At 42.4% G+C, this 72,089-nt stretch overlaps 1 protein-coding gene across 1 annotated transcript; it reads left to right on the top strand.

The window, feature by feature from the left end:
- The first annotated feature begins 35,716 nt into the window (after positions 1 to 35,716).
- On the top strand, positions 35,717 to 63,591 carry SNX18 (sorting nexin 18). Its single transcript, XM_008692750.2, has 2 exons — positions 35,717 to 37,368; positions 60,930 to 63,591. The coding sequence occupies exons 1-2, from the start codon at positions 35,748 to 35,750 to the stop codon at positions 61,181 to 61,183; spliced, it is 1,875 nt and encodes a 624-aa protein (XP_008690972.2). The 5' UTR covers positions 35,717 to 35,747; the 3' UTR covers positions 61,184 to 63,591.
- The last annotated feature ends 8,498 nt before the right edge of the window (positions 63,592 to 72,089 follow it).

The following is a 72,089-nucleotide window of genomic DNA, read 5'->3' as shown; positions in this document are numbered from 1 at the left end:
AGGCGCCCCGTATAATGTATTATTTATTTCAGGGTTACAGGTCTGTGATTCATCAGTCTTACACAATACAAAGCGTTCACCACAACACATACCCTCCCCAATGTCCATCATCCAGACACCCTATCCCCCCCCCCAAAGATTTTATTTATTTGAGAGAGAGAGAGAGAGAGAGAACGCACGTGTGCGCGAGCTGGGGGAGGGGGCAGAGGGACAAGCAGACTCCCCACTGAGCAGGGAGCCTGACATGGGGCTGATCCCAGGACCCTGAGATCATGACCCGAGGCTCATGACCAGAGCGGAAGGCAGACGCTCAAACGACTGAGCCATCCAGGAGCCCAGGAAGTAAAATTCTTACCATGAGGAGCCACTGATAGAAACTTTTCCTTAGAAATTAACACTAAAATAACCACATCATCCAATTAGCATGTTTTCTAAGATAAATTTTAAAGTATTACACAACCACTTTTTGATTTGGAAAATATACAAAACACTATAAAAAAATACATTTCTTATTCTTTTATTACTATGAGGTTGCTACTTTAAATTTCTAGTTCAGTTTTCCCTTATGCATAAATACATGTGTCACTTTTCACAAAATTAGGATTATATTTACATGGAGTTTGATACCCCAATCGTACTGGTTACTGTCTGTTGCCTGCCTCACTTTGTGCCAACCCAAACCCACCCTTTGCCCTTGCCAGCCCCACTCTGAGCCCAAGCAGACTGACCCCCACAGGCCACCATCACTCTAGTTTCCAACTGGGTTCAAACAATGGGAGCGCTAACTGGAGACCAGAGATTGGAGAGAGAAGATTGGTGGGCAGGACAGGAGAACAGTCAGGGCATTTCCTTCCACCAACCTGCTGGGGATGAGGCTCTGGCAGGCCTGTGTCCCTCCAGGACTACACCTCTGAGAAGTGGCCCCTCCTCCAGGCCTCCCACTTGGACTGCGCGCGGGTGTCCTAATGCTGTTTCTTCCTTTTGCCTGGTCAGCAGTTGGGGTGACCATGTTTTCTGCCCTTTCTTGTCCCTGGTGCTTCACCATCCCCTGTGGATTCCTTTCACTCTGCTTTCCCATCAACGGTCCCTTCACTGAAGTCCCTTCCAGGTGATGGAATTCTGTTTTTCTCCAGAACTCTGACTGCTTGACTTCTTAAGTGTGTTTGTTTGTTTGTTTGTTTGTTTGTTTTTGGTCTTTTTTTTTAAAGTGCATCACTTGCTTTTACTACCAAACATTAACTGATTTGTAATGGCTATGCCCTATTCCAACACAGATAAAACATGTTACAATTTAACCATTCCTTTTCACTGCTGTTCCCCAAAGGAAACAGCAATGTCAAGATTAGAATAATTCAAATTGGAATAATTTATTTAAAAAGAGATACATTCCAAAGGAGGGGCAGGGTGAAGAAGAGCTGCAAGAGATAGAGTATAACCTGAGAGTAGCAGTGTGGAGCTGTTCCATTCCCTAGGTCCAAAGGGAAGGGAGGAGGAAGCAGGGCTCAGAAAACAAGAAAGTCAGATGGAGGAGACCGGCAGCTGTGACTTTCTTTTGATGATCCAAGCAGCCCCAGGTGATCTTTCCCTGGCGCCAGGAGAATAAATACTTTATCCCTCTAATCTCCTACCAGGGCACCCGACTGGTGGGACTTGAGTGCTACCTGGAGGGTGTGGGCACCCTGTTGATATAGTTTCATAGCCTTTCAGAGCAGGGGGCAGGGTGGAAAAAAAGTGGAGAGTGACTACTCCTGGGGGCAAGGAGAAAATATCCAGCACTCCCGTAAACTGAGTACTGTTGTTACAACTCTTTTAGAAAAACTTTCCTACAAAATACAGCCTGAAACAAGGATTGAAGTGCTAATACTTTATTTGGGAAGTGCAAGGCCAGAATGGTAAAAGTGAGACAATAGGGGGAAAGAGGCGAGGAAAAAAACAGGAGGCAAAGTGAGGTGATGTGTTACCATGCTGGCCACCACTTCACAATGAGCTATGAAGAGACTCAGCAGGCTCTTGGCAAGGATGTTGGCTTAGCACCTGGAATTTCTTTGGGAAGAAATAAAATCTTAAAGCAATCCACAGGGAAGAAAAAAAGAGAGAATTTGCTTGCCTGGTCCCTGCGATTTCCTGTTCCCCCTTAGTCAAGGTTTTAGCTCACAGGAAATAGACTCTCCTGCACTTCTGGGGTGTATCATCCAAACCCTTAGTGGCTGCTCAGAAAACCAGACCCCCCTAGCCCACGGTGTGACATTTCATCCACGCTGAGAGCAAAAGAAGACTCAGCATGGTTAGGGCTCAGGGTGAGAAACAGAGCCTCAGGGTTTCAGCCTGGCCTCTGGCCACCTTAGGAGCCTTAGCAGCTGTTCTGCTGGCAGCAGCAGGGTCTGTGAGGCAGGTGATACCCTCGGAAAAAAGAAGGCAGATGGAAAGGCACACAGGGTTTGTAGCCACCACAACCCCAAATCCAGAGCTGTGGGAAGGGGGAGCCAGGCAAATCACATAGTCCTACAGCATCTATTGCGTACGTACTCCAGACTGCCTTCAAATGTTATGGACTCTAACATCACCGTATATTTTTATCTAATTTTTTATTTGCTTAAGTGCAAAGTCAGTTCTCTTAAACTTCTCCGGGATTTTTCTTTTCTTGTAGATTGTGGATCAAAGATTTGTTTTTGTTTTAAGTTGCCTGATTCTTATCCTGGGAGCCCAGAAGTCATTGTGATGTGGGAAACAAAGGCAGAAGAAAAATTATTGAATTTCCTTACTACTTACAGCCCATTGACAAGTCCTTGAAACAGGCAGAGTGGTGTTCCTCTAGGAACTCAGCTGCCTCAATGTTAATACTTTGCTAAGGGCAAAAGGCAATCTTAGCCTGATCCTCCAGAATCCTATAAGTCTACTTTGACATATAAAAATTCCTTTGGAAACTTCCTTTATGTCTACTCCTCAAGATATACATCGGCAACCATTCCTCAAGCATATGACCCACTGATATACATTAGAAGGGTTTCATGACTAAGGTTTTATTAGACGGTAATAAATGGCCTTTCCCAACAATAGCTAGCACCCTCAAGGTCCTGGAAACCTTGCTTCCAAAATTCCTTAGAGACTTACGCTATCCCTAACCCCCTCCCAACTTGAAAGTATATAATGGGCCACTCCTCATGACCCCAGTGCAGCTCTTTCTGCCCACGGTTCTGTCCCCGTGCTTTAATAAAACCATCTTTCTGCAACAAAGCCATCTCAAGAATTCTTTCTTGGCCTTCAGCTTCGAACTTCTATGTGTTTGCTACATCAGTTGAAGACTTTAGTTCCCATTGACTTCCCTGAGTCCAAACTGCACTGGGATCCTGAACGTGCCTGACCTCTCATCTCCTTGTGATTGTCTGAAAATGGCTGTCAGTGGTCCTTAGCACATACAAAAAGTGATTTTAGAAAACACAAAGGGCATACAACCTCAGGGGGAAAAAATACCTCATGTCATTTCCTCAAGCTAAACAAAAATCTCTTTTTCACTAGTCATCACTGTTCCCCTCAGAGATTCTCAAATAATTAGTTGGAAAGAAGAATAAAAATGTTGGTTTGGTATGCTAATTTACAGCTCCATGCTACATTTTGACTTAGCATAACTCTTTGTCTTAGCAATTGAATTGGCCAGATGTGCTCCCCAAAATGTGAGACAGTATTTTAAATTTGAAAAATAAATGATTCTAAGTAAATGTTTTCTTCTACATTTCCTCAGCATTGTTTAATACACAAGAGCATGCATGTGTATATGTAATATAAAATCCTGTTTATTAATGTCTTTCTAACTTCAAGGACAAATACAATGAAAATCTATTGTAGTAAAATAAAATGGTCTGTATGATCCCATTCTTTTGCAATTTGTTGAGATTTTCTTCATGACCTGGTGCATAGTTATTTTTAAAAAATGTACCATGTATATGTGAAAATAACTTACATGTATATTTTCTATTTGGAGTATATGTGTATATATATATATATGCATATATATAATTAATTTTGTTATTTTGTTGGTTCAAATAGTCTTCCCCCCCTTTTTTTTTTGTTTATGGCAACTAAAAACACACAGATTGGCATCTTTCAGTATGAAGGACAGTTGAAAATTAAAAAAAAAATTCTCTTCCATGTTTTCCTTTGCATATTTCCAGGTTATGTTGCTTTGTGATTATACATTTATAATTTATTTCAGTTGGATTACATCTCATATTATTATGTAGGCCCACTCTAGCTCCATGTAATGTTTTTTTGCATTAAGTTGTTTTGTCTGATAATATCATTTTTTTGTTTTACCCTTTGACACCTTTTTTTCTTATATATTCAAAGTAGCTTTGTCTTAAATTTGTTTCTTGGAAGCAGTCGCATGTAGCTTGATTTAAAAAATACAGTCTGATAATCTGACTTTTAAAAGATGAATTTAACTCCATTACTTTTTGCATGAAATATTTAGATGTATTTCTTACTGTATGTCTTTATTTATCATGGTTTCCCTTTGCTTTTTTACCCTTTTCTGTCTTTGGACCATCAGGTTTTCTAAGCTTACCTCCTTGTTTTTTTCTCTTGATCTTTAAGGTGTTAAAATTTAAACATTGTTAGACAATGTATAGGTTAATATGCATGTTTGAAGGAAACTAATAAAAGCATAAAAACGTAGACATTTAAAATTCTTTAACATTTCTATTCTCCTGAGCATTTGGAGAACTTTTGTGTCCTTACTACCTATTGAATCCTCCTCCCCATCTCGCTGCCATCGTTAATTTTAGTTTTACCTTTAACTATTGATTGTTAAAATTCCACTACTAAAATTTTTTTAATGCATTTGTGTGCTCCTGTCTGTTTCTTATTTTCCGCAGTTTTCCTTCTGGGTTTCTGTCTCTTCCTAAGACACCTTATTTTTGCAAGGGTCTGTAAGTGGAAAATTCTTAATCTTTACACTGCTTCATTCTTTTTTTTATATAATGATTTTATTTATTTATTTGACAGAGAGTGAGACAGCCAGTGAGAGAGGGAACACAGCAGGGGGGGTGAGAAAGGAAGAAGCAGGCTCCCAGCAGAGGAACCTGATGCAGGGCTCGATCCCACAATGCCAGGATCACACCCTGAGCCGAAGGCAGACGCTTTATGACTGAGCCACCCAGGCGCCCCTACACTGCTTCATTCTTGAATAATATTTAGGAGGGTGTAAAATGGTGGATGAACAGTTATCTCACCTCAGCCCTGTTCAGTGTCCCAGAGGACTGTTCTCTGATTTCAGGTTGGATTCCCCCAATGGAAGGGGCCGGCAAGAGAGCAGCATGTAGAATGAAAAAGATATTGGGGTAGTTTTCTCTGACTCTTGCTGCTTTGTTCCAGGTGCTGGCAGGGGCTGCTCTGATGTACAGCTTTGATGAGGCATACCCTGTCCGCACTGGGGCTCTATCCCACACTGGGAAAGTAGTTCTATTTCCTTTCCCTTATTTCTTCAGGCTCAGCAGGGTAATGGCTTCCCACTGTTCCTGTTCTCTGGGTGCCTACAATTGTGCACCAGTTTTAATGTGTGGGTTTTTTATCCCCGTTACCACCAAGCAACTCTGTGACACCAGCTGGGTGTCCTACAATTCAGCTCAATTCTAACACCTCTACCCAGAGAGAACATCAGATCGCAAAGGTCAAGGGTTCAGTCCTACAAGATTGCCCTCCTACCCTGACTTCAGAGACTAGTCACAAACCCAAGTTGTCACGTGTACTTCTGACCAACTGGCTATAGCTTGGAGGTTCCAAAGACCCCCCCCCCCCGTGGGTTCAGTTAATTTGCTAGAGTGGCTCATAGAACTCAGAGAAACATTCTATGTAGTAGATGACCAGTTTATTATAAAAGGATATAACTCAGGAAGAGCCAGATGAAAGAGAGGCATAGGGCAAGATATGGGGAAAGGGTATGGAGCTTCCAAGACCTCTCCAGGTGAACCACTCTCCCCAAATCTCCAGGTGTTCATCAACCCAGACACTTTCTGAACCACATCCTTTTGGGTTTTTACAAGGCTTCATTACATAGGCATGCTTGATTAAATCATTGGCCATGGGTGACTGAATTCAATCTCCAGCCGCTCTCCCCTCCTTAGAGGTTCCGGGGTGGTATTGAAAGTTCCAATTCTAATCACATGGTTGGCTCTCCTGGCAACAAGCCCCCATCCTTAGGTTACTTAGGGGCTTTCCAAAAGTCACATTAACATAACAAAAGACACCTCTGAAGCCCTGGACATTTAGAAAACTCCAAGGGTCTTAGGAGCTCTGTGCCAGAAACTGGGATGAAGACCAAATATGAATTTCTTATTGGCAATCATAATAATCATAACACCATACTGCCTCAGTATTTTTGTTGTTTCCTCAGCTCTGCCCACATCTCTGTTAATCATCACTTTCTTATACATTTTTTGAAAATCCAAGCTGAGCATGCCTTTTGTTTCCCTCTGGAACTCTGAATGATGTATCCACCAATACATTCTTCTTTTGGTATGAGAAAGACCCCTTTTAAACAAACAAACAAGAACACAACAACGAAAACCCAGGAAAACATAAAAGGAAATTTCATGAATTAAAAAATATTTGAAATTTTTTGGATTTTGTCTAGTTTGTGTTTGAGAAAAAAGCATGATTTTCTGTATTGCTGAGCATGGTAAAAACAAAACAAAACATTGGCTGCTGGTTTGTACCATAAATTTAGCACAATCTTTCTGTTAGTAGAATTAAGGCTCTTGATATAATTTTGGAAGTGGAAGAGCAAGAATTAAAGAATCTACTCTAATGATACAATAAAAACCTTGCACAAAAATTTGTGAGGCATTCTTTAATTTGAAGTACTGAAAATATAAGATATTTGTTAAGCAAACTAAAGTCTATCTATATTATAAAATCCTATACTGCCATTAAAAATCATCTTCTAGAAAAATATTGAATGGAATGGAAAACTGCTCACTAAAACTAAGGCGGTAAAGCAAGTTACAAAAGTTGTACAAAATTCCCTCCTTTAATTTCAGTGGGCATATTTCCATGTCAATATGTTTTTGTCTAGGACATGATTTTAATGGCAATGTTGCACTCTATAATATGGATATGCCATAATTTATTATATGCAGGGAAAAAAGAATCAAAAAAAATATCAGAAGTGATTATATAATTGGGATCTTAGAGTCTTTATATCTCACTGTAGAAATACAGAAGACAAATTATTTTATAATTAGGAAAGAAATAGAAATTATAGTTTAAAATATCCTATAAATGTAACATTTAGTAAATGGTCAGCACAGTGTCTTAAAATAAAGTCCTAGGTGTACCTACATAGGATGTTACAATACCAGCAGAAAGCAAGTGTTTTACTCAGTTGATGAATATATCCCATCTCTATTTAGTTATTCCAAAGAAATCAGAACTTTCAGGACCAACAATGTCAAGAGGTTATGATTCTATACAATGCAGTAAGCACAAATGACTTTCTAAAAATCTAAATTTCAGTGTATTGCAAATTATTTTCCAATTTGAACTGTAGATGCAGCCCAGAACTTCACTTAAGCTCAGAGAATTTATTAGTGAGGAAAATCAAATGAGCTGTCTTGGCTGAATGGCAGGCCAGGAAAGCATATCGCCTTTCTTCCCCTCCCCTGGTGGAGTTGACTGGATGAGACAGCTACCATCACTTCCCTCTGTGAAATGCTACACTGGGGTTGCTGCGCTCCTCAAAGCAGCTGTCAGGCACATACCATTCTCCTGAAACACTGCCCCTCCAGAGGGTGAAATTTCCCCGTGCCCTTGTTTTGTCTCCCCAAACCCAGTTTTCCAAGCAACATTCAAAGTCTTAGAGAACTCGATGTGGCTTTAATTCTCTGTTGCTGTTCAATGGGATACAATTAAATTCTTGTGAAACTGATTTTTAATTTGCCAGGAAATTCTAAATAGGCTATTTTGATACTAAGTCCATAAATAAACTTTATCCCTGGGACACGGAAGAAATAGCTGAACCTCTAAGGATTGTAGCTTCCTGGCAAAAAAACAGAGTAATTAGTAAAGTAGACTTTGAGAGCAAATAAATGTAGCAAAACAGGGGTTTGAGTACCAACTCTGCACCTGTATGCCTCAGTTTCCCCATCTGTAAAATGGGATAATTATAGTTTCTATCACGTATGGTTGTTTTGAAGAGTAAGTGAGATGAAGATATAGGGTGACCAACAGGCCTGGTCTGCCCAGGCCTGAGAAGTTTCTTGCAATATGGGATTTTGAGTGCTAAGATTGGGACATTCTGAGCAGACTGAGGTGGTTAGTCACCCTATAAAATGTCAGGTACTTACGCAATGCCTGGTGTCAGTAAATAAGAGCCATTATTTTATGTATTACAAGTATCTTTGAGAACATTCCCATGGACACATTTTCTATATACGTTAATTAAACACATCCTGACTTTACCTTTTATAAAGAAACTAAAATTTACAATTAAAAAAATTAAAAACTTCATCGGCGAATCAATATCATTGTCCAATTCTAAGGTCTACTTGGTTATTTCTAAAATTCTACAAGTCTATTTTTTTGCTCACTGAAGCCTTGTCTTAAAAAACTTTACCTTGCCCTGTGAATTAGTATGCAAGAGCATATTTTTTTCAAAAGTGCACCTGTGGCAAGACAAAAAGCTTGTCACGATAAAAAATGAACTGTAGAATAATCTTTTTAGTACAATGAATAAAAAGTCATTTAAGGCGCACGAGCTTTTGGAGACAATATTTCCATCTGGAACATTTCTAGTTAAGATGGCATACTGAGCATACTTCTTTGTCCCTCTTACTTGTCAATCGCATTTAGTGACATAAATTTCTTTTGTCCTTATTCACTGGCATTGCAGAGACCCAGGTGGGCGCTCGTCAGGTGACCTCAGACTGTAACCAAATTCTGGCTGACCAAAAGCAATTGGGGTCACATTGACAATGAAGGAAAAGGGATCCAGAGCCTAGTCAGTGTTTTCTAAATTTGTCTGTTTTTAAGAATCGCCTGGGGCTTTTATTTAAACATATAGATTTCCAGGTCCCTCCAATAGAGATTCTGAATCAGGTGGAGGGTGGGGAGCCCTTGAATCTGTAATTGGTTGCTGCTCCCTGAGATGTTTACGATGGAGCAAATTTGGAAATGGTTCTCACCCTATGCCTGGGTGCCTCTCAGCATTTAGTGCTCTGGAACCAAGGATGCTAAATACCCCATAGTGCTTGAGCCAACACAGCACATGAAAATAAAACACTGAAAACAGTACAGCACTGTGTAGAATTTTAAATGGAACACTATCATTTAGGCACTTCATTAATGTTTGTTAACTTAACAAAATTATAGATATCCTAAGGAGCTAGACTAAATATAGGCTGACCTGGTAATTTTCCAGTGGATGATAACACTCTCTTAGGGGGATAGGGGAGAACTACTTTCATGCAAGTAATTATTTTTAACTGCTCTATTCCTGCTATTATTTTCTTCAAACGTTATTCCAATGCTATGTTTTAAATATAACACCAGGGACTTTCTAAAAGAAAAGAAATAACTGTGTAGAAAGATATGTTTTTAAAAGTCTTATTCTTCGTTTTCTCCCTCCTCACTGCTCATCAACATGGCATGCACTGTGCTTGTCCTCCTATTTCTATCTCTATTCTCTCTGTGGTGGTCCCCAGATATTTTTACCTAGGTGCTTAGTAAATAGTTTTTAAATGAGCAATGGATGGAGTGGCCATAGAGCATGGTGGATGTGGGCAGCGCAAATAGTTTAGCCCAAGGATTCGAGGTCCTGCATGATTAGGCCCCTGCCTCCCTCCCCAGCCGTGTCTCCCATGCACTGCTCCCCTTCTGTTGTGCTGAGTTTGAGCTTTACCAGAAGGCAGTGGGGACCCACTCCCCACAGTGGAGTTTTAATTAGGGCCGTGACATGATCAGCTTTGTGTTTTAGCAAGATAAATCTGGCTGCAGTGTCAAGGATGGATGAGAGGAGAACAACTTTGGAGCTGAGAAGGTCATTTAGGTCAGTAGTAGTAGTTCAGGTAGGACAATGCACAGGATAATCACCTGGTAATTTTCCAGGGCCAAAACAGGACCATTGAAGTCAGACTCTCTGAAGATGGAATCTGGGTATCAGAAGTTTCTAAGTTGTCCTGGTGAGTCCAATGAGAAACCAAGGTTCAGAATGACTAGCGGAAGTTTAGATAGTTGCAGAATGAGAAAAGGGGACACAGATACAAGGGCTGTTAGATATAGAGGAACAATATAATTAGTGAACAGCGCAGGAGCAATGAAGGTAGGGAAGGAATTGAATTACTTACAAGTTCTGGTTGGAGTCATGGAAATTGGGAGGTAGGATGACCAACATTCTGTTTTGCCAAGGAGTATCACGGTTTTATACTGAATCAGGTTCTGCATCCCAGGGGAGCTGATCACACTCCAGGGAGGCATCACCATCCAAGACGGGCAACGAAGGATCAGAGTGCAGTTGGGGAAAGATGATTAATGTTAAACATGGGTGACAGCTGCTGAGTATTGATGACTAACACCAATCTAAAACCCATAGCTGAGGATCAAATGGGCTAAAGACCCCATACTCTAAATTCCTAGGATGACAGCTGTTGGGGCCGTCCATCCCGCAACAGGGCCGCTAAGAGAAACCAGGAAGCAGAACCAGCACCACCACCTCACACTCTAATAGAAGATGAGGCTGAAAGGGAGAAGGCTGTTGCCTTTTGTAGAAGTACACCACTCACGTACAACTATTTACTTCCCCAAACAAGGGTAGGGGTGGGGCTGGGTTGCCCCTCCCCCTCACAGTCAAGGGAGGGAGCTGTCGAGAGGACTGCCCACGGGTTTGTGGGTATCTGATGTGCTAGTCCCTATTGGGACAGTTTTGGGGTACTAGGCTCACTGACCAGCCCCTGTCCTACCACGGTAGGGGAAAAGTACATTGGAAGAGATGGCATAGAGGGGGACTGCTAGGTGCAGGAGGGGCAAAACTGCCCCCACTCAAAGTCTAAGAGATTTGGAAGATGGATCCTATGTAAGCCTAAGAGTTGAAGATCCTATGAAGACCTAAGAGTTGACTGTGGTGAGCAGATCATATTTAGAGGTTCAGTTTTATCTGGGAAAGCACAGAATTGGGTGAAGAGGGGTACACATCAGAGGAATAGGACACCAGGCTGCCAGTTCGGGAGCCGGGCCTGATATTGAGAATGAATCTCTCTCATAAGGGCCTCCTAGCCCCTCGAGTTGTTGCTTGGGAGCAAATCACTTGTCAGATGACATTGTCAGTCTCCATCTGTCCACACTGAGCATAAGGACAATTCGCTTGGTCCCACTAGGGCACTTCTCCCTTCTTTATCCCTCCATCCTAGCCATTACCAGCAAGGTATGTGATGGAAAGACACTGGTAGGTGCGGGTGAACCAGGCCACACCCCCACACCCCATTCTGCTGCAGGTGTTGGGATGGGAGGAGGGAGAGAAGAGAGCCATTAACCGGATATGAAAATAGAAGTCTGAAACAAAATCACTGAATCTTGATAATAGGAAGTCATTGTTTTAACAGCTGTCAGTAACTATTCTAATAACTGTGACTGAAAAGTTATAGCATCAGGCTAAAACATTAAGGAAGTCCACTTTCTATGGAAAAGGGGATTTTGACACAGAACTTATTGCCATGTCATGAGCAACTTTATGGAGCAGCCTGAGTAGTGAGACACCGAAGCCTTCTGCCAACAGCAAAGTGGATCCTCCAGGCCCCTCAGATGACCATGGCCCCGGTGGACAGCTTGCCTGCAACATCGTGGGAAATCCTGACGCACATCCTGGAACTTCAAGTCACCTGATCTGCTGTGACTTAGATCTTGCTTGTGTCAAACATAACTGCTGTTGCCCTGAATAAGGAAGAACACACTGCAGGCCCAAGAGAGAGGCCCGAGGCCCTGGAAAGCCAGGGAACAAAACAGACTGTAGTTGGGTCTGTTTCCTGCACATGCCTGGGTCTGCTTCCTCCACCCATGCTGTGATAGAGCTACTCGCATGGTAGGCTGTGCTCCTAGAAGCAGATGTAAAAATCCTCAGATGCCGTCATCACTCTCTTTCAGAGGCTTTCAGTTAATGGAATTAACTAGCTTATTTACCATCAGAATAAGGAGTAATTTAAAAAACAAATCTATGGGGCACCTCAGCTGATTAAATGTCCAACTCCTGATTTCTGCCCAGGTCATGATCTCAGGGTCTTGAGAAGAAGCCCCACATCTGGCTCTACACTGAGTGCAGAGTCTGCTGGAGAGTCTCTCCCTCTGCCCCTCCTGCTTGCACTTGCTTGCTCTCTCTCAAATAAATAAATAAATCTCTAACAAAACAAAACAAAACAAAACAGAACTACATTAATAAGCTCATTTGGGGAAGACAGCTTCTCCAAGATTCCAGAGGAGAAGGGAAATCAAAAATCTGATCCCCATCTAAGACATTTCTAGATTGAAAGTTGTCCGATGTCTAACTCAATTGAAATGAGTGTTTGGAACATGTGTGAAGTATATAAAGTTTCCAAGTTTCCTTGTACTTTTTTATTTCCAGATTTTTTTTAGCTCTATGACTTTACATTTCACAGACTTAATACAGATATGGCTTGGTAGGCTAAGGTTACAGAACAAATAGAAGTCTTGGTCCTGAATCTCACTGTTGGATAGTATGTGCTCTTTATTCCTGTCCCGGAAGATGAAGGTTTAACTGGTTTCATCTTGGGGATGTGTTTCATACAGATGAATCCAAATGCCCTTTTTCTATATATAATTGGTGCAGTTGGGACTGAAATTTTATTTTCCACTTCCTCATATGGAAATAATATAAGCAGCTTATTAAACTGCCTTAGACCAAGAAATGTACGGGCATTATAATGAATAACCCTAAGCTCATTATGATCTCAGTGAACAGGTTCGGATTCAGGACAATACCAGGACTGGTATTTACTAACCCTGATGGCATAAAGTGCATGCCTGACCAATTTCAACAGAATCATTATTTAGTACATGAGATAAATTTAATGCACATCACTGCCAAATATAGTTATGTTTGTGGAAAAATGAATTACAGCACAATTTCATGCCGGAAATAACACTATCAAGGTCCATCGATGCTAAATGTAAAAATGACCCCTTTCCCAGGCATATACACTTATATCATGATCACTCAAGAAAGAGCACTTAATGATGGTCACCCACAGACCTAAGGCAGAAACACAGTTCCTTTATGAAATAAACCGTCTTGTTATACCTGGCCCCTTCAATTATCACACTACATTTAAGCCAACAGGTGGGGACAAATTAGATTAAGTGGAATTTAAAGCAAAGCTGTCTAGCTGGCTGTTTTTGTTGGACTCTATTTAGCTGTAAATGACATTTAGAGTTGTTGCTGGTCTTTATCTTACACTCCCTATAACCTCCCATCACCAAACTGAACTGCCAGATGCTCTATTAAGAGGAATAAACTCCCCTGGGCTTCTTCTCGGGTCAGGAAATCAGTTAGCGGCATTATGGAAATTTTCTTTTTTTTTCAATTCTGGTCTAGAATCACAGCTTGAATTAAGTCCTGTTGTGCAATTGTGTGACTGTGGGGGAAGGTATATGAATTTCCTGAACAATTTCCTCACCTGTGAAATGAGGGTAATGCTGTGGCCTGTAGTTGGCACTGAATCAACAGTGGTCACCATCAGATAAAATGTATCAGCAGGTTTGCTTTGAAATTCATTTCTACTTTACAGGACTTCACAATAATAAACCTGTGCCAGAATGTTCATTCTATTCCTTTCATGCCTCCTCTTTCCGTGATAAACAACGGGAAACAAAGCAGAACTCTTAGGCATACAAGACTAGATAGTGTCCTCTAGTGGTGAACAGACAAAACACATGAAGGCCATTTATTTATTTATTTTACTTTTTAGGATTCAGACTGAAATTGATCACAGAAATAAAATGTGAAGCTATAAGGTGAAATATAATTAATATTTGGACAGGACTTTAACTTTCATATCTTCCTGTACGACAATAAAGAAAAACTTCCTTGTCTTTTATAACACAAATTGTAGTTTAATTATATGAGCAAAAAATTATTGAGCCAGAAACTATTTTCTTTTCCAATCCAGTGTGAGCCGCTTTGATTCATTTTCACGCTCATGATCAGGTGTTACACAAAGAAATTATTTCAGTAGTTCAGTAGGATGCATTTACAGAGTGCTTTCCAAGTTCATATAGTAGTATATAATTTGATTATTTCACAGGATTTCTGATAGTTTAGGAAAAAGGAAGTGTGCTATACAGCCTTCTCCAGTAATTCTAAGTATTAGATGTTAGTCACAGAACTTCTCTTAACTTGACATAATCAGAGCTGTTCCCATCCAGCTCTGATCTCATAATCTCCATTTCTACCAACACTATTGCTCTTGAAATTCAATCAGGGCAGTACCAGATAATGATTAAAAGCATGAATTCTAGGGCGCCTGCATGGCTCAGTCGGTTGGGTATCTGCCTTCGGCTCAGGTCATGATCCCAGGGTCCGGGATGGAGCCCAACTTCAGGCTCCCTTCTCAGTGGGGAGTCTGCTTCTCCCTCTCCCTCTGCCTTTCCCCCTCTGCTCATGTTCTGTCTCTTGCTTTCTCTCTCTCTCAAATAAATAAATAAAATCTAAAAAAAAAAAAAAAGCATGAACTCTGAAGCCCAATTGGTCTAAATCCCAGCTTTACCATTTATTGACCATGTGAACTATATGCTTCAGTTTGCTCATCTACGAAACATCAGTGTTAATACCAGCTGCTTCATAGGGTTGTTACAAGGATTGATTAAGCTCATATACGGAAGGTGATTAGAGCGCAGCCTGAATTTACTATTAATGAACAGCTTTTATGTGCCCATCCTTTACAGTATTATAGAGAATGCATGAGAGGCTTAAGATACAGGTCCTGCCCTCAAAGAGTTTATAGTCTGCCTGAGAAGATCTTGCAGGATTCGTGGTAGGGGGTGCTTTATCCCACCCATCCCTGGCACTCACGTTCTTGTTCTCCCTGGGAGAAGTGGAATGATTTCCCTGGAGTGGAGCAACTTTGGGGGCAACCACATGAAGAAGAGACACATTTTCCCATGCAGTTAGAAGCCCATTTGACTCTCACTCAGTCATATATCCTATAGTTCAGCTCAGTCAAGAGTAAAGGTGATAATTGGGGCTCCACCTGCCAATCACTTGGTGTATAGTTCTTCATTTCTTGAGAACTCAGTTTGAGAGTGGAGAGCTATTTATCGATGGATGGGACCCCCTGGAGACCCCGATAGAACATGCAGACTCACAAAAACAATTCAATGCTTATTTATATGGTGTGAACCTACCATACAAATATGTCCAGAAACGAGAGTTTGGAGCAGGCTGAAGCGATTGGAATGAGTTTTACAGAAGTGGGACTCAGGCTGGCTCTTAAAGAATGGGATCAAACTTGGGTGAGGGTAAGGGAGGAAAAGGAACCCTAAACAGAGAAATTTTTTTTCTAAGACTTATAGCAGTTCGTACTTTTGTGCAATTGGAATAAAACATAAAATACTGGTTAAAATTAGAAAGTCATATCACTGCTTGATGACTACATGGTGACACAGCCAAGCTATGGCTAAGAAATAGGTGACACAGTTCCTCGCTGCCTGGTTTTCCGATCGCATGTGACCTAACTGCCCGGAAGGTTTTAACTACTTTACACATATTAAGACACTTATTCCTTACAACAACCCTATGATAGAGAGATTATTATTTCCCCCAGCTGAGGATACCAAAGCATAGACAGTGGCAATCTGTCCAAGGTTAAAAGAGATAGAACTGGGGTTTGAACCCAGGCAGTCTGACCCTGGACTTCATTCTCTCACATCACTCTGCTTGTGATTTCTCAGTACAAGAGAGGGGGGTGCAGTGTTCCTTCCTTGTGAAGGGGCTCAGTGAGGAGACCAGCCTGACTACTATGAAGGTTTGGACTCTGGAGGCTGTAACTTGAGCTGAAAGGTAGGTGGGGCTGGTTTAATGGAGGGAGGTGGGGAGGGCTGGAAAGCCAAGCACCGGGAGTTTGGAGGTGGAGATAAAAAAGAAAAGGCAAGATTAATCCTATTATGCTCCTGCTCAAGGACAATTTTGTATTGCTCAGTGTATGAAGTCCAAAGATTTCAAGGGTTTCAGTTTGGGGGAACGGACGCTGTGTAAACATGAGGAGGTGGGAAAACAAAGAGAGCTTGATCCTTTATGCCTTGGCTGGGCCATGGATGGGCAGGGCATGGTGACACATGTTCTCATCTTTTCCAAAGGGCCTTCCTAGAGGACAAGCATGGCTAGAGGTATGAATCTGAAATTTTATACATACCCAAGAGCTGAAACTGTGAGAAGCGAAGCTCCCTGACAAATAGATGCCAGAGGAGGAAGAAGAGAAATATTGGTGGAAGGGGGAATGTGGGCAACCTAGTGCTATGGATGGTAACTGACCCCCTGCACGACTGAAGAATTTCTGGTCAGCTAGTTCAAAGAGGTGGTTGAAGATGAGAATTGGTACAAAGCCAGGAAATTCAACAATGAGCTTGAAAACCAGGAAGAGAGGAAATGAAACTTGGCTTCTTCCCTTACAACACTGTCACATCAGGTAAAGAGAGGAATGTCTGGTTAATGTCAGCCCACAGTATCACATGTGTATACTCTTTCCTGTACAAAGGGCACAGTTACGTTATCGAGAAGATATTTATATCAGTTCAGTCCCCCCAGGGAAGCAAAAACCATGATGACTTCTTGAAATAGGGGATGTGTAATGCAGGTAATGGAAAAGAGGAGGACAAACAGGGGACAGTGAGGCAACCCAGAGATTAGGAGCCACTTCTACTCCAAGTCTAAACGGTCAAAAGGAAGAGGCAGCGTTGCTGGAAGTTAGAGGCCAATTTTACCCATAGAACTTGGTAACGGTGGGCCTGTTGGGGGAAAGCTGGATGATGAAGAGCAGCAGCTGAAGAGGTAAAAGGGAATACTCTGGTTTTTCTCTTCTATCCCCTCAACATCTCCTGCCAGCACCTTCAGTGACCAAGCCCAGGTGCATATTAGCAGACAGGCGAGCCAGGGAATTGCAGCCAGCAGAGGTCAGGCCCACGATACAGAGCAAAGCAGGCAGACTGGCAAGAGCGTACCTGAGGACAAACACGTCCCAGATCTGCATGGTACTCTTGTGACATTTGGTCTGATGTGGGGGTGGTCTTCTTGACGAGAGGAGCTAAGGCCCACCTGAGGTGAAGTCACTGTTCCTCTGGACAGTCACCACAGTCCTGTCACCTGCCTTCTCCTACCAGAATCCAATTAGACTGATTCTTCAGCCTCAGTTACAGAAGGATCAAGGTGTCCAATGGTGGCTCTGATGGTAGGCCACGAAGTTTCTTCTGCATGCTGAGAGGCTGCTGGAGCTAGAGTGAAGGGTGAGGGCCAAAAGCCCATGAGCACCTCCCATCCCCTGCCTTTGGAAGCTGTGAGGGAACTGCTCTGTCCCGAGACAGGCAGAATAGCACCAGGCTGGATGCTGGAGGCTTAAAAGTTGTGGTAGGAATACAGACAGGTCCTTATAAGCCACAGGGTTTATGTTTCAGATACTTTCTCTTTTGTTCTCTTTCAGTATTTTGGTAAATTAAAAAAGACATTTGGAGCCCCTACGTGTGGGTGGCACTGGTGGTGTTAAGGAGGTGGTGAGTGATGGGTGGGGTGGGGTGGTGGATTTTTGTCCAAGCTTGGGCCATAGCTCCAGAGTTGCAGTAGGTCTCTGGGGCCAGTGTTGGCAGGGAGACTATCATGACAGAAGCCCAAGAATAAAATGAAACTCAGTTCAGAAGCTCCAGGCAGAGGGAAGCAGTTGGTTATGCGCCCTGACTATAACCCTAATGCTAAAGCTTACTGGTTTGGGGGTTTCGTAGCTAGTAGTTACTGAGCACTGTCTAATGCCATGCCCCATGATAAGCACTTTGCCTGTATTAATTAATTTCATCCTAATAACAACCCTCTAAGGTAGGTACACATGACAGATGTGGAAATGGAGGCTTAGAGGTTTAGCAACTTGCCCTGGGGAAACTGCAGAGCCAGGATTTGAATTCAAGGCAGGGTGTCTCCAGAGCCTGCATATTTAACTATTACAGGGAAATCTGAGCACCTTGGAAAACAGAAGAGAAGATGTCTGAGGGAAAAGAGACAGAGATGGTTCTGGAAAGGGTAAAATGAAAGAGGGGAATTTTAGGAGAAGATGGGAATGACCAGAGAGGAGAGGACAAGTGACTGATTAGGTGAAAGTTTATGTGCCATTCAAGATTACACCAGCCAAGCACGGATATATCTGTGAGGAAATGCAAACCACTGTTGTACAGTCTGTGTCTAATGATTCCAGTACCTAGATTCCTTGTAGATTTGTTGTTTATCGTTTCTATTGGATCTTATTCATGGTCTTGTCTCCTCATAGTTCTGGCTATCATTGAATGTTGGGGTTGTGCTTGAATATAGTTTATAGAAGTATTTTGAAGCAGAGACTTCTGTAATCATCCTCAAAAATGTTTGCTTCTGAGAGGTTGCTGGCAATCTGGGATCAGCTTAACTCAAGTTTAAGCTTTGAGGTTTTGTGAACCACCAGATGATGATAAGCCAAGACTTGTATGAGCTGGTTTCTTTCCTCCTTTCTTTCTTTCTTTCTTTCTTTCTTTCTTTCTTTCTTTCTTTCTTTCTTTCTTTCTTTCTTTCCTTTTAAGATTTTATTTATTTATTTGACAGAGAGAAAGACAGCCAGTGAGAGAGGGAACACAAGCAGGGGGAGTGGGAGAGGAAGAAGCAGGCTCCCAGTGGAGGAGCCCGATGTGGGGCTCGATCCCAGGACTATGGGATCACACCCTGAGCTGAAGGCAGACTCTTAACGACTGAGCCACCTATGCGCCCCTGGTTTATTTCTGATTTACACTTTCTCCTGTGGCTGTGAGAGGCCTTTTGGGTCTCAGGCCAAAGCAAAGGATTACTTACCACAGGGAAAGTGTTATAAAAATAACGAGAAAGCAATTAATGGATTGCTATACATTCCTGTGTTGGCTCTGCATTTCCTCTCTCAGATCTCTGCTCTCTCTGATCCTATCAGTAATGGTGATTCTGGCACATTGATTGATGCCAGTGGCATAGCAAAAGGTCACGGTGGGGAGCACAATCAGTAAACTGGAAAGACAGAAATACAGAAGTGGTTGAGTGGAAATTCGGCGCTGAGCTTTTAGAAAGACCCTGAACAATCCTGCCTCACTCCCTCTGTTTATGAGAAACAAAATTCATAATGACAAGTCCACAAGCTATGACATCCTCTCATATCATGAAGAAACAATGAGGATGAAGGGAGAAGGCTTGGGGGGGGGGGCTGCTCAAGCACAAAGGGGCCCAGGCCATGTGGGCTCTCTCACCTTGTTTTTTCTTACATAACTATCCCTTGGCTGCTAAGGGGGCTCTCAGAAGCTGATAAGGGCAAACTGAGTACCATGACTCAAAATTGTCAGGGCAGGGATGGCAGGATCTAGGATATGACTTTATCTTATTTCTAAGCTAATAAATTAGTCTTTGACTCTTTCATGAATACTGGCAGAAGATATGTACTCATACTTCAGAGAGAAGGGACTTTAATACTCAGGCACAGCGAGCAGCATCACCCCCAGCACATTTGCATGTGTTCCTCTCGCTCCCACCCCTACCGAGTCTCACAGGAGCAACGCAGAGGGGACCAGATGGCCATGTGTACATACAGGGAGTTGCATTACAGCAGAGGACACTGTGCCTGGGGAACCCACTGTTTTCAGTCAGAGTAAATGGCCTCCGCTTTGTCCCAGAGAGAGACATTATCTCATTCCTCAAGGTTGCTCTTTGCAAACACACTCTGAGACTAGGTAAAGTGTGGCCAGGGCCTTGGTTTCTTGATACTCCAAGCAAGCATGTGTGGGGATGTTCAGAGCTCATGGTAGATGACCTTCTCAACAGAGATGGTGTAAGGGGATTACTCAAAATGTGCATAACCTTAAAAAAAGCTATTATTTTCTGTTGTATTCTCTAAATTTGGGTCACCTAGACTGGGTCAAAGCCCCAAATGTTGGGATTCTGCTATGTGGTCCCAGTCTGTCTATGTAGCACACTCTGTCTACTATCTCTCTTGCAGTTTTTTTCTTCTCATTTTAATTAGCTGTGCTTGTTTTCAATTATGTTCTTTCACATGCTCTGCTGATTTCAAAAGCAGCATGCACAGTGGAATGATTGCTGATTTGGGGATTAAGAAAGCTGCATTTAGGGGCGCCTGGGTGGCACAGCGGTTTAGCATCTGCCTTCGGCTCAGGGCGTGATCCTGGCGTTGTGGGATCGAGCCCCACATCAGGCTCTTCCGCTATGAGCCTGCTTCTTCCTCCCCGACTCCCCCTGCTTGTGTTCCCTCTCTCGCTGGCTGTCTCTATCTCTGTCGAATAAATAAATAAAATCTTTAAAAAAAAAAAAAAAGCTGCATTTAGGTCCAAGCTCTATGACTTATCAAATAAGAGATCAACACACCCATCTGGCCATCAGGTAGTAAAGCTGGGGTACCACAGTACCCTTTATTTAGTGAAGTATATCTTAAGATTATCATTTTGAAAGTCAAATTTCTTGTCTTCCTTCTAAAACTTATTCCTCCACCTGCACACTTTATCTGGCTTACAGACATCATCTGTCCATCCAGATTCTCCATCTTCATGCCTCTGCATCATCAAGGCTTGCCAGTTTTATCTGCTAAGTATTGTTATTACCCTTTTCTCTCCCTGCCAACATTGTTTAACTTGATCATGTTTCACCTGGAATCATTAAAGAGCTCCCTAAGGCTTGCCGCCTTCAATGGATCTGTCTTACTATTGCTTGATCTTGTCATGTCCCTCATTGCAAACACTTCCCATCTTCATACAGCCCCATTTCCTTACAGCATGTGTTCCCCTTTATTCCTTCTACATCTCACCTTGTATTATTTTACATCGTAATATTTCTGATTTCCTGTATTTCTCAGTACCAACCACGGTGTTTCATATCCTTGTGTTTTTGATGTTTTCCCTGCCTCAGATACCAATCCTCTTTTTGACTAAACCCTTTTCCTTTAAAAACTCGGGTCTTGTAATAGCCAATGACATGATACAAGAAAAGGAATTCAGAAGTATAATATTTGGAAAGAATATTGTGATCCAGGAAAACCCAAAAGAAACAACAGAAAAATTACTACCAGCAGTAAGAGAATTCTATAAGGTTGCCTGGTCAAGATAGTACCCAGAAATGTCCATCAAATTGGGAATGGAACATTTAAATAAATTATGGTACATCCATATCATATGATGTTATAGTGCTGTAAGAAAGAATGAGGACACTATATTCTGACATGGAAATATTTCTAAGATACATCATTAAATTTAAAAAGCAAGTTGCAGAACAATGCGTATAGTGTACCTCTCTGTGTAATGGAAGGGGAGGGATAAACGCATTTGTGTAAGGGAACTCTTGAATAACAACAAAGAACTATAAAAGTTTTTGCTTTTGGACAAGGATGGTGAAGAGGGTTGGAAGTAGAGAGTAGTCAATACGGGAGCAAAACTTCCCACCGTGTGCTTTAATGTTGTTGAGTTTTGAGTGATGTGAATTTGATATCTATGCAAAAGACAGGTACCTAAAACAAAATAAAACACAAAACCTCAGACATTACCTCTACTCTTCTATGTCTCTTTCATATGATAGGAAGTCCAGTGAAGTGGCTGAGAACAGAGGCTTGGCACCAGGCCCACCTGCATTTAATCCCATAACTGCACTTACCAGCTTTTTGACTTTAGGAAAGTCTTGTATTCTCTGAGTCTCCATTCTCCTCCTTTATAATTTGGGAATGACAATCCTTAAAACAACCCTTTTGGGTGAATATTAAGTGTGATAATGTTTGTAATATAATTAACACAGTAATTTACATGCAATTAGTACCTGGTATTTTATATCTACATATGAGAGATATATATCTATATGCATATATACACATATATATGTACATACCCACATATAAATACATCTATATTTGTCCACATTAACATATACACTTGCAAATATATCCATATATGTGTGCATTTGTCTAACACACAGCATTGAAATGATCAAGTGTTCCATTTGTGTCTATTTCTCTCAGCCTCTACTCTCCATGTTCCCATCCCCACAGATTTCTATGATTTATTAGTATTTTTATCTCCAGTACTGGCACATTTAAGTGCTCAAGAAATATTTGTTAAATTTTTGATGAACTAAGCATGGCCAGTTTTTCAGACTCTCTGAACAGAGGGAAAAAAACAACAGAAATATCTTGAAAAATTTTAATCAGGTCCTCTAACTCCGAAGGTGGGTATTATTGTGAGTTCCTTCTCTCCCTATACCTTGCCCCTCTGTGAAGACCAAAAAAGTATTTATGGACCAATCAGAGCCAAAGATGGAGATTCTTTTCCTTTCTTATCGTAGGTTCTCATTAGATACAGTTGAAAGTTGAATGGAAGACAAAGGCTGTCCCCATGTTGCCCTTCTCACTGCTCTCCCAGCAAGCAGCTCCTCCAAGTACTTGCACTTTTAATACTTCAGATCCAGACTATGCTTCAATTTGCTGATCAAGCTGGCTTAAAATTTATGGAAGCCCAGATTCCAATCAGCAGCACAAATAGGCAATGCTAACAGCTTTCTTTGGATTCCTCTAAAAGGAAAAATCCTACTTTAGTTAGGCAGGAACGTGCGTCCCATTTCCTTCTAGGAGTAGTTTGACTTACCGTTGAAGCTGGGTCCCCTGAGAATCTGCTGGAGTTGAGAAAAGCCTGATTATCTCACTGGGGGAAAATCTCTTCCTCCTGAGAGTACAGCTTTGGTAGTCCACCCAGTGGTGCAAACACTCTTCCTTTCTAGACACAGAAATGACACGGTGTTAGGTCTTCTGCCAGCTCCCAACCCACCCTGCCTCTGATTTTTATAAACATGTTCTCTCAGCTGAGCCAATATGCATAGATGGGACGGGGAAAATGTTAATTCCAAGCAGCCTGCCTTTTCCTGTTATGACAGTAGACATTTGAATGACATTTGTCATCTTAAAGGGAGCAGAGGTTTTCTCTAAAGGAGGAGCTGGTCCACAGCTGCTCTGGGGAAAATCAATTCTACTACCTTGATTGGAAATGGGCGATTCTCCTCCAGATGTCTGTCTTGCCTGTGGCCTAACCTCCTTGAAGCTCTTAAAGCATTCCAGGAGAAATACAGTGTGTGCTACACAGCATCACCTCACAGGGCTCAGACGTTTTCTCCAGCAAGGATTAAGGCAGGTAAGAAGTAACTTGGACTTTCAAAATGCGTGTTGCAAACTGGAAGCCGGTAAAGCAAATGTTGTCTTCAGAGACATATCATTTGACTCACATAATGTTTTAAAGATCAGGACATTTTAATATACAAATGAAGATTACTGGCTTCTTAGAAAAGTCAAGCCATATGGCAATGTAGGGCCCATGTCTGGCCTGTCACCAGGAGGCAGGGGCTGAGTCTCTGTCTTCTTTCGATGAGGTGCTCTCTTCTCAGTTCACTATAGGCCCCCGTCTCCCTACTCCTCTGGACCCCTCCACCAGGCCTGCTCACATGACTTGCCTTTCCATGCAGGCATTTGAATTGATGGCTTCTTACTTAAAATGTTATTTATATCTCATATTGAAGCATCCATCTCTATGTTTAAATAATAGGTCTGCTCTGTGCCCAGCCCATGTAGGTTAGATTGTTAGATTAACACATAGTGTTACCCTTACAAAATCTAATCCGTAAATAGCAATACTCTCCTACAATGCTATGTTAAGTTCTTAGTGTGATAAATGTTCTATTATGTACATATTATTTCTCTTCCAAGTCATTTCCCTGTCTTAGACATTACTATGTTTTGCTCAGTGTCTTAGAGGAGTTGTCAATATATTGTGAAAATGAATCTTTAGTAAAATTTCACTTAGGTTTTGCTTGGTTGTTTATTCTTTAGGTTTTCTTGTTGATTTACTTCTTTGAATTTTAGATTCTCCTGTACTTTCTGACCTCCAGGCAAGGTGAATGAATGGGCTTCTAATATGTTAATGAGATAAAGGTCCCATTAGAATTAATCAGAGAAAGGCAGACACAGCTGCTCCAGAGAGAGCCAACATTATCAGCAATAAGGGAAGTAAGGGTTCTCTCAGAGTACTAGGTTCTTTGCTTGGAGTAACAGGATGCTTCCCCACCCCCAAATCTCCTACATTTTAGCTTTAAAAATGACATTTGTCATTTTTGAGCTAAAGGACGAAAACAGAAGATTCTTTCCATGTCCACATCTAGGAACTAAAACTTACCGTGTTTATCCCAAAACATTTCCTTCAATTCTTCTCCCAAAATTGGCTAATGTTCACATTTATAATATGCTTGCATTTCCTATAGCTACTACACATCTGATTACTTCCAACATGAAATAGTTGAGTATCTCCTGTATTCCTGCCATTAGGACAGCCACAGAGAATATAGGTATAAACCCAGGATAATGCCAGTCTGTGAAAACCATGACCTCAAACTCCTGGAGTGTTCGTCCTGAAATCCATGTAAAGGGGGCAGATGTGTAGGTTGTTAATGCATCTGTAACACACTGGTATAGACCCACGAAACAGGTATGCACAGAATGCTTTGAGAACTCAAGGAAAGGAATAAGTTATTCTGCCAGAAGCTTCCTGGGGGAAGAGGAACAGGATTTTGAAGGATGACTAATGGTTTTGTCAAGCACATGAAGAAAGGTGGGTACTCCAGGTAGAGGAAAGAGCCTGTGTGAAAGTCTCAAATCTCAACACCCATATAACCTGTTGAGGAAATGGTGGAAAAGCTAGTATGGCTGAAGAGAGAAGGAAGTAATACCAGCATATCAGAGGGCACTTGAAACAAACCGTTACAGTAAGAAAGGCAGCCTAAATGTGTGGGGTAGCGGAATGGGTGAAGAGGGGCTACCTTCAGTGTACAGGCAGGAAATGAAGGAGCAGTAGGAGTCAGCGGCAACAAAAGTTTCCTCTCTGGGAGCCTTGCTGCATGCTAACAACATCATCAGAGGAAAAAAACCCAAGAGCCGCAGGTCTGGGGTCAGCCAGCAGGCTTGGGACACTGATTCTGTTGAATGACCTCTTTGGCTAAATCCAAATGGATGGTTTTTACTGTTTTCTGATATGACTTTTCCCCTTCTTCTCTGAAATTTTTTTCTCTTATTTTCTAAGACATCGCCCTCCTACATTTTTTCTTACCTATGCAATCCCTCCTCAGGCTTGCAGAGGAAAAGCAGTGACTGAAGGTGGCTATGTGTCATCAGTCTGCTGTTCCTATCTCTTGTGTATGCTCTTTCATTCTGGTAATTTCCTATTTCACAGCTCCTGAATTACCACCTATGCACTAACTTCTAACTCCATGTCTCCCTCCATCTCTCTCTAGGTTCCAGACTTTTGTGCAACTGCCTACTGGGCATTTCCACCAGGGTGCAGACACCTCAAACTCAATATTCAAAACTGCACTCACCTCCCTGCACTCTCATGGATGCCTCATCTCAACAAACGACCCTCCATCTACTTGGTTCCTCAGGCTCCTCTCGATTGTAAGTTCCATGGGACCACTTCGGTCTTGGTTACCAGCGGGTGGCCCACACATAGCAGACACTCAAATATTGGTACGATAAATGAAGGAGGCAGAATGGGCCTTAATGTTTCAACCCTCCTGGAAAAAAATGTCATCCTCTACCCTTCTCTCATCCTACTTTTGCCTGAGTTAATCAAATTAGCTCCGATTTGCTTCAGAAAGCCTTCCCTGCTGACTACTGCCCCACCTCCCTCTCTGGTCTGCTAAGTTCCATAATTTCCTGCATACACCCTAACCATAGCACATAACATATGGTTTCCATGCATGCCAATTTCACCCACCAGCTCCATAAGGGATAAAGCAGGTATCTTCTTTACATCCTGATGCCTATTTGCTTGATGGAAGGAAGCAAGCAAAGAGGGAAGGACAGACTGGCACATATTCTGTGGAAAATGTCCAGAACATATATGGAAATGAGTGTGGAGCTCAGAAGAGAGCTGTGGCAGAGAGAGATTTGAATTACCCATGGTGATGTCAATGGGGTGATTGTTTTCACCCTGGAAGATGTGTGAGGGACAAACTCTCCTAGGTCTATAGGGGCTGAGATGGAAGGTAGTCTTGGGTATGAGACACCAAAGAGTAGTGGGGACAGTGGTGAACTAGCAATAACAGCCCTGTCTAAAGGGGACAAGCTAATAATTGCTATGGAGAGGTGCTGGCCCAGTGTAGCCAGATTTCTGATTTTTTTTTTCCCCTGAAAGAAGTCAAAAGTCCCTATTTTTTAATGAATGAGAAGTCTCCTACATTTTAAATGCTAGTCAAACTAAACATTAGGCCAGATTCAGGCTGTGGCTTGGCAATTTGTGACTTTTGGTATAAAACATTAAGGAATGGTGACTTACAAACTATGACATTGTGTATATATTGATGATGGGAAGAAAAACAGGTCATAGTTCAAAAGGGGACAGAAAAGTATCCACAAGAACACACTCGTTAGCCACTAGTTGAGTTAATTTAGGAAACACATATTTGAGGAAAGAGGAAAATTTATAAAAGGGGCTATCAGGTAATGAATATTGGATCAGGTCCTCAGTTCAATTTTGGAATAGGAATGAGCTGTGTGCGAACGAGGTCCAGTATTGAAAGATGAGGGATTTCTTTAAGAGTAGCGGATAAGTTTTTAAAGACTTGTGGTATATTCTCAGCTATACATAGCACTGCAGAAATGGACATCATAAAATCCAAATATGAAAATATGTCCAAGTCAATGAGCTCTCCACTTGCCTCAAGAACGTATTACACAATTTGAGAAATTAATTTTAATTAATAATTGAACTATATTTTAAATTATATTAAAATTAATTTTACACTCTGAACATTGTGTGAACTTATGAACACTGTATGAACTTATTATGTCATTAAGCCCTGTTATGAAATGAGTTTTTTATTACCATTTTTCAGACACTAAGTTTCAAAAAGTTTCACTTGTTCATTCATTTATTCATTTGACAAATATTTATTTGATTTCATATGCGGGACATAGAGTAGTGAACAAAGCAGATAAAATTCCTGCCCTCATGGAGCTTATGCTCCTGGTGAAACCAAATAGACATGGAGGTACAGTAAATAGCCTTCCTTCCAGACCTAGCCCCTTCTTTGAATCCAGGCCTTCTATTAATTCTCAGGTACAAAGGTTCTAGCAAGTGGTCATTACTCTTTAATGGAAATTTATGGAGCCAGCAGGGGGCAGATCTATGACTCAGACAATGAAAGTCCTCAGGACAGCTAAGTAGCCCCTGGCCTACTCCCCAGCCATGTGACCTCAGCAGAGACCCCTCTGCAGCTGGGTTTCCTGCGCTGTGACAGTTGAGATAATAATATCTGCTCTGTCCATGGAAGAGCTGTGGTGAAAGTACAGCAGGAAATAAGATTTTAAGATGTGAAAGTCCTTATGAAATCTTATGTATACATTTGTGCAATGTTTGGTATATTTTACAAAGAACTTTCAAGTAAATATAAATATAGTGTAATTTATAATACTATACAAACAGCCAAATACAAATATAAATCAACCAATGGTGAATTTCCAGCGATCTCAGGAAATCTGGAGTACTGTTCTGGGTTGTTGAGTTAACTTTAAGGTTGCTGATTTGAAGAGAAGTGTCATTTAATTGCCCTTAAAAGCATTTAGTTATAGCTGGCAACAGAGGGGCAGAGACAAAAAGACCCAGACACACAAAGAGCTGCTGAGAAGAGCTGACTCCCAGGAGGAAATTCATCGAACAAGTATTTGTTAGTTGCCTACCATGTTTGTTTTGTTCATTGCTGTATCCTCAGTGCCTGGGACAAACTTCCTGCTCTGAAAAGGTTTACATTCTAACAAAGGAGACAATTAATATATACCTGTATTAATGGTAGGTAATCAGTACTACAAAAAGAAGCATTAGATGATGGTGTGGAGAGGTGCAAGGGAGGAAGAGAGTATTACTTAAGATACTTAAAGCCACCTGCATCAAAAAACAAATCATGTAATCTCAGTGGCTTAATCAACAAAGTTTTCTCATCTCATAAAGTCTGATTGGGATTGGTGATTTAGGGACCCAGGCCCTCTCCACCTTACTTCTGGGTTCTTCAAGGCAGAAGAAGAAAGGAGGGATAGAGGAGCTACAGTGATTGTGAATGAAGTGGAGATGCAGCATGGTGAATCTCAGGAGGAGGAGGATTCCAGACAGAAAAAACAAAACAAACAAAAAAACAGCAAAGACAAAACCTGAGGCAAATTGTGGTTTCTGGTCTGACATGTAAGAAGCTTGTAAGTTGCTACTCTGTTCTAAGGAGAAGTAAAAAGATGAATAAACGGGAAAAATAAAATCTTCTTAGATCCATAAGAGACGTGAGGTCACAGGGCAAACCACTATATCCATTGTGGAGAGACAGACAGGTGAATATAAGAATCACAACTCACCAGAGCAGAAACTCTGTAGGAAATAGTGCTAGGGTAGGAAAACCTGACTGTAATTGGTGAGTTGCTGGAGGATCAGTGTGGACAACTCAGAGTTAAAAACTCCCGGCAGACCCAGTATTTAGAGTGTCCCCACACTTTTGTGAGTTTTACCCTTGATTCTCTACCACGTCTTCACAGTGAATAATGGAGAAAAATCCTCTAGTGCTTCAGGCAGGGGAAGGGGAGAAAAAAAAAAAACCATTTTTAAATATGCTGGAGCATTCTGTTCTTTTAACAAGGTCTGATGTCAGGAGAAACTATTTAACCTGAGCCTAACTTTCTGGGGTTTTATTAGGGCCCAACTGACATGGAGGAAAGGGAATACTCAACTCCAGCCCACTCTAGCCATCCTGTCCCACTTAAGGGAAGGGAAAAAACTGAGAAGGACATGTGAAGTTCACAGTCCAGAAGCAGAGGCTCGCTAAAAGACTGCAACCTAATGATCATGGTAAAATGCTTCCCTTCCCCAGTACACCTTACCACACATAACAAAATGCCTATTTACAAAAGTTCCTTTTACCTAGCACAACATGCCTGGCTATGAAGACAATATTACAAGGCATACTAAAAGGCAAAAACAAAGCAAAATAAAACAAAACAAACAAAACAAACAAACAAAAAACACAGTTGGAAGAGAGAGAGAGCAAGTATCATAACCAGATTCATATATGTCAGGGTGTTGGAATTATTACATCAAGAATTTAAAACAACTGTGATTAATATGCTAAGGGCTCTAGACAACATGGGCAATGTAAACAGGGGGGTGGAAATTCTAAGAAAGACCCAAAAAGAGATGCTAGAGGTCAAAAACACTGTTATAGAAATGAAGCATGTTTCGATGGACTTGTAGTAGATGAACATGACTGAGGAAGGAATCTCTGAGCTTGAGGATATCTCAATAGACTGAAAAACTGAATAACTGAGGATATCTCAAAAACTGAAAAGCAAACAGAACATACTTCTAAATAACACATGGATCAAAGAAGAAATCTCAAGAGAAATTAAAAAAAAGTTTTTGACTAAATGAAATGAAAAGACAACATATCAAAATGTGAGATGTGAGGGGTGCCTGGGTGTCTGCCTTTGACTCAGGTCATGATCTCAGGGTCCTGGGATCGAGCCCTGCATCAGGCTCCCTGCTCAGCAGGAAGCCTGCTTCTCCCTCTCCTTCTCCCCGTCCCCCTGTTCATGCTTGCTGTCTCTCTCTCTCTCTCTCTCTCAAATAGATAAATAAAAAGATAAAAGAAAGAAAGAAAGAAAGAAAGAAAGAAAGAAAGAAAGAAAGAAAGAAAGTTAAAAATGTGAGATGTGGGATGCAGTGAGAACAGTGGTCAAAGGGAAATGTATAGCCATGAATGCATGTATTAGGAAAGCAGAAAAATCTAAAATCAATTATCAAAGTTTCCACCTTCAGAAACTAAAATAGATGAGCAATTAAATACAAACTAAGCAGAAGAAAAGAAATAAAAAAAATACAGCATAAATCAATGAAATTGAAAACAGAAAATCAATAGAGAGAATCAATGAAATCAAAAGTGGTTTTTTTGAAAAGATCAATAAGCCTCTAGCCAGGCCAAGAAACAAAGAGAGAGAACACAAATTACTACTATCAGAAATTAAATGGGAAATATAACTACAGATCCCATGGACATTAAAAGAATAATGAATACTATGAACAGCTCTATGCCTACAAATGTGATAACCTACTTGAAATGGACCAATTCCTTAAAAGTCACAACGTGCCAAAATTCACACAAGAAGAAATAGACAACTTAATAGCCCTGTATATATTAAAGAAATTGAATCAATAATGAATAACCTTCCAAAACAAAACTTCCTAACTCATTCTATGAGACCAGCATCATCCTAATACCCAAACCAAACAGACATCAGAAGAAAACTACAGATCAATATCTCTTATGAGCATAAATACAACAAAATATTATCAAATAGAATCCAACAATGCATAAAACAAATTATACACCATGACCAAATGGGATTATGTAGGTATGCCAGGCTGTGTCAACATCTGAAAATCAATTAATGTAACCTATCATATCAATAGGTCAAAGAAGAAAAACCACATGATCATTTCAATAGAAGCAGAAAAATCATTTGATAAAATCCAATACCCATTCATGATAAATACTAAGAATAGAAGGGAACTTCCTCAACTTGATAAAGAATATCTATAAAAAGACCTTATGCCTGACATTGCACTTAATTGTAAGAAGCTTGAAATATTCTCACTAAGATCAGGAACAAGGCAAAGAAGCCCCCTCTCACCAATGCTTTTCGACATCATATTGGAAGTTCTAGCTAATGCAAGGAAGAAGACCACAAAATAAAAGGTATACAGATTAGGAAGAAATAAAACTGTCTTTGTTTGCAGATGACATGATTGGCTATGTAGAAAACCCAAGAGAATCAACTAAACCTTTCTCCCCACCTCTGGAGCTCAAAAGTTATTATAGCAAGACTGCAGGATGCACAGTTAATATGCAAAGACCAATTGTCTTCCTACATGTACTAGCAATGAATAAGCAAAATTGAAACTGAAAACATGATCCTACTCACCATACCACCCCCTGAACATGAAATACGTAGGTATAAATCTGACAAAATACATACAAGATCTATATGAGGAGAAATCAAAACTCTGAAGAAAGAAATTAAAAAACTAAGTAAAAGGAGAGATAATCCGTGTTCTTGGATAGGAATACTCAAGATGTCAGCTCTTTCCAACTTGATCTGTAGATTCAATGTAATCCTAATCAAAATCCCAGCATTACTTTGTAGATATCAACAAACTGATTATAAAGTTTACATGGAGAGGCAGAAGACCCAGAACAGCCAAGACAATACTGAAGTAGAAGAGGAAAGAGGACTGACACTACTCAACTTTAAGTCTTATTCTAAAGCTGCAGTAATCAGACAGTGTGGTATTGGTGAAAGATTAGACAGATCAATGGGACAGAATAGAGAGACCAGAAATAGATTCACATAAATACAGTCAACTGATCTTTGGCAAAGGAGCCAAGACAACACAAAGAAGCACAGATAGTCTTGTTGACAAATGGCGCTGGAGCAGCTGGACATCTGCATGCAAAAAGAAATAAACCTAGACACAGATCTTGCACCTTCAACAAAAGTTAACTCAAAGTGGATTGGAGACCTCAATATGAAATGCAAAACTATAAAACCATAGAATATAACATAGGAGAAAATCTAGATGACCTTGGGCATGGCAATGACTTTTTAGACATAACTCCAAAGGCATGATCCATGAAAGAAATAATTGATAAGGTAGACTTCATTTAAATTAAAAGCTTCTGCTTTGTGAAAGACAATGCCAAGAGAATGAGAAGACAAGCCACAGACTGTGAGCAATATTTGCAAAATACACGTCTGATAAAGGATTTATTTCCAATATGCAGAAAAATTCTTAAAACTCAACAATAAGGCAACACCCCAATTTAAAAATGGGCCAAAGATCTTAACAGACCACCTCACTGCAGAAGATATATGGATAGCAAATAAGCACATGAAAAAATGCTCTACACCATATGTCATCAGGGAAATGCAAATTAAAACAACGAGATACCACTACACATTAATCAGAATGGCCAAAATCCAGAACACTGACAATAACAAATGCTGACAAGGATGTGGAGCAACAGAAATTCTCATTCACTGCTGGTGGTAATGCAAAGTGGGAGAGTCATTTTGGAAGTTGGCAGTTTCTTACAAAACTAAACATACCCTTACCATATAATCCAGTAATCATACTCCTTGGCATTTACCCAAAGGAGTTTAAATTTTATATCCACACAAACACCTGCACAGGAACGTTTATAGCAGCTTTATTCATAATTGCCAAAACCTAGACGCAACCAAGATGTTGTTCAGGTAGGTAAATAATAAATAAACTGTGATACATACAGAAAATGGAATATTATTGGGGTAAGAAAAATGAGCTATCAAGCTATGAAAAGACATGGAGGAACCTTAAATGCATATGACTAAGTGAAAAGCCAACCTAAAAAGGCTACATACTGCATGATTCCAACTACACGACACTCTGGAAGAGGCAAAACTATGGAGACAGTAGAAAAGATCAGCGTTTACCAAGGGTTAGGAAGGAAAGAAGGGATGAATAGGCAGAGCACAGAGGTTTTTAGGGCAGTGAAACTAGTCTGTTGGATACTACAATGATAGACGCAGATACATGTCATTATACATTTGTCCAAACCCATAGAAGGTACAACATAAAGAGTGAATCTTCATGTCAACTATGGACTTTGAGCCGTAATTATGTGCCAGTGTGGGTTTATCAATGGCAACAAATGCACCACTCTGACTGGAGATGTTAAAAGTGGGGAGGGGGCTATGCACATGCATGAAGAGTGGGTATATGGAAAATCTCTTGTACCTTCTGCTCAATTTTGCTATGAAACTAAAATTGCTCTAAAAAATAAAGTCTATTAATAAAAAAATCTGAGGCACTAATGTGCTTGGCATGTTCCAGAAATAGCAAAGAAACCACTGTGGTTTCACTTTAGTGGAAGAAAGGAATGGAAAGAGAGGCAGGGGCCAGGCCACATAAGGCCTCCCGGGCCAAAGGAAGAAGTGTGAAAATATGGGTGTTTAGAGCCATTTAGTTTCCCCTAATGATGTGTTTTTACAAAAACATAATGAAATAGAAATAGTTGATGGTTATAAAGACGATTGTGCAAATTATGAATAATATGTTGTTTTCTAGAGAAATCTTTTAAAAATGTGTTACTCCATTTACATCCCTGCGTGAACAGTTATAAATTTCTAATACTTGAGCACATTTTAAAAAATATCCAAGACGCTATGGGGCATATCCAGCCACCCAGGTACTATAAATCCAGGCACCATGGATAGCCTGTCCCTGTCCTTTACCAATCCTGATGCCGGGCCTCCCACCGGACTCCTACAAACCGAACACTTGCGCGTGCATTGGTACTACAAACAACCTCTGACCTCTAGTAGTTCCTCAACCACTGTTTCTAAGGAGCAGCCCAACCTGTCTGTAAAAGCCATCACCTCAAATTCCTGGAATTTCCATACCTGAAATAGATTTTTAGTCTCTCTGTTTCAAAACCTGAAGCACTGTAAGTTTCATGTTACTTTAGTTAACTCTTTAACCTAAAAAAGTAACTACCAGATGAATAGTAAGGGTGAAATTCAACGTATTTATCCTAAATATTCTAGGTTAGCTTCTCATAGTTAATATGTAAAATCAATTGTATTCTAGATGTTTCATAAATGTAGACTTCATGTTTTCAACCACATACATTGTTGACATTGAAATTCAGTGACCTCTGCTGCTTACTGTAAGAAGGATCCTAACCCAGAGTTTTCAGCTAAAAATGTTGTTATTCAGAATTTGCTTACAGAATTGAATTAAGGTTTTTGCATTGGGGATAAACACTGTGGGAGTAATTCTGGCATATTAGGTTGGTGGTTTTGTGCAAGATGCTTAGAATATCACAGCCCTTCCTTAACAATAATTATAAACTCTTCTGGCCTGTTTCCCAGATTTGCTTGAGAAGGGTCAGAGGACAGGCTGAAATTAATGACATATGAATTGTGAATCCCAATTAGAGGTGTCTTCAAAGGAATAATTAGGCTAGACTTAATAATTATGAGAAGGAAAAGCTTGGGGCAAATTACACACTGAAAGAAAAGAAGATGTGAAACAAGGCAACTTTGGAGATTGGAGTTGATTAATATTTCAGGAAGTGACTTTTTATCTACTTATCTTAAACATAATAAAAATTGAGTGAGACAAAAATGAATGGAGAAAGATGGTCACTGATCTCAGATTAGGAGTCGGGGTGTGAACACGGGGGTCTTTCCTGATGCACACGCCCTGGGACTGTGATTTTAGGATCCCTATTCTCTCTATGAAGGAGGACAGGGTTTTTGCTTTCCCAAATAACAGTAACATTAGCAACAGTGGCAGCAAACACCTGAACTATACTTCCCAGGTGGAGTATTTGCCATATATTAATCTCTCTGTTTCACTGTCCTCATCTGTAACGTAGGGACTACATGATTATCGAATCCCCACAACCCTAGGAGAGAGGTACAATAAGTGACTTGCTCAAGGTCATAAGCTAGGTGCTGTCAGACAGCAGATTTGAACCCAGCAGCCTGACTCGGAAGTGTAAGCTCTCTCTCGTCCACAGCACCACCTGTGTCTCAGCGAGGAGAAGGGACACACGCAAAATGACAGCTGCTCTCCGTGCCCACTTATTTTACTGTAAACTCTCCTACACCGACGCCTCTCTTCTCACCCTCTCTACCACCCATAGCCTCTTAATTGGTCAAACATAACACCTTCCTTACTTTGTTCGAGTCATCCTCCTCCCCTTCTTGCCAGAAGGTTCCAGCGGGTGGAAGATGAAAGGGAGCGGACAGCGCCCGGCACAGGCATGTTGTTTTTCTTCTTGGTGCTGTCGCTAATATTCACTGAAAATCCTTTATTAGATGTGTGGTTAAGGTATTCTAGAAGCATTCACTGAGCCCTCAGAGTAGGGACGTTTGTCAGGCATGCGAATATTAATCTACTTTCTAGGTTGCGTTTTCTAACTTAAAAGCCTGAACAATTCTCTCACACAATTCACTTCTTTCTGAGTGAAAACCTTCACCCGGCGCTTCACGGCGCGGCGCCGGCCTGGAGGGGGCAGTGGCGGCCGCCGAGTGGGTCCCGCCGGCGGGTGCGGTGGCTCGGCCATCGCTTGCTCTCGCCTGGCGCGCGGCTCTCGGCCGTGGATTAGTGCAGCTGGGGACGTGGGAGGCCGCGGGCCCCGCCCCCGGCCGGCGGCGGCGGCGGCCCAGCGCGGCAGTCGGCGCTGCGAGCCGAGCGGCGCGGAGGGCGCGACCGGCGGGCCGGGACGCGGGTCTGCGCGCTGTCTTTTGGGCTCCGTTCCGCGCGCAGGGGCGCGGGCGACACGGCGGGCCTCGGGCTCGCGGTGTAGGGAGTCCGGGGCCGCCCGCCGGGGCGCCGGGACCATGGCGCTGCGCGCCCGGGCGCTGTACGACTTTAGGTCGGAGAACCCGGGCGAGATCTCGCTGCGGGAGCACGAGGTGCTGAGTCTGTGCAGCGAACAGGACATCGAGGGCTGGCTCGAGGGGGTCAACAGCCGCGGCGACCGTGGCCTTTTCCCGGCCTCGTACGTGCAGGTGATCCGCGCCCCGGAGCCCGGCCCGGCGGGCGACGGCGGCCCGGGAGCCCCGGCTCGCTACGCCAACGTCCCGCCTGGCGGCTTCGAGCCCCTGCCCGCCGCGCCGCCCGCCTCCTTCAAGCCGCCGCCCGACGCCTTCCAGCCGCTGCTGCAACCGCAGCAGGCGCCGCCGCCGAGCACCTTCCAGCCGCCGGCCGCGGGCTTCCCCTACGGCGGGGGCGCCCTGCAGCCGTCGCCTCAGCAGCTCTACGGCGGCGGCTACCAGGCCAGCCAGGGCAGCGACGATGACTGGGACGACGAGTGGGACGACAGCTCCACGGTGGCCGACGAACCTGGCGCGCTAGGCAGCAGCGCCTACCCGGACCTCGACGGCTCGTCGTCCGCGGGCGGTGCGGCGGGCCGCTACCGTCTGTCCACGCGCTCGGACCTGTCGCTGGGTTCCCGCGGCGGGTCGGCGCCCCCGCAGCACCACCCGTCCGGGGCCAAGAGCTCCGCTACAGTAAGCCGCAACCTCAACCGCTTTTCCACCTTCGTCAAGTCGGGCGGTGAGGCCTTCGTGCTGGGCGAAGCATCTGGCTTCGTGAAGGATGGGGACAAGCTGTGCGTGGTGCTGGGGCCCTACGGCCCCGAATGGCAGGAGAACCCTTACCCCTTCCAGTGCACCATCGATGATCCCACCAAACAGACCAAGTTCAAGGGCATGAAGAGCTATATCTCGTACAAGCTGGTGCCGACGCACACGCAGGTGCCGGTGCACCGGCGCTACAAGCATTTCGACTGGCTGTACGCGCGCCTGGCGGAGAAGTTCCCCGTCATCTCGGTGCCCCACCTGCCCGAGAAGCAGGCCACCGGCCGCTTCGAGGAGGACTTCATCTCTAAACGCAGGAAGGGCCTGATCTGGTGGATGAACCACATGGCCAGCCACCCGGTGCTGGCGCAGTGCGACGTCTTTCAGCACTTCTTGACCTGCCCTAGCAGCACGGACGAGAAGGCCTGGAAGCAAGGCAAGAGGAAGGCCGAGAAAGATGAGATGGTGGGCGCCAACTTCTTCCTGACCCTGAGCACACCCCCCGCCGCCGCCCTCGACCTGCAGGAGGTGGAGAGCAAGATCGACGGCTTCAAGTGCTTCACCAAGAAGATGGATGACAGCGCGCTGCAGCTCAACCACACGGCCAACGAGTTCGCGCGCAAGCAGGTGACAGGCTTCAAGAAGGAGTATCAGAAGGTGGGCCAGTCCTTCCGCGGCCTCAGCCAGGCCTTTGAGCTGGACCAGCAGGCCTTCTCGGCCGGCCTGAACCAGGCCATCGCCTTCACCGGAGATGCCTACGACGCCATCGGCGAGCTCTTTGCTGAGCAGCCCAGGCAGGACCTGGACCCCGTCATGGACCTGTTAGCGCTGTATCAGGGGCACCTGGCCAACTTCCCCGACATCATTCACGTTCAGAAAGGTAAAGCCTGGCCGTTAGAGCAGATGGTCTGGAATGTGTTGTTGAGGCTGATGAAAGGGGTCATTTGGACAGAGATAAGGTAATCTGTTTCAGACTAGTGTCCTACAGGATGGGAATCAAGCAGGCAATGTGGACAGCTGGCCTGTTTTTCTGAGTGTACGAAGGATTGTGGGCAGGTAGCTGCCTCCTTCAAGTATTTTCAGACAGGGAATGGGTACTCTTCAGAGAAAGTTCTGAGAGTACTTCTTAGGACAGTGCTATCATTTTAGAGTTTGAATAGTTGGGTAATGAGCTTCTGGGATCTGTAATCTTGTGCCTAGGGTAGAATTAGAAGAGGACCCAAACCCTGTTAGGCATCCATTTGAACACTGCTGGGTCACTTAGTGATGGGTTTCAGGAAGCACGGAAATACTGGGGAAGGACGGATATCTGCAAATAAAGGTCGGATATCTGCAAGTAAAGGTAAGTCCCACTTCTACTTTCCACGTCTCTCAATCCCTGGTTTGGTAGAGGAATTAGAATCCATTTTCTGAGGTTTTAGCCAGGGCAGTTTAAGAATGTCCTGCATAGTCTCCTTGCTTACAACCTTTGTAGAATGAGGTGAACGGCTCACTCTAATTTCAGGACGTTTTAAGAAAATTAATTTCTTTAAGCTCAGTCATTTTGAGTTTGGAGTTTATTAGCCGACTGAATTTAAAGAGCATTATTTAGGAAAATGATATGGGGAAACTACAAAACACACAGAGTCTGAGTATCATGGCTGAGGGCAGTGCTCCTCTTATTCCAGTGAACTGCCCAACTGTCAGCTTGTTTCATTATTAGTTGTTAGTGCCCCTGACTTTTGTTAAAGCACGAAAATTTGCAGATTTTTTTTTTCTTAGAAAATAAATTAGAGCAGTAAAGCCTGGAGTGAGAGAACAGGGAGGTATTGGAGTTAGGGAGGCAGTCTTGCCTTGTGAATGTCTCCTGCTCAGTGTGGCGGGTGTGGGGGGCAGGGAGTTACCCGATCTAACTTCCTATGATGTTCACGAGGTTTGGCCTTAAGTAAGGAGATGCTCACTGCCTTTCCAGGTGGGCCAGTCCACTGATGAACAACCCTGATCTTTGACATACTCTTCCTTGCATTGAACTACAATTTGCCTCTCTGTTTGTCTTTCTGTTCCCTGTAACCACACAGAGTAAGTCTATTCCTCATCCACACATTAGCTCTTTACACTTTTTTGCAGTCTTGCTTCCTTCCTTTCCCCCTCTGCTGCTCTCCTCCTTCCAAGTGTGTGACTGACTAGTCTTCTTACTCACCAAGGAGGGGGTCCTTCCAAATCCTTGAATGTGTTGTTGGCTCTGCTAAAATGCAGTATCCTGAAGCATCTGCAGGACTGATTTTGGTAGAAAATAGTAACTTTCTTGGCAGTTTACATTTTGTAAATGCAGTCTGAGATTGAATTAGCTGTTTGAGCAACCATACTGAACCTGCATCTACATTCCTAATGCCTTTTTGTGTGTAAATTGCTGTGACTCCTTGACTTTTTGGCTGGTTCTGGTGCTGGTGGGACTGCCTCTGAGCCTTTAATGCAAGACCTTATATTTAAATACCATTGTGTTACATCAGCCTGGACCCATCTGCCTTTTTACATATTTTGTGAGTTTATGCAAATTGTTGGTAAATAGTGGAAAGGGTGGAGACAAGTACAGACAAGCAGGCAGATGCAGGTGACTGGCTACTGCAGAGTGCCATCAGTTCATTCACTGACTTCATTGTCACTCAGACCACACACGGCCTTGTCAAGTGTCCTGCTGTTGGAACTGTTTATTAGAAAAGGTATGGTGTTTGTTCTAAGGTCGATTTTGAGTTTACAGCAGTTTTTTTAGTTTATTAAACTGTGAAATTTGCTTTTTTTTTTTTTTTTTTTTAATCCTAGAACTAAACTTGTATTCTGTTTCTTGGGATTTGAAAAACTTCATTAAAACCAGTACCATTTTATGTTGTTTAAACAGACTCAAGGGCACTAAATATCATCTTTAGGAAGTTCAGAGAGAAAATCAGTTAGTATGAAGTATACTTTGTTTCCGCTGTGTCCTTGGTGTATAACGTACAGGCAGTGTGTGTCCCTAGATGACATGTCTTTAGAATGTACTTGCCATTTAAAGCTATAGTGTGCAAGCATAAGGCTAAAAGCATTTGCTTGCAACCAGTTTTTATCAAGGATGCTGGTGTTGGCGATTTTTAGGAATACAGATGAGACAAATTTTGTAAGTTATGCTAAAGCTTTTTGAACATATTGTGGATATTCAGAACTTGTGACTGTAAAGAGCAGCTCCCCCCCCCCCCGACTTAACTACACAGTTGCTATTGGAATGAATCTTTTTTAGTCTGAGCACTTGGGGATTTTGTTGACAGGTTGTTTTTTTCCTCTAAGGTCTCAAAGTGTAATCACATGAAAGATTTTACTGTGACTTTTGAGAGGAGAACAAAAAGAAGCAGCAAATGAAAAAAAATCTTTAAGCCGCTCAAACTGTCTTGTTTTTTAGTTCAAAGTTTGTATTTCAACTTAGGGAGAAATTTAAAAATTAAAAATAATTACTTCAACTCTTAAGTTCTCATTGTTTACAGGAAGAGAAAAAGCAGTTTCAGTGCTTCTGTGTTTTACGTGTTCTAATCATATGTTAGGTCCACATTCAGATGAGACAGAAATGATTAGAAAGTGCTTTTTAATTACTAACACAGTTAAGAAGGGGAGTTAAATTTTTTTTCCCCTTAATTCCTGGGGGAAAGGACAGGAATGGTAGTCTCTTCTGAGCTTTTTTCTTATCCGGGAGACTGCTGTGGTCAGCTTTTTCAGTGTCCTAAAACGTGTGCTGTTCGATGCTGGGTCTTGAGCCACATCTGACTACTTAGATTTAAGTTAATTAAAATAATATAATTCAGTTCCTTAATCACACTAGCTGTATCTCCTGTGCTTTGTAGCAAGTGGCTAGCACACTGGACAACGGACACGGAGCAGACCCTTTCATCACTGCTGAAGGTTCTGTTGGGCGGTGCCGTGCTGCCATAGCTGAACTGTCTGTCCTTTCCGGTTCCTCCAGCAGTTGATAATCTCTGCACATACTCTCCAGAGAGTTTACTTTTCACTTGGTCATCTCATGGCATCCCCTCCTTTCCACATGGGCTTAAGTAATAAAAACTGGGAGGAAAAGCAGGCCCTGCCAGACCCCTCTCGACAGAGCGTCCCAGGCACTCGACTAGTGAGTAATATTTCTGCGGTGTGAGGATGCTCATCTGCTCTGCATCCCTGCCTTCATCGTTCATTCAGAAAATACAACTGGTTTCAGAATGGATGTCTGAGACTGGTGAGGAACCAGCTCCAGAGCGAGGGTGGAAAGCTCAAGCACCTTTAAATGTGGTCGACTGGCATTTTTCTGACTATACTTACTACTAAAACCGTTGCTTAAACTTAATAATGGTTTTAGTGTAAGTACTTTCTGTAGAAGCGAAGAAAGCCATATGGCTTCTTTAGCTAAAAGAGAATTCTAGAATTCTAATTTTTTTTCATCAACTCATGGAGTCTTAGAAAACAGACCTATTTTGGTTAATGGAGTTGAGTGTAGGAAGAAGGCAATGTGCTGTAGTCTGAAGTATAGTAGTTGGGAATTCAGAAGCTGTTTGAATTTTATTCATACTTTGCTCTGTCTTAACAGGAGTCCCTTAAATTCTTTGTTCACAGGCGGCTCATTGATTCCTGACTAGTCACATGTCTGTCACTGCCGAGCTTTGTAACCCTGTGGTCTGATTTTCTTTTTTTGAAATGGTAGCATTTTATCTCCTCCCGTTTATCATCTCTGCCTGTAGTATGCCTTTAGAATGCTGATGTTGGCCAGTTTGGGGTAGTACATAGAATCAGTTTCACTATCAGTTTCTTAGATTATTTGGTTCTGTTTCCAAAGATATGATTAATCTCTAATATTTAATAAGGCTTACTCTGGATGACAGTGAGTTGTTGTGGTTTAAAAGCTTTAGGCTTATCTCCTGGGGAATATCATGAAAGGGAAAGACTGTGATGCGGGGTGATGAGAAATGTTGGTTTCATCTTTATTTAGGAATGTCGACTAGATAGCAGGAGGGAGTTACTTAAAAGGAAGTTTCTTTATTCCTGAGAAAAGGTATAGGTCATGTAAAAGTGATTTGTTGATAAAATGTAGTGTGAGTGTATGAAGCAGGGTGGCAGAACTAGGTAAACAAACAGTCCTATTTTCTGTACTCCTAAATTAAATATGCAGCGTTTCCACATTGCCCTCTGTAAACGTTCCAGATGGAGCCTTCTTTTCAACAAAACCCAGCCCCGGGACCTCAGGAATGGTACACCAGTCGTGGGCCTGTCAGTTCTCCGGGGTAGAGTTTCACCATTGTGCTTCCTTTCACCACGTGTAGGGTCCGTCTTATGTCCCTCAGACATTAATTAAAGATAGCTAGAGTCCTGGCAGCGCACCCAAGGTAAGGCTGGGCCACAGTCAGCCCTTCCCTGTCTGCTCCCCATTCTCCTGTGGCTAAAAATAGACCTGAGAGGGCGGTGCCAGGAATACAGAGAAAGGGTCTAATAAGCAGGCTGTTTACAAACTCATCTTTATTTTGAAATTTCTGGGCTAGAAATTGAGGTCATTCATTTTTTGTTTTGTTTTGTTTTAGCTCCGTCTTAATTGAACCCATTTCTCCTCTCCCTTACTTCCACCTCCAGCTGTTTTTTAAGGAGACTTCAGTTCTAGCTGTAACCTTTGTCCCTATCTGTATTTTCTTAATGAAAATGAGGTTACCTTTGGGGCTTTTGAAAGAGATGACTGAGTTTTTTGGTTAAAACGTCAGTGTGACCGGCCACAGTCAGTCTTGGTCATGAAGTTAGGTGGGGTTACTATTCATATAAGCCTGTCCTTGGTTTCTCAGACTTCTTTTTTGAGCCATGACTCCTTGAAATCACACTGGGGAATCCTAGCCTGTTAGGCTGATCACAGCAGAATCAAAAGGCAGGTACCTAAGCTCCCACTCATGTTCTTCAGATAACTCTTTGGCTCAGTTGGATTTCCCTCTTTATTGGGAAATGTCATCCCACAGGTTCCTGTATGGTCATCTTAGGATTTCCAAACAGGAAGGCGGAACCCAAACAACGAAGAAGTTCTGTGAGAAGGTGTCAATCCTGTTATAAACATGACCGTTCCTTTAAATTATGTTCTTTTTCTTCAGGCTGAATAAAAATTTATTGCTTTATTGTCTCGAAGTATTTTAAAATCAAAGTTTAATACGAAGTTCGATTTAATTGGCCATCTATTTATGAAACTTTATAATACCACAAACTAAATGATTATCACAAATAAAATGGCACAGTAAAGCTTAGCTCTTTGTTTGGAGATACTGTCCTTGGAGGACCTGTCCCATCTGTCACCCTTCACTTAGCACAGGCTAGATTCACGCATGGGGGCGGGGGCAGGACTCTGATCCTCACTGAGTTCTTTGGTGGCAGAGAAACCATGTGCCAGGTTACTGAGAGCCCCCCCAAGGCTACTCAGGAGAGATGGGGCTGGCCTGAGTCTGACAAGGGAGCTTAGTTGGCCCCACAAACAAAGAGGGTTCATGTTCAGAGTCTCCTCACTGTGGGCCACTATGGAATCTGGGGACCACTGTATGGCTGTGAGGGGAATTTTGGACAAGTTATTTTAACCTCGGTAAGTCTCAGTTTTCTCGTTGGTAAAGTGGGAACGCTTCTTCATAAGGTCACATTGAAGATTAAATGTTATGGTTCTCAGTAGTTACTCACTAAATGCTTAATTTTGAAAAGTAGAAAGATACTTTTAAAATAGGAAGCATTCTTCTTTAAAAGACAATTCCAGTAATCTTACCTTCCATCCTGGTAGCCAGCTGCCACCAGAATTGCAGGCAAAAGTATAAAAAGCCAATAAGTCATTGGTGTAGCAGTTAAATACTGTATTTTAACATGGCTGGTGTGTACTGCCCACCAGAAAAATGGTAACCAATAAATGCCAGTGTTATTTAGAGTCACTGGTTTGTTGTTCACATTAAGGTTTTGTGTAAATTGTCTCCTGTCAGCTAACTGTTCCCATCCTCTAAATTACTTGTGTCCTTGCACAAATCACTTTGACATTTCTGAGCTTCATTTCCCTAATCTGTAAATATAAGATTCTTGATCTCCTAGGTATCATTTGTTGATTGACTTTTTAGAAAAAAAAGAGCAACATCCATACATTGAAAATAAAATACTTAGGAAAGTACACCTGGGAGTATGAACATCCTTTATCAGTTGATATTGGCAACTGGCAAGTTGATGTGAAAGAAAATTCATGAACTTTTGGTTCAGATCAGCAAACACTCATTGGGCTTACCCCACCAGGTGCTGTGAGTGTAAAAGTGATGACCACCGGGCCTCCTGCCTGCTGGTGAGAGCTCCCAGGTATTTGGAAGCTGAGGTGTGGTGGACAGCTGGAGAAATTCTCTCTGACCCGAAGGAGGGCTATCATTAGTAGAGCCACCAGAGAGAGAAATTGTGATGGGCTTTCCCTCCTACAAAGTGTACTTCACTTTTAATTTTAAACACTATCCCCTCTTGAAAAGTAGAAACAATCTTGTATTGTTGATCTTGTATTTGTAGCTTAATTGAACTTTAGTGTGAATGAGTGTTACTTCACTTGTCATTTTTACTCCTTTTTTAGAATTTTATCTCTCACTGTAATTGGACTTTACTGATAAAGAAATTTTATGTATTATTGGCAGGTAGGGAGACAGCAGTTAGGGACAGGAGCCAAGATCATTAGATTTATTCAGAGGATCGTCTGAGAGAGACATCTGCTTTATTCAACAAATATGTAAGTGCCCGTTTTAGATCGGGCACTGTTAAAGATGCTCGGGTTGCATCAGTGGTCAAAACAAAGATCACCGCCCTTGTGGAGCTTACATTCTAGCAGGGCAGAGACACAACGAAAAACACACACAGTGAGTACATTATCACATATGCGGTAGGGGAAAACATAAAAGTGGAGCGGGGCAAGTGATCAACGTAGCTCTCATTGAGAAGGTGAGATTTAGGTGGAAGCATGGAGAAGGTGAGGGAGTTAGCCAAACAGCTGTGTGCGGAGGAGAGCCTTTCAGGCAGAGGAGATGGCTAGAGCAGAGGTGCTGAGGTGGGTGTGTGCTGCCAGGCAGTAGGAGGCCAGGTGATTGGAGCTAAGAGGATCTGGGTAGGAGATGAGGTCTTGGAAGGTCCAACTAGTAGGGCTTTGTAGGTCATTGTCAGGACTTAGAGTAAAAGCTATAGTGAGGTGGGAGCCATGACAGGATTTTAAGCCAAGGAATGACATCCACCTGGATCTTTTAACAGACTTACTCCAGTTGCTGTGTTGACAATAGAGTGGAGAGGAGGTAAGGTGTCAAAGGTAGGAGCAGAGAGCCGGTAGAAAACTACCCCAATGATCCAGATGAGAGACGGTGGAGTACAGACTAGAGTGGGGACGATGGAGATGGTGAGGAGGCATCCCAGTCTGGATATATTTTAAAGGTAGAATCATCAGATTTTCCTAAAGGATCAGATGGGGCATGTGAGAGGAAGAGGAATCATTAAGGGGGACTCTGCAGTTTTTGACCTGACCGACAATAAGAATGGAGTTTCCATCCACTGAAATGAGGAAAGGCGTGAGTGGAAGAGAGGTGGGAATGGGAATCAGGACTTGAGTTTCATCCTTTTATTTTGATGGGGTCCTACATTCTGTTGACATCTCCCCACCCAACACATACACAGTCAGTCAAGCCCTAGATCTTGTTCCCTCCTTGGAGTTTTCTACTTGGAGCCCAGTCCTTTCCAAGTAGTCACGGCTGGTAGCATGCTCACTGGTGTGCCAAACAGTATACATTGTTTGATTATTGGGTAGTGTGTGGGGGTCATGTTTTTATGTTCCTCTACTATGTAACACCACTACTTTGTATGTGCATAGTAAGTGCTTAAAGAATGCTTGTTGAATGAGAAAGTAGGCATTCGATAAGTACTTCTTGATTTTGAAATAGATGTCTTCTATTATAGAATGTGTTTTTCTGTTCATATGGTGGTGGATACCAGAGTTTATAAAAGAGTATAGGAAATAAAGATAGGATCTGGATATATTTTATAGGTGAAGTTGTTAATTAATGTGAAAATGCTTTAGAAGTCTTAAACTTACATATCTATGAAGTAACTTTCCAAAACTTACTGGGGAGAAGAGAGGAAGTTTAAAAATGCTTTATTTTATATGCCAGAAAAATTGATGTTATGTACCTCATGATTTCACTTTATATTGATTTTTGATGTTTAAACTTGCATTACACACTCTTTTCGTCTTCGGTAAGCTTTCATATAATACTTTTATTGGAGTCCCTTTTGCTTAATTCCAAGCACAAGATCTAGAGAGAATACATTTCACCTCTTTGAATGACTTGGATACACAAAGCACTGAGCTTAGGTGTTGAGTAGTAGGTGCCTACCGTCATGGAAGGTCCAGTTCTGTAACGGAAGTAGGATGTCTGTACAGAGAATTGGGAGATTGAGATCGATTTAACTTAGTGCCAGTGGTAAGCATGCGTGGGAGTCCAGAGGATGAAGAGTCATTGTCAACTGTGGTAGGGGCTTGGGTGGGTAGCATTTGTTTTTTTTGCCTCTGAAAGATGGTCATATTTTGACTTTTCAGAGGAAAATAGAAAGTGCATCCTTGATCTTGAAAATGCTTTAGGGTGAGCATATTATAACTGATACACTGCATGCCCAGTATTCAGGTCAACAAGGCCACCTGACAAGTGAGTAGCTGTCACCATGCAGTGTGACACATGTAGTCATGGGCATGTGCCGTGGTGTGAAATAGGCCAGAGTTGGGGTAATCAACTCTGGGGAGAGGAGAGAGTTCAGGGGTGGCTTCTCCCAGTCTTACTCTGAGAAGATTTTTGGAAAAAAAAAAAAAAATTGGAAGTTTGCCTAGCAGGCAGAATGGGGGAAGGCATTCTGGGCAGAGGGAATCAATCATGTATAAAAATCAGGGATTAAATCCTGGCTGCCTCTCAGATTCAGCCCTTGAGTGGTTACAGCTGTAATTTGGTCCCCACCCTCAATCTAATCAGAATGTTAGGGACATGTGGCCTGTACATTGGTGTTCTTGAAAGAGCTCCTCGTGGGATTTAATGTGCCACTGGGTTTACAGCTGCTGCTGGAGGGGATGGAGGGGAGCATCGTGGAAGATCAAACAGGATGTTGACATGTGTAGGCCTGCACTTGAGATGGACAGGTCCTAGTGACAGGTGTAAAGGATGGCTCAGGGTGAAGAGAGATAGGAGCTTCTTGCAGTGATTCAGGCAAGACATGATGAAATCCTAAACTGAGGCAGTATCTGTGGGGTTGGGGAGGAGGAGACAGAAGGGGTATTTGCCTGCAGGAGTGAGGTACAGGGTAGGGAGGAGAATAAAATGACCAGCAGACTAGAGACTGGAGCTACCAACAGAGATGCTGGGTGATGGAGCAGGGGTCTGCAGGCCAAACCCACCCATGTGCCTGTTTATAGCACTTGAGCTAAGAGTGGCTTTTACATTTCTGAATTATTCCATTTTTAATGAGTATAAAAGCCTCGATTTTGCCTTGATGTGCAAAACTTCAAATATTTACTATCTGACTCCTAAGGAAAAGGCAGGTTTGGGAGCTGGAGTATGAGTACTCATGGCCCTTGCTACCACTCTGTGGAGTCCGTGCTGTGTGAGTAGCAGTGTTGTGGGCAGTTACATACACTGTGTCCGATCCCATTTAGGAGCGGGCATGAAGACGTGCCCTCTACAACCAGGGGGCGTGGAGTTCCCGCCAGCGTCATTGCGTAACCTGTTGCAGTTTCCTTGTCTGTAACATGGAGTAATCATTTTGCATGCCAAATACTTTGAAGCATGAAGTATTAGCTATTGTATTAGGTTCCCGGAGCTGCTGTAACAAATTACCACAAGCTGGTGGCTTAAAAAAACAAATTTATTCTCCTGCCGTTCTGGAGGCTAGAAGTTCGAAATGAAGGTGTCGGCACAGCCACACTCCATATAAAGCGCCTGGCAGATCCTTCCATGCCTCTTCCAGCCTCTGGGGGTTGCCGGCCATCCTTGCTGTTCTTGGTCTGTGGACTCGCCACTCCGGTCTCTGCGTCCATCTTCCTCATCTGATGTTCTCCCTGTGTGCTGACTCTTTGTCTCCTCTTCTTGTAAGGACACTGGTCATTCTGGATTTAGGGCCTACCCTAATCCAGTATGACCTCACCTAAACCAATTATATGTGCAGAGACTATTTCCTATTAAGGTCACAGTCACAGGCTGTAGGTGGATGTGAATGGGGGGGGAGGGGATACTGTTCAACCCAGTACCGCTATTAACTTCCCCAAAGGGGTATTGTCCCCATGTGATACCTTTGAAAACTGAGGCTCCAGGAGGTTCGGTGAATTTCAGGATTGCACAGCTAATAAGAAGAGCCAGAATTTGCGTTCATTTTTTGCCTTGACTTAAAACCTGTGTTCTTCATGCTGCAATCAGTAGCATGCCTGCCAGAAAATTTTTTGTTCTGTGGACAGGCAACAGCCATTAAGGGTCTGAAACTGAAGAGTGACCTCTGAATCATGATAAAAATAATATGTTTCGAGGACTTACCATGTGCCAGGCATGTTGCTTCGTGTTTACATTCTTTATATCCATTTAAACCGCATAGGAGATTTTAAGGTAAATACTCTCATTATCCCCATTTTTCAGAAAGGAGGTGAGCCACAGAAATTTAACTGCGAGCTCTTGGTGGTGTCCTTCACCTATGTACAGCCTGGCTCCAGGGCCAGGGCTTCCGGAAGCTTCTTCCTGTTGGCTGAGTGCAGAGATGAGAGGGCTGCCGGAGTAGTCCAGGTCGTCTAGGCATGAGGGTGGCTTTGGAAAGTAAGCAGGTGAACTCGAGATACCTGCCAAGTAGAGTGGCCAGACTTGGTGAGGAGCGGCTCTCCTGAGGAGTCTACAGTTACCTTCCAGGTTTTAAATTTGGTGACAGAAAGTAGTGATGCCAGGAAGAGAAATAGGCAGGTTAAGAAGAAGAGCAGGATTACAAGGAAAGATAAGGAATGGGGATGAAGGGAGTCTTAGAAGTCCTATTTCCTGGGCCTTTACTATATTTAGTTATATTGACATTTGTGAAAATCACAAAAGCTACCTATTGTCTGCGTGAGACATCTTTAAATAAAAATGGGTGTCAGCATGGGGTCCTCTGTAAGTTTTTATGTTTTATGACATGTGTTTCAGGTCTTTTTAAAAATGATGTATTTATAAGTGCTTTGTTTTGTCTTGAGATGGTTACTTATGGTCTAGTTCAAGGAAGCTCAGATGCAGCCAGAGTAAAGACTCATCACCCCTGGAAACCTGGTCCCTGCCAGCATGAGGAAGCAGGAAAACCCCAGGGTCAGAGGTGTTCTTAAGTTTGAAACAGCTGATTTAGGAATTGTCCCCAGAGCTTAGTGATTGTAAAGTGCCGTGAAGTACTGCTTGTCAACCAAAGAAAGAGGCCGAGCTGAAATTAAAACAAAAGCATTTATTTAGGGTCTCAGGATTACAGTTGCATGAACACAGATTTGGGCAGCAGACCAAATAGTGCCTCCCAGGGAACAAAATCAAGGGTTTTTAAATCAAAAGGGAATGTATATGTTGCATACAAAGAATTTCGATTGGTGTTGGTGGCAGAAAACTAAAGGCTGGGCTGAATATAATTGGTTTCTAAGACTGTCACCCAGCAGAGTCTCGCTGTGGCAAGCGGCAGGGGTTTGGGCTGAGTCCTTGGGACACTGGTCTCTTGGCCCAGTTCACAAGTTCTTAGTCCCACACAGTGAGGACACGAGAACGTACAGAAGGCCCATCTCGTTCGTGGCCTCCCAGCTCCACCCTTAAAACCCCCTGACATAAGTGACCCTATTTCATTTCACCTTTCACACAGTCATGGTGGCCGTGCTAAATACTGTACTGCTCACCACTTACTCCCCCCATAGTTTAAGTGGCAGTTTCTAACATTGGGGTTTACAGTTACAGTTCGAAAGTTAAAAACTAGACGTTGTTTGGGAAAAATACTTGAAAGCACAAAATCTATTCTTTGAGACTACATGTCTAAGTACAGTGCTAGCGGTGGCCCTCTCAGAAGCACTTATACAGTCAAGGACCTGGCTTCGGACGTGTGGCTCCCGCCTCCCTGGTTTCTCTACCAAGCTGCTGCCACCTTGCTCTCCTTCTGCCCCGACAGAGCGGCTTGTCTGTTTAGCAGCTTCTGTGAGAGGTTTTAGCACAGGTCTCCCTTTATCTTCCTAGAGAAGAAAGAAACTATTAAAGGCAGTTTCCAAAGTTCACTCTTCTCTTTGGTTCAGATATGTTTTATCGTATGTCAGAGGTCATCTAAACCCAAAGTGCTGGCAGCTCGCCAACATCCCTAATGCTCCTGGATTGGTACAGATCAGTGTGCCTGCATGTATGTAAGCTAACAAAAGACTTAAAAGACTTAGGAAATTAGGGATTATGAGCTGCAGACTGTAGGCATCAATTGTGTTCTCTGATCTAAACCATTATGTGGAGTTTATTTTACAAAATTGGTTGTTTTTAAAAATTTTATTTTATTTTCATGATTATCAAGGATGTTCTTTCTACCTCATTTGCTTAGGATTCTGTGGGTATAAAATCTTTAAGAAAAGAAACAATACATGCTTTTCTTTTCCTGTTCTCAAATTTTAAAGTCTTTATATTTGCATGGCCATGGGGAAGTAAACATTTTCACCATTGTATCCGGACTCTTCTGAAGTAAGAACATACTGTGTTTACAGAGTTCTCTTGACTCTATCACTCTAGTAACTTTAATACATATTTAATATTCAGTATAAGCTGAAACACAAGAATCTTTATATAAAATTTCTTTGCAAAGAACAGCCTATTCTGCCAAAGAAGCCACAAGAGGTAGAATCATGCGGTTTCCCTCTTCATTTTTGGAACAAGGTGAGGTGTGGGAATGTGTGTGCATGGTGAATAAAAGTAATCAAATGTCGTAAGATGTGATACACTTGAGTGAGTAGCTCTCATTTATACTGTCATTCTTGCCCTTACACATCTGGTGATTGCTGAATGGAGCTGAAAGGGCTGCTTCATTAGGATAGAACTAGGCTTTTACTTAGAACAGACTCCTGCTTACTCTATCTTCAGGACCCAACCAAGCTTAGAGGCCTCAATTCTTTAAACGATTAATTTTTACATCATCAAGCAACCAATATTTTTTTTCTTTTTTGCAGTTTATTACCCTTGTATCTGACCCTCTTCCCTCCTTTTTAAAATTACTCAAAAGTTCTCTTTGCCATTTATTGTATTTATGAATTGAAAGTAAATTTTACATTAATTTTACCTTTGGATTTTGATAGTTCTTGGCTTTAGGGACCTATAGTCCCTTCAAAAAATTTCTTTCCCTGACTTGAGTTCAGTATTCCTATTAGCACCCCCCAGGGTTCATTAATGTGGTCCAAACTGGAAACCACGGGGTATGACTTGATGCAGGAAAAGAGATTTGAGAGCCTGGAGTGAGGTGGTTCTAGGGTTGCTTATCCCCAAAATGAGGCTCCCGAAGGGCCTGTCCTTGTGCCGCCCTCGTGTGTTGCTTTGGGGCTCCTCCAAGGTCTTGGACATGATGGATGGGGCAGCCTTAGTTGGGCCAAGGACAAGGGAACTACCTACCTGAGTTGGGAAGCTGGGCAGACCCGGTTCCCATGCATCCAGACATCTTCAATAAAGTGATTTACCGTCCCTAAACTTCACTTTCTGCCCCTGAAAATGGGAGCGGTAATTGTTTTTCTTTTGAGGTTAAAGAGAAGGAAATGAGATACGTCAAATGCAGAGCACAGGCTTACACAGTAGGTGTGATTCACTCACTTATGACTGTTTTGCCTGGATGGACAGCCGTTCTGCCTCTCTCTCTGAAGGGGATGTTGGCCTTCATTTTTTGGGATATTTTATTCAAAAAATACAGAAAAGTAGATATTGGAGCGGAGAGGGGAAAGAGTAATCAACCAGTGTGGGTGGAGACCGAAAGGGAGGAAGGAAAGGGGAGGGGCAGAGGTTAATGGGGAGTTAGCAGGGCCAGAGGGTGTGGTGACCAGTGATGAGAGGATAAGAGCAGATTGGTCACTTTGACCAAATTAGCATTTTCTTTCAACGTTTTCTGTGTAGGAGGGAATGAATAAAAACAGGCCTAGTCCAGTCTTGGGCAACTTCTACTCAGTTCTGTTGCCTTTCAGCCCACCTCCTCCTGTTCTGTCCCTCGCACCATGGCTTCGGGTTTTCTGGGACAAGGCCCTGGGAAAACAAAATCTAGTTAATGTTTTTGCCACATTCATGATTTCAAAATTAAATAAAGTGCTGGCTTTTTTTTCCCCTCCTTTTTAAAAAAAAAAAAAAAACAGAAAATGTAGCCTTTGGATCCCTGTTGCTTAGTGACTAGGCCTTTTGTATAATTGGTCTGGGAGGGACGAAACCTACTGAGCATAAGAGATTTGGTTGAGGGAAGGAAGGCAAAGTTCAGGTGCTGACACTGCTGGCCCTGGCTGGAGGTGGAAGCCTTTGAAGCAGCCAGCAAGCCCTGGGGGGCCGGAGGAGGTAGAAGAGAGGGGCATAAAGAGGGAAGCTGAAAGGAGGCCACCCAACTTCTTCAACTGAGTTGAAGACTCCTGTTTAAAATGCCTGAAACAGTACAGCGTTTGAGAGGTTCCCCCCCCCCTCGCCCGTCCAGTTTTGCCAGGAAATCAGGAGGAAATGAAACGGTTGAGTGTGACTGACTGCATTTGCTGGTGCGTCTAGCCGAGCTGGCAGCGGGCTCTTGATATGTGCTAATTGACTACACGACACCAGGCCCTTGGTCCTCTCATTTTACAGAAACCAAAGTGACACTGAAATGCTCCTTAAACAGTTTTTACTGATGGAAATAATTTAATGCTATGTAAATAATAGGGTGCCTTTGAAAATGGTGCTGACTTCCCGGATCATAATTAATCTATAAAACGAATTTGAGTCCTTTAAAGTTGTCGCAGGAATGAACCCTGTCATATGATTCAATTCCTTAGTTGTAATTATTTTGTATTCTTTGGAAACATGCGTAATGTAATGGCTCAGAAATTGAGCACATGTGGATTATGAACCAGGACATAGTGGTTTCATATGCTTGGCTCTTTGCAGCCTGAGCATGCTTTAAAACTGTGGGAGATGGCTCCCAGTGGAGAGATCCAAAGAAAATGGTAGAAGAAGGGCGGGATTGAATTCAGGACATGAGTTCCGTGGAGCTTGGGGGCAGTGATGGGGCAGGGGGCAGAGTGCCTTTCTTTGAGCCTGGGCGATGGCGGTAAGTATAAAAATGAACCTGTCGGAAGGAACTGCACATGTGCAGAGTCAGCTGACAATGCCAAAGACGTCCAGGAGATCATGTTTACGACAGGTCCCAGAGCAAAGTGAAAATCCTGGTGTAGTTTTCGTGTCACTGCTCCCACTGTGCAAAGGAAGGGACCCTCTTCAACAGAGTGGAGCAGAGGCCCTGCAGGGAGTGTGAAATGGAGAGTGGCAGGACTGGCTGGCAGGTGGGTATGGGGGGTTCTTTGTCGTGAAGTAGCTGTGGTACTTTGGACGAGGCACTTAGCCTCTTACTGGTAAGATTGAGAGAATTGTACCAGAAACTCTTTCTTCGAAGGCCCTTTCACTCTTAAGAAAACAACAGCAACACACATGCAGACTCTGGGAACTGGCTGTACTCTTGTCATCTCAGAATCAGCCCTACTGACTTCTCCAGTGGGTGTCTTGTCAGGGCTGCAGTGAGGAGAGGAAAGTCCTCAGGGTCCCTGCTCCTCCTTTTGGAATAAAGTCTTCAGGTTATTAGTTCCTCAGTGATCTTGCTGTTTTGTGGAGAGATTCTAATAATTCGCCCAGCTAATTTAATAAATTGAGTGCCCAACGGAAAGTTCATTCTTAACCTGTAAGCCTTTTTGGGAGGTCATCCCTCCTTTCTGCCTCCCTCCATAGATTCCTGAGGCAGAGAAGCAACTGAAATGCACGGACTCAGCCGGGGGTCCTGGGGTGCAGCCCAGTGACTGTGGCTGGTTAGGGAGCACAGTCATGGGGAATGGTTGAAATATGTTGCCTCACTTTGGATCATACTTTTTCCTGTACTTCAAATAGAAGAACATATTTTCAGTTGCATAACTTGGGGAGGCCGCAGTGTTTCATGTGCTAACCTTACAGGTTTCTTTTCCTCTAAACCAAAAATGTGACCATTCTCTTGGCTATTTATTTTATGAAGAAGAATGTACTCACGCTGCTCTGTGTTGTCAGCCCCTTCTTATTTAATCTCAGAATTAAATACAAGCCAACGTTTTCTTTTCATAAGAAACTCCTAGTAACTTAAAAATCTTTGCAACTACCTAATGTCTGCCCATTAGCCCAAGAAACAGTTTCATAGTTTTGTGCTTACATTCCCATTCTAAAATGTTCTTCCCTCTCATCGTACCTATTTTAAATTTTCTTTTGTTTTAAAACCGTTGTCCTACCCATGAGTATCGCGGGGTCTCTTGTTTAATCCAGCAGTGGCCACTTTGGACCTTTGACTTTTCGGATGTAATTTCTCTGCTGTGTTCTTTCATTTCATTTCATTTCATTTTTTGTTGTTGTTGTTTATTTTGAAGGCAATGTGGCAGGATGATGTTTATGAGGGGAGCGGGCTGGCAGGAGGCAGATTCCTCCTAAATTAGCCACTTAAAAAGTAGAGATTTTTGAAAACCTTTGCCTGTTTTTATATTTATTCTGTGATAAAAATGTGTGTTCCCTTTGTTCTCTGGATTCTGGGCAATGTTTTTGACTTTTATTTACACTCCTCTTGGGTTTGGTAAGAAGCAGTGCAGCTGAGAGGATGTTTAAATGGTGCTGTAATGCCTTGTTACGGCTCTGCAGCTGGTTCCACGAACCTCTGCTCTTGCTTCTTAGGCAGCTACACATTAATTTTTAAAGCCATCCTAAAAGTAGCAAGTGTGTAGTGATCTAACTCTGTCCCAATTTTTTTTTTCCAGCCTCTCACTCCTTAGAGGCTAAACCTGATTGAGAATTTGGCCATCTCCGCCTTTCTTGTGACATTCAAAATTTTAAATATGAAAATGTGTGCAACAGGTAAAAACACGTACAGATAATTCCCAGTTTGAGAATTGTCAAATCAACTGTAGGAACACAGCCGCTTATGACAAAACCCAAATTCTAGTTCTAATAATACTATTTCATTTACATCCAAGCAGTGTTTGTGATGCCTTTTCTATTGGAGAAATAGGTCCCTGAGTTCATCATGACAGGACTTGGTTTAGAAGCGCAGCGGGTGGAGGGAAGGTAGAGGGAAGCTTCTGGGGAACTTCAGAAAGTAGATCCGTTTGTCACACCGCAAGAGAAGAAACACCCTTGCTGTTTGTTCACATGGACAGCTCGAGCTGTTCAAAAGATGGTGCTTTTTTTCCTTTTACTGAACTTTAACAACTAGCTCATAGAGGTTACTGGGCTGCTGTCACTTCAACGCAGGATATATTCAGGAACTCTTAATGATTTTTTAAAAAGTATATTGCTTTCAGCTTGTTTTGTTGTTAATCATCTTTCTTCTGAAAGCAGATCTGGAGTAAATCAGTTTAGCTACATTTCAGTTAAAAAGGAGGTTGTTTTAAAATTTGCTCTTAATTCATGGTACCAGTCTCACAACTCCTTGCTTATACATGGCATTCACTATTCTACCAGAGTTTGTACGTTTAAAGTGTGTTCTTCAGTACCTTCAGATGCTGTTTTGTATGGGTCCTTAACTGTTTGAGGCATGGAAGTCACCTTAAAAAATAATTTGAGGCCCCAAAACAGGAACTATGTCTCTTTAAAAAAAAATCTCTTATATCTTCTATCACCCTACTACTGTAGTCCTGACACATTATGCTAATGGATTTGAATTTCATTAAGTCGGTTAAATCAAAATTCCAAGTGGAATTGGCCTTTGGGTGCTTACTGTCCTTAATGGTTTATTCTGTCCTTCCTAGTTTGCAAATAAAGTAATTTTTTTTTTTTTTTTTTTTTTTTTTTTGCTGGGATGTCCAACTGTATCAGAGCAAACAGAGGCAAAGTCTGTGTATCCCTAAAGGGATTGTGTGTTACTATTTTTGGTTGCAGTTCTTAATTTATATAATCTTTCAATAGGATCTAAGCAGATAGAGAGTGAGAACAAGCGAGAGAAAGATACCCCCTTCCCTCCCCTGTACGTTTGGGCTTAGATTTTTCAAAATCATGAAGTATATGCTGCTTCTTCAATGTTTTGTTTTGTGGCACCTAAGTGTTGTTACAAAGGCAAGAAAATCAGACATCTTATAAATATTAAATTGCTTTACAGGCACAATTAGTGAATTCAGTGAGGTTAATAGGATTCCAGACAGAAATTTTCAAAACCTATATAGTTCTTTTATATGCTCACAAGGCCTTCTGAATTACGTATCAAAACAGAAGCCAGGGACGTCATCAGGAAGGTGAGGAGGGTGGTACAGGAGCCTCAGCCACGGGTATGGGGCATGTGGGGAGGTCCATGGCCCAAAGGAGGAGAACTAGCTGATTCTCAGCCCCCCAGCTGTTATCCCCCAGCACCCTGCTCACCTAGGTCCGCCTGGCTGCTTTGCCCATTCAGGCTTCAGTTTCTTTTCTAAGTATTTCTAAATAGTGTTTGCTTTGAAGTCAATCATGCATTCCCATTCCATCTCCACATCTTACCTGGTTACCTGGCCAGTTTGAAACTCGAAGAGGTTGAGTAGCTTCCTCAGTTTTCTTATAAAAATAAGAGTAACATCTGTTGTAAAATTGCAATAGGGTTAGTGATAGTGATAGTATATGAAAATTGCCTCTCTCTCTCTATATATATATATATATGTGCGTGTGTGTATGTATGTATGTACACACACGCACATATGTATATTACACAAGTATAATTAATATACAGTGTTACATTAGTGTCAGGTGTACAATTTAATGATTCAACAATTCTGTACATTACTTAGTGCTCATCAAGATAAGCGTACTCTTAATCCCCTTTATCTGTTTCATCCATACCCCACCCACCTCCCCTCTGGCAACCACCAGTTTGTTGTGTATTTAAGAATCTCTTTTGTTTGTTTGTCTCTTTTTTCACTTTGTTTTGTTTCTTAAATTCCACATATGAGTGACAGGATATGATATTTGTGTCTCTCTGGCTGACTTATTTCACCTAGCATTATACCGTCTTGCTCCACCCATGTTGTTGCAAATAGCAAGATTTCATTAATTTTTAAGGATGAGTAATATTCCTCTGTGTGTGTGTGTGTGTGTGTGTGTGTGTGTATGTATGTGTGTATCACACATCTTTTTAATCCAGTCTGTCAGGGACTCTCAAGTTGCTTCCATATCTTGGCCATTGTAAATAATGCTGCCATAAACATAGGGGTGTGTGTATCTTTTCAAATTAGTGTTTTCATTTTCTTTGGGCAGATACTCAATAGTGGAATTACTGGATGATGTGGTAAGTCTGTTTTTAATTTTTGAGTAACCTTCATGCTGTTTTCCACATTGGCTACACCAATTTGCATTCCTACAAGCAGTGTATGAAGGTTCCCTTTTCTCCACATCTTCACCAAAACTTGTTATTTCTTGTGTTTTTTTATTTTAGTCATTCTGACATGTATAAAGTGATAATCTCATTGTGGTTTTAATTTGCATTTCCCCTGATGATATGTGATGTTGAGCGTCTTTTCATGTATCTCTTGGCCATCTATCTGTATGTCTTCTTTAGGAAAATGTCTGTCCCGGTCCTCTGCCCATTTTTTAATTGGATTATTTGGTTTTCTTGGTGTTGAGTTGTAGAAGTCCTTTATATATTTTAGATGTTAATCCCTTATCAGAAATATCATTTGCAAATATCCAATTCAGTAAATGGGTTTTTTGTTGATGGTTTTGTTGGCTGTGCAAAACCTTTTTATTTTGCTGTAGTCCTGATAATTTAATTTTGCTTTTCTTTCCCTTGCCAGAGAAGACATATCTAGAAAAAGTGTCTACCACTGATGCCAAAGAAATTACTGCCTGTGTTCTCTTCTAGGAGTTTTATGGTTTCAGGTCTCACATTTAGGTCTTTAATCCATTTTGAGTTTATTTTTGTTCATGGTATAAGAAAGTGGTCCAGTTTCAGTGTTTTGCATATAGCTGTCCAGTTTTCCCAGCACTGTATGTTGTCTTCTTCCCATTGTAAATTCTTGCCTCCTTTTTAGTAATTGACCATAAAAATGTGAGTTTATTTCTGGACTCTATTCTGTTCCATGACCTGTGTGTCTGTTTTTGTGCCAGTACCATACTGTTTTGTTACAGCTTTGTATATCTTGAAATCTGGAATTGTGATACTTCTAGGTTTGTTCTTCATTTTCAAGATTGCTTTGGCTATTCAGGGTCTTTTGTGGTTCCATACACATTTTAGGATAGTGTCTAGTGTATATTGTTACTGTGTTTGGAAGTTGCTATTTACTTTTTACATATACCTGTTCCCTGCTTACTTCCCCACACACACTTGTCCTTAGTACAGTGCCTGGCATGGAGTAGGTCTTCTGAGCGTTTTCCCTTGGATACAATTTCACATATTATCTTGGAGAAAGACATATTTAACTTCCATGCAGAATTACGTACTTTGTGGCCCTATTTCACTTCATGTCCTGATTGTGCCGTCCTCCGTGTGCTTTGCCAAGTGGCTTCCTCGAGAAGGAAGTGGGGAGTGGGGTGTTGAATGCTGAAATATTTAAATCTCCCTGTAGCAGTATGGTCTATACATGTCAGGTCTTCCATAAACGTTTGTTGGACGAATTAAAACCCTTGCCTCAGAGCCGAACCTGTTGGGGACTTTGAAGGTACCAACATTTGTGTTATTTACTAAATTCATAGTTGGGAGAAAATGAGTCTTAAATTCTTGTTGACTCCTTTGGGATGTACACTTAAAAAACTTACATTTAAAACTTAAATGCCAAAGGTCCTTCGGCTTCAGGGAGATTTAATACTTGCTGTCGTGTCCAAGAGTTTTAAAAATGTATGCCCATGTGATAAAATTGCGAGGACTTCAGACTTGGTTTCTAGAGAGGCACATCTGTAATTCTGTATCCTATAGGGTCTTTTCTAACAGTATGGTGATCTCATTTAGAGTTGGACAAGCTGCTACTTAGTTGACGTTCACCGAGCTCCAGGCCAGGCTTCAGAAGCCCTGTCTGCAGGACTCTGTTCTCCAGGCTCTAGTAACTAGAACAAGTACTATTTGCAGCGTGCTGCAGAGACGCAGCACGGATGTGCAGGGTGGGACGCCGTGTGTCTTCCGTGTTTGCCCAGTGCTCTCGGGCGCCTGGGAGTGGAATCATGATAAAATAGTCAAATCACTCGGGGTGCCTGGGTGGCTCAGATGGTTAATGTCTGCCTTCGGCTCAGGTCATGATCCCAGGGTCCTGGGATCAAAGCCCGCGGCGGGCTCCCTGCTCGGTGGGGAGCCTGCTTCTCCCTCTCCCTCTGCTGTTCCCCCTGCTTGTGCTCTCTCGCTCTGTCAAATAAATAAATAAAATCTTTAAAAAAAATAGTCAAATCACCTGAGTCTTTTCTCTTAACTTCCCATTTTCTGTCAGTCTGTCTGTCTCTATCTTTGCCATTTTATATATTTCATAATTGCATATTCTCAGTCATCTTTTTGCAGAATTTTTCCTTTATTTCTGCCTCATATGCTTTCCTGGTCTTTTGACTGTATTTTTTTGTATATAAGTTGTGAGACTTGTAAATTATAAGAAAGATAAATTTGCTATAAAAATTTCTTTCTCTTTTTTGGGGGAGAGTTCTTTCTCGTTATGAATGACAAGCAGGCAGATTTTATGGCTTCACTAGTCCTTCTAGCAATGGCAGACCGGTGACAAGTGCCCAGTTTCAGAGGGATGGCTTCCTGGTGGGATTGGTCAGGGTGCTTCCTGAAGCCATGTTAATGCAAATGATTTCTCTCTGCAGAGGAGCTACCTGCATCTCTGCTATGGGGTCAAGTGGAAGTCTCTACTGCTGCTCACTTGAAGACCTCATTTAGAATAAAGAAATGAAAATGTACATACATATCTGTGAATGGATGTATAACACTTTTAATTTCTCAGGTCCTTGAGATATGCCCCAAAACGCCCCCCAAAAACAAGCACGCTGTTTACCCCTTAAGGGTTTTATGTAATGCTAGGTTTAACTCTATATTATTTAGAAGATTTGAAGAAATTTAGAAATAGGGCTTTACCCCTTGTGTATTTCACCATTAGCTAAAACTGAGTATTTCTGAACCAGACTTCCTCAGCTTTCCCACCTCCTCCTAAACAGGTTCCCTTCTTTTGTCCCCCTTAGTATCACCATGTTCAAGACTGCCCAGCCAGGTGTCCTGGACATTTCTCTCTCACCTTTCGTCATGGGTTGGTAGAGTAAGTGCTAGATGGAGTCGGGAAATCTGAATTCTTGAGCTGGCCATGTTCAAGTGATTTGAGCTTTATCATCATTTAATTCCAAGAACCCATGAAGATCATCCTTCGTTTCCTACCCCTAAACATCCTTATTAGCTCTCTGTGTCTTTATGTGATGATGCTTTTGGGGGAAGTTATGCCATCATGTGGCACCTGCCAGAGTGACCGTCCCTTTCCTTCCCCCTTGCACACACACTGTGGTGACATTTCTTGACAAGAGGCTGTGGCCCCTCTGGCTTCATTCCTAGGTCATCCCTAGAGCAGACTCAAAACTCCTTGATCCTTACAGCCCCTAAAGAAAAGGTGGCAAATTCTTACTTCATAGGGCTCAGTGCTCCAGGTGGAACATGGATTCGCCCCTTCATTGGCCAACCCCACTGATGGTGGCCTCCCATTGTAGACTGCCATCATTTCCAACACCCCTCCATGACATGGCATGATTTCTAAGACACAAAGTTGGCACTAACTTGTTTCAGAGTACAGTTCTAGAATCTTCTACAAGAATTCTTCAGGGAGACTTTCTGAGGAAGTAGATTTGCACCTTCTTTGGGGTAATGTGTTTATGGTTAACTTTCTTATTATATAGGTGTGTGTCATGGCGTCACACCCTTTCTCTTAAGTAAAAAATCACAGTTTCTTGGTTTGTAGTTTAGAGACAGCTCCTTGCAGTTTATGATCTATTCCATATAGTCTCTCTACTTGGAGGAGATAAAACATACTGTCGATACTTGATCACTTGGCAAGTGCTGGTTTTGAGAAGTGAAATCGCAGCAGTGGAGGGTGGGTTTCAGAAACCCTGTCGATTTCTTTGTTTTTTAATAACAGTTACCTCTTTAAGTTCCAAAGGGCTTTAAATAGCTTAGGCAAGTATTTATAATGCTCAAGAGTCTCTTTACTATGTAGCTATGCCACTGGGATACATGCGAATATATATTTAATTAATTTTTTTTTAACTACAGGAGCTCTTACCAAAGTAAAGGAGAGTAGGCGACACGTGGAAGAAGGGAAGATGGAGCTGCAAAAGGCTGATGGCATTCAAGATCGCTGTAACACTATTTCTTTTGCCACTTTGGCCGAAATTCACCACTTCCATCAAATTCGAGTAAGAGACTTTAAATCACAGATGCAGCATTTCTTACAACAGCAAATAATATTTTTCCAAAAAGTGACACAGAAGTTGGAAGAAGCTCTTCACAAATATGATAGTGTTTAATGACTGGACGTTGGGTTGTGGACTTTTTTCAGTTCAAGGATATTTCTACAGCAGAATAAAAACTGCTATCAAAGAGCTATTGCCAACTATCAGTGGTGGTACAAGGATGGTTTTGTGTTCAACTGAAGCTCCGCTGAATATATAATTATGTAGGAAAGAAACAGTTAATATGGTTATATAATAGAAACAGTACCACACATTGTAACTAAATTATACTATGTATGCCTACACTACCATTGTAACTTTTGGAATAATGATTATACTATTTGCCTTATTGCTTTTTGAAGTATGGGTATTTTAGTGCATACTTTGTAGACCTCAAAACCCATGAAGGGTCTCAAAGAAGCTGGCTGGTTAAAAGCCTGCTGTGGATGCCTTTTTACTCTCATAGATTGGGATTACCTAAATTCAACCTATTCTCTGTTTACAAACTCCAACTAGAGCAGCTATGCGACTTTGTGCCTTTAAACTCTTGGTTTTTCATTTCTCCACCCCCCTGTCTTTTTTTTAAGCAACCACAACTTTTCTGATGGAAAGAGTGAAAGGCCAGTGCATATAACGACAAACCTGTTGGTAACCTCATATTGGCGCTGGGGGCGGGGTGGGCGGATCAGCTGTCATCGGTTTGCAGGGTGAGTTTCGGATCCTGATGCACGCCGGTGAGCACAGTGGAGGGAGGCCTGATGCTCATCTTTGAACATGACCTCTATTAGGGAAGAAAACGGTGCCACTCAATTCCCTTAGATGCTGTACTAGCATAGCCTCTTCACTCAAGTGTCCTGGAAACTTGGTGTGGAGATCGAAACGAACATGTCTTATAACAGAGGAGGAGGAGTCTAATCAGTTGGGGACACAAGCACAGAATCAGTGATGACACACACTTGGTTTTAATTCTTAGGAGGGTTTTCTTTTCTTTTCTTTCTTTTTCTTTTAGCTTGAAGATTTTAATATTCAGTTTTGTTTTGTTTTGTTTTAATGGATCTACACTGTTAACTGATTGAGACTCCACTGTGATTCACTCGTTTACTTAATCAAAAACTTTTCAGGGATGTCTGTAAAATTCAGTGTTATACGTGATTGAAAGTAGTGTTGGTTGATCTAAAGAGGGACCAGAAATAATTTCTACTATTCCAAATGCTGAAGGAAAAAAAAAATTTTGTTTTTTTTTAAATATTGATAAACCCCCAGGACATTTAACCTTAAAAATTATTTTAAATATATTCTTTTATTATTATAAGGGAAATATGAATGGCTGATAAATACCAAAAAGATTCAAAAGCAGCTTAATTTAAAAAGCACAAAGAGATTCTGGCTGAAGATGCCAAAATCTCAATGTTTTTATAGTTGCTGAGCTATAAATAATGTGATTCTTGAGTTTACAGATTTAAAAATTGTCACTGAAAGGTTAAAGTATCTACTGTTTTTATGAAGTCAGACTTATGCTGCCTCAGAAGTCCCTGGATATTGAAATGGCAACACGGAAGTAAAGAGGTCAATTTGAAATATTGGTGAGTCACATTAATTAAAAAAGAAAGGGTCAATTTGCAGACAGTCAAAAAAGAAACGATTATTGAGATAATTACTCAATAGCACATTTACTCTAAAAAATCATCTCATATGGGTTAAGTTTTTATCAGAGTGTCATAATTTTGATCAAAATTTTATACTTTAGGTAACTTAGAGCCAGATTTAACATCATGTGGCTTCGTCTCTACTACAGATACATGGAATTGTAACCAAATATATTGTTCTCTCAAAAGTAACTTCCTCTTGTTGATTGCAAAATACAGTTCTACGAACAAAACCCATATATATATGTTAATTTTATTGCAGAAGTTTGGAGGTTATAATTATAGCATTTAATTTAAGTTTGAGTCTGTATTGGACAGATAAGCACTATGCTTTTCAAATGATTTGAAAATCAGTTTTATTTGCCTCTTTATTTTGATGGTGGTTTGATTTTTTCTTTTTTCTTTTTTTTTTTTTAAGTAAAATCACTAAAGTTGTGCAGTGGTAGCATGGAAATTATCTGGGGTGTCTTTATGATTGTGCTTTAGCCAGGGTGGACATAGCTTAAATTATAAAAACTAAAGATTAAAGTACAAGGAGGTATAAGTTCATGCTGCCTACTTAGAAGAGAACTTTTGTTCTTCATAACTACATAACATTATAATGCCACTGATTCATAAGGGGTTTAAATGAATTCTGTGGGGGTAGGACACCAGAATTATTAGTGTTCATTTTCATCTAAGATCTTTATTTCTCTAACGTTCTTGGTCCTATTGAAACATTTCAGTATACAAACATACTGCAATGTTAATACCCAAGAGAAAAGCCATCATAATGTGTATGCTGGTCATTATGATCAGTGTGGTACAATTTTTTAAAATAAACTATCATGCCCTTCATGCCATTATTTGTCTTTATTTCTGTAATTTGTAATTTTGATATGTGATGTATTTATAACATGAGGGCGTCCACTTGAGCCTGTTTTTTTTTTAATTATCATCACAAACGGACTTGTTGCTGTCCTGTAATTGTCATGCAGCGAGACTGGGTCTGCAGCCATGCATTACAACCCCGTGACGCTCAGGCTGTCGTATCTAAACCTACAGTTTAAACCCAGAACAAGGGGACACATTGGAAAGTGAAACAAAGTCCGTGCACATTGGCTTGGATAGAGTAGTAATTGGGAATAGAGTAGTTTCCTGGGCTTCACTGATAGAGTTGTCATGCGTGTATTCATAACAACATAGCAGATTCTTAAATGCCAGGTTTTAATTGTCTTGTGTTTTGCTGCTGTTCTCATAATTAAGGACTTGAAAAATGTGTCAGTCTGTCAAGTCAAGCATGTAAAATTTATGTATCGACCTTTAAATGTCATTCTTTACCAAGTTCGTTGCTATAGGTGTTTTTTTCCCCCATTTATGTCTTCATTTCCTCAGAATCAAATACCATGTCTGATACCTTTAAATCAATAAGCATTATCCAATTTTCTCATTTGCAGTCTTATCTTTGACTAACAGAATAAGTAAAATAGGGTATTAGTTATTTATAGACTAAAAGTGTTGAACATTGTTTTATTTCATTCAAATGTTATGATTAGTGCAGATCAGTCATGTTTATCTTTTAAAAAAATAAACCAAGTTTGCTTTATTTCTCAGCTTCAGTGGAATATGATAATTATTTTTTCTCCAGTACTCAAGGAGGCATTTATTTAATGTGAAAGACTTCTATAGAAAAACAGAAGAGGGTGTTCACTCTCCTAAGCTTCCTTCTGCAGTTGCCATAGACATTGTTCATGAAACGAGCTAGTTTGACTAAAGCCATTCAGGTTGTCCCACTGAGTTTCTGCTTATGTTGGTATCTTCCATAACTATGAGGCATAGAACAGTGAATTGTGAGATGTTTTGAAATAATAGCTACTGTGAGTCTAGCACCTGACACATAATAGGTACTTGAGTAAAGTACTTCATACCGTCTCTCTTTGGGTCTGTCGCTGTTGGTTGCCAGAAATCAGACAGCTCAGACCATCCTCATTCAAGCTATAAAAGATCATGGATGGGTATAGGGACCTGGTGAATCCCACACGAGGCCAAAGTCTCATCTGGAACTAAGCTTGCCTTCTAAATGGGGCTTTGTAATCTCTGTCAGCTTCTTTTCTTTATGAATCTGTTTTATTCTTTTTTCCTTTTTTTACCTTCTGTGGCATGGCTTTCTCAGCATCTTCCAGTATGTCTGAAATGGCCCAGACATCTTCTGGTTTCCAGGGTTCCTTAGTTCCCAGGTGTCCTTGGGGGACACCTGACCCAAGCTGGACAAATCAGCTGTGGGTTGGGAGCGGGGTGGGTATGAGATGGAGAGGTTCTCTTAAAGGGTATGTGAGGGAAGAAAGGAAATGGTTGAAACCTCTTAAAATGGACTTCATGTGGTAGTCCTCACAATAAACCTGGAGATTTTATCTCCTGTTTATAGATGAATTAAAAGGATCAGAGATATCTAGTATCTTTTGCCCAAGATTACACAAACTGAGCAATGGAGCAGAGTCAAATGGGGATTTGACTCAAATCTGTGCTAGTTTAAACCAGATTACATTGGATGCCATTTCCCTGCTTCTCAGAAACGCCAGCACCTTTCCCAGGTCCCCACTGCTAGATCGATAGGTATTCTCTTCTGCTTTGTGTCCTGGGCCTGAAGGTGGTGCAAAGGGAAGCTCTGAAAGTCCCCTCTCTGCATTCATTTCTGTTGGGAAAGATGAGAGTCTGTGGTCCTGTCACCATGTCCCCAGCTATTTATGTGCTGCTCTGCTCTGTCTCAATGGGGGAAGCAGGCAAGGTGTAACATTTCCATAGTGATAAGGGAGAGAGGAAATGAAGCAAAACCCAGTGGTTTCCTCTTCTCTCCAACTCCCACCTCCATGCAAATAGAAGTTTTCAGTTGCCGTCAGATGGCCCTGGCAGAACCACAGGACACTAATGTCAAGTTGAATGTTGAATTCCAGTTGGTCAGGGTCACAGTTGGCCATGGCAAGTTCTACTTGGTCACAGAAGCAACAGAAATCCTCATGTAGGGGCGCGCCTGGGTGGCTCAGTCGTTAAGCGTCTGTCTTTGGCTCAAGGGCGTGATCCCAGAGTCCTGGGATCGAGCCCTGCATTGGGCTCCCTGCTCCACTGGGAGCCTGCTTCTTTCTCTCCCACTCCCCCTGCTTGTGTTCCCTCTCTTCGCTGGCTGTCTCTCTGTCAAATAAATAAAATCTTAAAAAAAAAAAAGAAAAAAGAAATCCTCATGTAGTAAGCTCTGGGAAGTAAGGTAGACTTCTGGGTAGAGTACAGAAGGATGCTGTGCTAGGGATATAGGAGCAGGAACCTGGAGAAGCCAGCTGGGCATCTGCCTCTGTCCCTGGCCTCTGGGCTGGGGAGCCGTTAATCTGGGATTGGGTCACAGCAAAAGCCTTTCTAGGGATCACTGGCTCCTCCCACTGGGCTCTGTGTCCAGGATGTCCCAATCCCATCATTCCTGCAGCAGAGATGGAGCTCCAATACTGCTATAGCAGCCTGTCTGAAGGACAGGTTCACTTCCTTGGGTGAGCTTGTACCAGAAGACTGATTAGGGCAAGGCCAATTGTCCCTATGAAGCTACCTTCAAAGGGGCTTAGAAACACGTGGTATTCCATTGCTGTGAGTCCCATCAGCCTATCTGGAAATGCTTTCTAACTTGAAAGGGGCCAGATGCATCAGAACTTATTTTAGTAGTGGTTTAAATTTTCAGTCGCTCCAGGAAATGGCTCTCGGGGCTTAATAACTGCTGAGTTGTTGGACTTGTCTGCAAGCACAGTGGGGAAGCTGACCCAGCATTACAGTGAGCAAGGCTGTATGCTGGAACTAGGGGTCACAGCCTCACTTCTCTACTGAGTGACCTCAGACAACTCACCAACCCGCCCCTGAGCCTCCGTTTCCTTAGTGGTAGGACAGGCCTACTTAGATTTTATCGAATTATTGAGAGTGTGAGATTAACCGGAAAGTAAAGTCCTCAATCATTTTGCAGTATTCCCTTTATAAATAACATGGGAAGTGATTTAAAAACAATTCCAGAAGTAGGTACTTAATAAATGATAGCCACATTCCCAAACACTGGGTGACAATGAACTAGTCACTTAATCCCTCTGAGACAGTTTGTCTGCAGGGGGACATAGTATCCCCTTCACAGAAGTCTTGTGAGAACTGAATAACAAATCAAAAGCCCTGAGCCCAAAGCAGGAGTAAGAACAATAAAGATCCTCTGTGATTATGTGAGAAGGGGTAGTATGAAGGATTTAAGCCATAAGAACTTTGTATCAGCTCTGCTGTGGAAAATTAAAGAATCCACGCTTCGGGCCCAGTGAGTCAGGAGATCCTGCTTTCGGCATGGCTCTTCACCTTCTACCTGCTTTGGCTAGCTCTCCCCCGAACCAGCCCGGCCCCAGGTCCAGACACCTCTCCAGGTCCCTGCTCCCAGAACCCTGCACAGCGTCCTCGCGTATTCCTCCTGGAAGCCTCGTACATCACTTCCCAGACTCCAAATTCCTTCTCTTGCGCTTGGGAGGAGCTCACCTCTTCAGAGAGAACCCCTTTCCAATAAGGCTCCCCACTTGGTCTTAAAGAGCCAGCTACCAGTATATTTAGAAAGTGGTCCTGCAGCTCTTACCAGAAATATCTGCAGAAGACAGCTCAGAATTCTGTTTCTGTTCACCAGATTAATGATGATTGTATTGATGTCTGCTGCTTTCACACCTTAAAAATAAGGTACTTGAAGCCCAGGATTAAGAGGGGCAGTATGCTCAGTGTTTAGTATCTTAGCCCTGACCTCCTGCCAATTGCAGATATTTCTAAATGACGGTCACTCTGGGAAGTCGAACTTAATGCCTTTTGGAGTGGCTTTTGGAGTAACCGTGCCCTGAATCAAATCAAATATTGGTGTAGACCAAGTTTGGTTAGACCGCTTGGTTCTGCTTTTGTTCAACCTAGAAGTTTTAGAAAATGCAGTTTTCGATTTTAATGCAAAATGATTCCCTTGAGGAGAAAAATCTTGGAAAAAAACATTGGAGAACAGGTAAGGATTTAGCAAGTTAGCTTCAGCTTTAAACTGATGATGTTTCAGTGTATCTGTTGGTATACGTCCACATCTAGCTTTGATCATTTTTTATCACCTGGCCCATTTGTGGACTCTCTTGTGAGCCAACTGGAGTAGCAAGTGCCAGTTACATATTTGGTACAAGCTGCAACTGGGCATACCATCAAGTCCGTGAGCCTGTGTTCTTTATCTGAACCAGCGTACTCACAGGGAAGGTGAAACCTGTACTCCCAGAAAAAGGGCCTTCTTGAAAAATGTTGCTTTTTAATGGCTCCTGTTCTGGAATCCATGGAAAGAAAATTTGACCTTTTAGGTGCGCATGCTGACAGGTGATTTCATGATAAATTGCACAGTTATCTGAAGGATTAAAAACTGTAGGTGTCATTAAAAAAAAAAAGACAAGAAAGCTCTTTATATAGCAATATGGAATTTTCCCAAGGGGAATAAAAGGGGGCAGAACTATTTTATATGCTATACTTTAAAAGAGAAAATAAATATATTTCCTTATATATTCATAGGTTATTTCTGTAAGTAGATGAGAACAGTTGGTAACAAGGTAACGTTTGCTTTGGGCTCTGGGAACTGGGTGGCTGGGGGACGGGGGTGGGAGGAAGATTTTTATTGTATACCTTTTTATCTTTTGAATTTGAATGTATTTTCCATTTAAAAAATAAAAATAAAATTAAAGATAACTAAAGATGAATTTTAAAATTGATAGAGGCACTACCGGAAAAAAAAAATGTAGGAAGGAGGGTGGACTCCAGCTCTGTGCCAACCCCTCTGAGACCTGGAAAAAATTGTACAAGCGTAGAAGGAACAATCTTGTACGGACAATGGACTCACAATAATGACCAAGTCAGTTTTCATTGTGTCACTCCTTGTTGAAATGCCGCAGCGTTAGGACGTGTGCTGTTCAGGAGAACATATACAGTAGACCGTAAAGGGAGAGATGACCAAACCATAGTCCATTGTCCTCTGTGGTAACCCCTCATCTTCCTCCCTGTCCTGGGAAGCCTCCCACCATGCTCCAATCCCAGTGTCTCACGCTTTGCCTACACCCCTATCACTTTGGTGATGGCATTTAGCAGCTAGATAGACCATCCACAGATGTGGGCTGACATCTACTTCTTAATCCCACCACTTAGACATCGAGTGTTCCTCAAAGCTCTAGATTGGATACTGTTACCTGCCATCACCCACATTATTTGATCTACACAGCTCTCCTGCAAGACCATTTTACAAACAAGGAAACAGTCCTCAGTGGCCACTCGGCCAGAAAGAGGCAGCACTGGGATTTGAACCCAGGTCCCCTGACTCCACAGCGCGTCACCAGCCAGCCCACAACCTACTCGAGAATGCAGGGCGAAGCGCTGGACCCATGAGGAGGTGGTGTGGTAGTCTCCCTGCGGACAAGCCCTGCCCCTGCCTTTCTCCTCCTTGGGAGATGCTGGGCGTCGGCGGTAAGGACAGGAAAACTGTAGTTTGGAGAACTGTGACTCACCAGGTTTCTGAATAACACGGAACTTCACCTTCTGAAAGCACGGAATGCCAAACGCTAGGCCTGCGCGCCCGCACTATCAGCACAAGCGGTGGGGCTGCTCCTGGGGCAGTTGCCACAGACAGCCCTCTGTTGTGCCTGCAGGGGCCGGAGGCGGCGGCCGCAGGAGGGGACAGCAGCCGGGCCAGCCACAGTGCCGCCTTTGTTCCGCGGCGGGGCTGCTCCTGTGGCAGCGACGCGACCCGTGGCAGCACCTCACGCCCTCCCCAGCCATTTGGGAACGGCTTCTGTTTGGACTGTCAGATCCCCGTAGGCCAGGTGACTCCTGTCTGCTCCCCCTGGACACAGCCGGCGGGGTCTGAACGAGAAGCGCAAGCCAGGCTGCGGGAGTCACGGGAAGGCTGGCCTCGGAGCGGGCGGCCGGGGCCTCTCACGGTCAAGACCGGGAACTCACCGCCCTCAGAGCTGTTTGCCGTCTGAAGCCCTGAATGAGATGAACAAGTGACAAATTGCCATGCTGGTTCTTTTACAACGTCATGACAGAAACCTTGAATGGGACCAGGCTACGTGTCTTCTGACCGGCATATTTTCTCCTACTTTGCCTCGTGGGAGACCCAATCATCATCAAAAGGTTGAAAGGTTGCTATGGAAAAGGTAGTTACCCAGCATCAACTCACATTCGAGGCATTTAGCTTCAAGAGCTGGACGAAGCCACCGGCACAGCAGAGACACCCTAGACACTTGGGTTGATTACTTTGTTCATTTGTCAACAAATATTTATTGAATTCCTAATTTCCAGGCATTGGTCTAAGCACTAGGAATACAGCAGTGAACAAAACCAAGCCACATCCCTGCCCTCATGAATGTATATTCCAATGGGAGGAGATATAATATTCAAATTAGTGAAATATATACTATATAGGTGGTGATAAGGGATGTGGGGAAAAATAAAGTGGGGAAGGGGGGTATGAGTAGTAAGGGGTGGGAGAATTTGTTATTTTAAGTAAAGTGGCCAGAACAAGCCTCCAACCTGAAGTAAAGACCCGAAGGACTCAAGTGTTGAGCCATGTGAATACCCAGGGGAAGAACATTCTAGAACACTAACAGCAAGTGCAAAGGCCCTGAGGCAGGAGAGCTTACCTGGCATGTTAGAAGCCCATCAGGGAGGTGGGATGGGATGGGATGGAAGTGGAAATGAGGTGTGGGGGGTAGAGGGTAGAGGTGGTGGTGGTACAGGGCTGAGCAGGAAGAGATGACTCCTAGAGGTGGGGAGATCCAGGTCATAGAAGGCCATATATAGGCTATTATAAGGACTTTGGCTTTTTCTCTGAGATGGGGAGCCCGTGGAGGGTTTGGGCAGAAAGAAAAGCATGAGTTACCTCATGTTGTAACAGGGTCACTTTGGCGATCTATGGGGTTAGAAAAGGCAGAAACAGGGAGACCAGTTAGGAGACTTCCTGATAATCCAGGTATAATGGGGGCCCACACTAAGGTGGAAGCAGTGGAGGCTGAGGATAGTCAGGTTGAGTTCCTTGACTAGGGCACCGTGTCCCCAGCGTGGAGCTTAGCAAGCCCAAGAACAAGCAGTGTCTTCCTTTGTTTTCTATGCCTCCACGGCTGACGATTGCCCTTTTGATGGATAACTTTTTCCTTTATAGTTAAATGGTCTATCTTGCTGCGATTCAAGAGCCATTTGTTCTTAGAGTGACTCTTCTGATCTATTAAATATTGATTTTATAACTCAGCTCTCAGAGAATACTCTTAAGTTCTTAGGGGCTACCTCATCCCTGCCCCCGGGTACAGTAGCCCGACTAGAGAGGTCTGACACAGAAAACTGACTTCCAAAGTTCTGGGGACGCATATCCATATTTTAGCAGGAGATTGGCCATCCTGGTTACGGCCTGAGAATCTTTTCTTTCTCTCAGCGCAGTTCTGTCTGCCTGGTTGCCGTGGTGGCTCCCTCTGACCAGAGCTGGGATCTCCAACAGGGGTTGAGGGCCCAGCAGGTGTCTCTCCATCCACCTGGGGACCTCATAACTCTCTGCTCAGGATGCTGCCACACAACGTCTGCAGACTGAATGGGCAAACTTTATCAGACTGTTCTTTTGGATTCCTTCCCCCTCCCTTAATGTACAAACATCTATCTGGTCTGTTGCTCTTGGTGGTTGGGCCTTTATTGTGCCCTGTGCTCTGCCTGCTGGCCAGGGTGCCTGTTCTCTACTCCCCAGTCTGTCCTCAGTGAGACTTTTTATTGAAACTTCCTTTTGCTCCCATTTGATTTTTTTTTTAACCATTGTTCGTCTTTTCACAAATATCTGCAAACGAGTTAATAAAACTTGAGAGGACTCCTTTGCCAGGCTCTCCTACTTGCAGGTGTGGTATTTTTCAGCCCTAGCTTTACATTAGCATCAGCTGAGAAACTTCCAAAACTATGAAGATGCCTGGACCACACTCTAAACCAACTGAATCAGAAGCTAGAGACTGGGGCACAGGCTTCGGTATGTTTTATTTTTTATTTTATTTTATTTTTATTTTTTTAAAGATTTTTTTTATTTGACACAGAGACAGCAGGTGAGAGAGAGACAAGCAGGGCGAGTGGGAGAGGAAGAAGCAGGCTCCCAGGAGAGGAGCCCGATGTGGGGCTCAATCCCAGAACGCCGGGATCACGCCCTGAGCCGAAGGCAGACGCTTAACGACTGAGCCACCCAGGTGCCCCCAGGCTTCGGTATGTTTTAAAAGCCTCCCCTGCCCTCCGCACCCAAAGATTCTGAGGATTTTGAATAATTGCTTTCATTCTTA

The sequence above is a fragment of the Ursus maritimus genome, unplaced genomic scaffold, assembly GCF_017311325.1.
Source record: "Ursus maritimus isolate PB19 unplaced genomic scaffold, ASM1731132v1 scaffold_15, whole genome shotgun sequence".
Taxonomy (NCBI): Eukaryota; Metazoa; Chordata; class Mammalia; order Carnivora; family Ursidae; genus Ursus; species Ursus maritimus.
The sequence above is the reverse complement of the archived record's forward strand: the minus strand, read 5'-3'. Positions and strand labels throughout refer to the sequence as shown.

Excerpts from the sequence above, each read along its gene's own strand:
- SNX18 (XM_008692750.2), top strand. The coding sequence starts at position 35,748 with ATGGCGCTGCGCGCCCGGGCGCTGTACGACTTTAGGTCGGAGAACCCG. Across the intron at positions 37,369-60,929 it reads CATCATTCACGTTCAGAAAG|GAGCTCTTACCAAAGTAAAG; the intron begins GTAAAGCCTGGC and ends TTTTAACTACAG.